General features: G+C 35.5%; 1 protein-coding gene and 1 long non-coding RNA gene across 2 annotated transcripts; both read left to right on the top strand.

Annotated features, from left to right (window-relative positions):
• The first annotated feature begins 12108 nt into the window (after positions 1 to 12108).
• Positions 12109 to 26650, top strand: LOC149409885 (uncharacterized). Its single transcript, XR_016305088.1, has 3 exons — positions 12109 to 12165; positions 13057 to 13153; positions 26316 to 26650. It is a non-coding gene; the product is annotated as an uncharacterized LOC149409885 (long non-coding RNA).
• A 1800-nt stretch (positions 26651 to 28450) lies between these two features.
• Positions 28451 to 63508, top strand: LOC149409884 (potassium channel subfamily K member 3-like). Its single transcript, XM_089649358.1, has 9 exons — positions 28451 to 28577; positions 29230 to 29385; positions 31112 to 31238; positions 43737 to 43927; positions 45132 to 45319; positions 46828 to 46951; positions 48954 to 49035; positions 59276 to 59566; positions 59922 to 63508. Exons 1-9 carry the CDS (start codon positions 28451 to 28453, stop codon positions 60499 to 60501), a joined length of 1866 nt encoding a protein of 621 aa, XP_089505484.1. The 3' UTR covers positions 60502 to 63508.
• Positions 63509 to 72089: the final 8581 nt, after the last annotated feature.

Here is a 72089-nt window from a genome sequence, read left to right as displayed (position 1 = left end):
TTTCTAAGGTTTATAAATTATAAATTGCATATTCCTATACAAAACATAAATTACAATTACCTCTTGGATAAAATGTCTCTATTGAAACTTTCAGAAAGAAGAATAAGCACAGATTTCATACTGTTACAAAGAATACTACATTTTAAAATTGACTGTCCCGGATTACTTCAATGTATCAATATCCATGTTCCCAAAAAATCATGCCGACATTTCTTACCTTTTTACTTCAATAACACCAGGACACTAGCTTACCAAAATTCTCCGATTCCGAGACTTCACAATCTCGGAAACAAATATTCTGATCTGGGTGATATATTTCATTTGAAAACTAATCAGTATAAATGTTGTATATTCTATCACTTTTATTCTTCTAGACAGAAATAGACCTATGTACCCATATAACTTCTCCGCTTCTACTATTTTGTTTTGTTGAATCTTTTAAACTCAATTATATGCGTGAGGATTCATTTTTGCCATTATGTTTACATTCTTCTTTATTGTATTAATTTTTAAGTGTTTACTCTGATACAAAATGCTTGTATTTTTTTTTAAGAAAAGCCCACTAGGGAGTGTAATAAATAAATAAATAAATACCTTAGGTAGCATAAGCAATGGATTCTAAACAAATGATTAAATAGCCATCCTAATGCTAAGAACGACAATGGCTCAGCACCAGTACTTAATAATGATAATAATATTTGGATGACTTGTATAGCGCCGTTTTTGTGCAAAAACACCTCAAGGGCACTGTACAAATTTATAATACATTTCTACAGTGATCTATGTTATTACTAACTATTTATGGAGAAAATATACAGTACAATACTTAGCTGGTAGGTCACTTGAGATTAACACTTAAGGCAAAGCTTAATGCTAAATCACTATTTTGATTAATCTTTATAACGAATTAGTGTACATTAGGAATACCAAAAATATGCTTTAGATAAATTAAAGTTTTTACTATCGTTTCGCTTCAGTAGAAAACAAATAAAAAAATAAATAGCTCAATAAAAAATATAAATGTAAACTACAATTTTTTTTTTATTTTCAATTAAATGTATGAAGGCGTAAAAGAGACAACTTTTTTAAAATGCAGTATTATAGCTAAGATTATCTGTGACATTTTCACTTGATTAACTTTTTGGCTTTTTTATAAAATTATTTACAAAATAAATAAAAAACAGTTTTTTGCTTGAAATCGAACGTTTCTAGACTCCGTTTGTCAAGCGATTTTAATGATTATTACCTACAACTTAAGGTATATCAAGAAAATACATAATTTTGGCTTGTAGCTTCCTCTTAATTAACATTATCTAATTATTTATTAGCGAAATTTAGATACAGGATTTAGGACATAATTGGAAAATTGAATATAACTGGACTTTCTCTCAGGAATGGTATATTTAATTTAAGGGTACGACAGCTTAAAAAGGTAAGTTTTTTGTTTAGACCTGAATTCTGTTGGACTTGTTATGGATCTTAGTTCCGGAGGGAGTTTATTCCAAGCCTTCGGCCCAGATACTCCGAAAGCGCGATCACCAAACTTAGTATTTGGCTTGGTTTGACTTAGTACAGCTGATGATGTTACTGATCTAAGAGTTGACTGCCTCAGACCAGTGTTTTTCGGGACGCATAGTTCAGAGATGTAGGGTGGGGCCATTTCATTAACGGATTTAAACACCATCCAGCACAGTTTGTACTGGATTCTTTCAGGGCACTTGAGCCAGTGAAGGTTACGAAGATGTTCTGAAATGTGCAAATATTTTGAAACCCCGGTTCTGAGCCGTGCTGCTGCATTAAACACTGATTTCATTGAAAATACTTGTATCTAGGTGTGAAATGATACAATATATTATTTCCAAAAACAAAATTAATGAAACCGAAACTTTGTAAAATGAACAATTCAAAAAGAAAATTAACTCCCTGAAATGTTATATTGTACCAATGTATACGTTTACGTAATCTATACTAACTAGCATTCAAAAAAAATAACCTAATGTTATATATATTTTTTAAATTAATTGTTTAAAATTTCGTTTATTGAATTACGTTTGTAGTTAATTTGAATATTGAATTATGTTAATTTATATGGTGAATTACGTTTGTATTCACCATACAAATTAATATTTTTTGATTGATATTTGAATATTGCTTACACGTTGCCTTTTAACCATTGTTATTTTAATATAAATTCTCCTTCTATAAATACTTGTACTCACTTTGTGGAGTAGTAGAATAATCAGGAAAAAATAATATTTACATTGCATACTGTTATAATTTTAAATGTTTTATTATTTTTTAATAAATATATAAATGTACAAGAAATAAAATTACTTAATATTATTTAGTGTAATTTTTGTTCCTAACCGTCTGAAGTTAGTGAGACAATGGCTTACCCAATTGGGGGATTGTTGTGGGGATAAAGGTACTAGACAGGGGAAGGAAATGGGGAAGAGAAGGGTGGGGGAGTATCTGGCTGTTAAGATCTGGTCACCAAACACTGCTAAAACCATTTCAAACAACTTTTCAATTCTGAATAATGGTCTTACACCAAGGATATACTGATAGTATCTTCCACTATTTTAAACAAGCACAGAATATATAAAACGGTAGAAATGTGATAGAGGCGTGTATGCTTAAAAAAATTATGTGTGACGGCGCACAAGAGTCCCAACTGCTCCCAAACGTCTGGAGCCAGTGAGACTATGCACCCCCAATTGGGGTATCTTGTGAGGCTGAAGTTAATGGGGAGGAAAGGAGATGGGGAAGTATAGGATCTGGTCAACATACACGGCTAAAGCCTCAAGCCCCCACCAATTCTGAATGGTTGTCTTCCACTAGGGCGATACTGAAAATAGCTACACTCTGGAATACTAATAAAATATAAAATAAAATTATCCACGAAATTATTAAAAAAAATGTGTACGTTAGTGACATCTAGCGGTCGAGTATCGAAACTTATTCGTTAAAATCTGAAAGAAAATGAACTATTTTTAAGTTCAGTATAAATAATTCATTCGATAGGTTATAATTTGGACTCTTATTCTTTGGGATTGTGTCCTATCAGGGAAAACCACACAAAAATAAAATATTCTTGATAAGAAATACGTATTAACTCGTTATTACGATTTTCAAGTGAAGGAAAACGTATGGAAGTGTGTTAGGTCAGGTTATTTCGTGTTCCCGGAGTGAGGTTAAAATGAACTTTTCCTTGGGTGATATTGATATTTTTTAAAAAGTCTTGATTTTTTATAACTTTTTTGGGCCCAGAAGTCATTTTTTTAATGTAAACTGGCGAAGTTGGTTTTCTTTCAAATCGTATTGATCACAGATACACTCCAAGGGATTTTCTGTTCAGCATAATATTATAAAATGATAATAATTCATTGTTGCATTGTAAACACGTGCAACTTTACTATCTATGTTAAAGGAAATGAAGGTCAATAACAAGGTGTTCTGATACCAACCCTGATGCAAGGCAGTGAGGCGTGAAATTGGTAGAGGAAAAAACTAAAGTAGACGGAAAGCGGTTGAATTTTAATTTATTGGAGGTTAAATTGCGTGTGATCGAATTATGGATGAGGATATTTAGTAAAATAAGGAGGGGAAGGGTTGGGGGAAGGTGGGGAAGGGCGTGGAAGGGAGGGGAAGCGATGGGCTAAGGGCGGGAATGTCGGGGAAGGGCCTGGAATGGTAAAATGGCGGGGAATGGCAGTATGTTGTGAGGTTAAAGGTAGTGGGAGATGGAGATGGGGAAGCGTAGGGCGAGGAAGTACCTGGTTGTTCAGATCTCTTTCCCTAAACAAGGCTTAAGCCATTTCAAGCGACGTTTCAATTGTGAATGGTGGTGTTACACCAGTGCGATATAAAGAATATCTTCCACTCTGGAACGTGCCACAAATATACCTTATATTGTAATAATTGATTAAATTTTGAAATTACACAAATCAATCAAATAAAATTTACTTGCGCAAGCTGGGATTTGAACCCTTCGAAGATTGCTAAGCGAGAGCCTATAGGTGGCCCTGTTGTCGAGATATAAAAACAAACTTCATCTTCCTTACGTAGAAGATGGTCTGAAGCAGGACAGCGTCTTATATTATAAAATGCATTCCAAATCGTTGTGTTAATTTCTAACTAGTTTCTAATTATATACCGATTCGACCGATCGCTGAAGAGATTTCAATGTTTGTTGTTATTATTGCCAGGTATGTTTAGATATGTTTAAATTGTAGAAGAAATCGGGGACGCCCGAGGAATACTTAACGCAATATCTCTCTCCATAATGAGATATGGAGTGGAATTAAAGTCGATGTAATGTAGTTTTTAACAGTAACATTGTGGTATACAGTAGTGAATGTTGGAAGAAGTCGGAGGCGACCGAGAAAGACATTAGCAATAGCGAAGCATTGTGAGACCTGTGACAGTTAAAAAATGTTTTTTTTTTAAAACAGCGCTTTCTGTTGGGGGTAAAATAAAACGCGCTATTGTTTCTCTATTTGCGCATGCAGACTGAGCCACTGCAATGCTTGACGGGGTGCAGCTAGTATATAAATAATTAAACAAACAAACATACATACATGTTAAAGGCAGCGGCGTAGCTACCTAGGGGCTACGCGGGGCAGTGCCCCGGGGCCCTCATGCTCAGGGGGCCCTCGAATCCTTACCAGAAATCTCGATCGAACTGAACTTTTGGAAATTTCTTCCATTTTCAAAATAAATATGACAGGTTGCAACTTGCAACCCCACTTTAATCATGACAACTCAGTTGAGAGAAATTCAAAAGTTATGACTAGGGAATTCCCCTAAATTCAGGAAACAGCAGCAAACGTTGGGATCTACTGTCAAAAGTCACTGGCGAATCGGACACCACTCTAAAAAAACTAAATCCGACTAGATGGTCCAGTAGGGTCAATACGATATCTGCAATAAAACTTCGTTATTTTGATATTATCAAAGCATTATCAGAAATAGTTCTAAAGAGTCCTAATAAAGATGAGCGTAGTGAAGCAGAGAGTATTAAAACATAAATGCTAAATTTCGAGTTCGTGTTGCTTTGCGAATTCATGCACAGTGTATTGAACGACATCAATTATGCATCCAAAACTTTACAAAAATGCGACATCAATTTGGGTGAGGCGAGTAAAGTTTTAGCAGAGACCAAAGCAAAGTTGCAAATTTATAGAAATGATTTCGAATTATTCAAGTGCAAAGCCAGTGAAACTGCAAGAAAATATGGTATCGATACCCATTTTCAAAAAAAAAGGCAAAGAAAAGTTTTAAAACATTTTGATGAATTAGCTGCTGATCACCGATTTCCAAACCGAGAAAAAACATTTAAAATTGAGATTTTCAATAATGTACTAGACTCAGTAATATCTCAATTAGATACACGTTTTATTGGTATGAGTGCAGTCTGTCATATATTCGATTTTCTAACACCAACATTTTTCTTACATGTTGATGAAGCAACTTTATTACAAAAGTGTGACGAATTCCAAAGAAAATATTCAGATATAATAGGCCCTAGTTTTTCACTTCAATTTATTAATATTTACCATCTAGTTTTACCTCAACTAACTCAAGCATGGACTGTTCACCAATTATGTAAGGAAATAATGAGCAAATATGGAGTGCTAGAATGCGACCTAACGGAAGTATTTACAGCAATGTTATTATTCTTTACAATTCCTGTCACTTCTGCAGCAGCTGAAAGGTCATTTAGCAAATTAAAAATAATAAAAAATTATTTAAGAAATAAGATGGGCCAAACTAGACTCCGACATTTATCGTTAATAGCAATTGAAAACAAAACCGCATAAGGCCCGGATTTAAACGAAGTCATTGATACTTTTGCGAAAACTAAAGCTAGGAAAAAATTGTAAATATAATTGTTATTTAGTCAGTTGGTAGGCCCGACCTTTATATAATAAACCCTTGAATCTTCTCTATTTCGTTTTATTAGCCAAACCTACACCATGTATTAATTGTAATTTATGTTGTTACTGTTTAATATTTTTATTACCTGCCCTGCAGTCTGCAGTGCACAGAAAAAAACTTAAGTAGCTTAGCATTTTTAAAGTGTTTGTATATTTCATATTTTTATTTGATAAAACCTAATCAGTTTACATAGCAGTGGGGCCCCATTTTTTTATTTGCCCCAGGGCCCATGGTTACCTAGCTACGCCACTGATTAAAGGCGATGCTATACGTCGTGTAATATTTTAAATTGAGCCGCTATCAATAACAACCCTTACGTAGATTGCGATAAGGTTTATATTCCCGCTTAACACCATCCGCGTGTTTTGATTTATGCAAGAAAAAAAAATGGCCGAAAAGTGCCTTTTATTTTATTTTGTGGATGTTCAGGCATAAATTTTTTTTTTTTCGATCATTTTATAAATAACTTAATTTGCCACATTATACAATAAAATCATAATCGAAAGTGGGTTCGTAAGTAGGAGATTTTTAACTTTAAAGCAGTTTTCATAGGCCTTTACATTATTTTTTTCTGGGCTTATAAAAAGACTTATCTAAAAAATACTCGATTATTTCAAAGGCCAAGATGTATACTACTCGCAGTATTTAATTAAAGCATCTGAAACATTTCTAGGCGACCAAATTTTCAAACCAAAAACACATGATTTTGCATTACTACGTATGGCATCGCCTTAAGATAGAATGATGAATCGATTGGTACTATTTTTAAGCACTCAATGAAATGTTTGACCATTGTATTCGACAACAGCATTTTGATCTTGGCGTCAATGTCAACATAGTAAATGCCAATGCCGTGGCCTAACCAACATGATGTAACATTGGCACTCAATTCTATTTTACACTATTGTATGTCATAACAAGTTCAACAGATCGTATATATAATAGACATACCTTTTACGTTATGTATTATTAATTACTAGCAGAGATCCGTGAAAAACAATGCTTTCTTTGAAATGGAAAAAGCGCAGACCCTTGAAAAATTACTAAATTACAATCGTAAAAGATCAATGGTTTCGTTGCTTGTGTGGCACGTAGCGCCGTCTTGTTGAAAGTAAACGTTGTCCAGATCAATACCATCCAATTCCAGCCATAAAAATCATTAATCATCTCTCGATAGCGCAATCCATTCACCGTAACTGTTGCTTCAGCCTCATTTTCGAAAAAGTAAGGTCCAATGACTCCGCCGGACCATAAACCGCACCTAACAGTCACACGTTGAGGATAGAGAGGCTTTTCAACAGTAACTCTTGGGTTTTCCGAGCCCCAGATGCGAAAATTTTGCCTGTTGACGAAGCCACCGAGGTGGAAATGGGCCTCATCACTCAAGATGATTTGCATTTGATTCACTCAAGTCAATTTCAATGCGTTATTGAAGCCTGTATCGTTCCATTTTTATTAATGGCGTAGTTTTTACTTGTCAAATGTCAAAAATGACAGCTTCAAAAGTAACATCTACCGAAATAGCGGGCTATTCAAAATAACACCCCTTATTGGAAAACCTTGTAGATTGAAAAAAATATAGGTAGATTTGCGTTTTTAAATCGGCTAAAAACAGGCTTTACCATTCCGTGGAAGATACTCTCAGTATCGCCCTGGTTTAAGACCACCATTAGGAATTGAAACGTTGCTTGAAATGTCTTTAGCGTGTTTGGTGACCGGCTCTGAATAGCCAGGTAGTCCCCCACCTTCCTCCTCCTCATATCCTCCCCACACTTTCAGCCTTACAACATAGCCTAACTAGGGATTCCATAGCCTCACTGGCTCCAAACGGTTGGGAGCAGTTGGGACTCTTGCCGTATTCACTTTATTATTGCATATTATTATTTTTGAACACAGTTATTAGACGGTTTGTATTTATTCTTCGTTTTATTTTTTTATTTTAACCCACTTTCTGTTGTGCACATTAATAATTAAATAAAATAAATCTCCTTCTTTTGAATCAGCCTAAAACAGAATCCAATAATAGGTTATGGCATAGTCCCACCAACTCCGGCCAGTCGGTAGTAATAAATAGATCATACTTCATTCCTGGAATGCGTGGTGACCAAATAATTAACACATTTTGAGTCACTGTCTCATTTATAAGACCAGCAGTGTTCACAGATTCCCATAGAAACTAATTACTTACTGAATTTCACGGGAATTTAATGATGCTGGGAAAGTGTTTGATAAAATGGCATAATTCTTTTAGTAATAATTAAAAAAAAAATTGTACGAACCAGATAACAATGAACACTGGGCTACGGCTTTCCTCAGGGATCACGTTAAAGTCCTTTAGTATTTTTTTACTTAATAGTTCTATCATAGAGTTATTTTATCATCATGACGATGCCACATCCTAGGGTGGCAATTAGTCTCCCTTATGAATGTTCTTCACTGGCTGCAGTCCAACACCATTCTTCTCCAGTCCTCAAACCTTTCCACCCTGCTCCAATCTCTTCCACGCAGTCATTCCACCTCTTCACCGATCTGCATCTGGGTCGCTTCCACTTTGACTCCAACTTGGTCGTGATTTTCGGCGTCCAGTTGCAGTATTTGGCACTTACAATAGTTCAGGGAATCTATCTATACAGAAATTATCATTAGTAATTCTAAACAAAACTAAATTTCTGGTGTGACATAACTTATACTGAAGGTGCCTAGCTAACTGCCTACATCTTTCTATTTAAGTACTACCTATATGTTTATAAAAAATGCTAGTTTCTTTGATTTTCCCTTACGCGTTCCTATACCATTCTTCTGATTTCGGTGAAAATTTCAAAGTTTGTTCTTTTTGGTGCCAGAAGTGTTTAGAGAGTCGTTTGATGTGGTAGAAAAAGTCGAGGACGCTTGAGAAAGACGTGTTGAATTAAAGTCGAAATAATGTAGTTTGAAGCTTAATGCTGAATAACTATTTTGATTAATCTTTATAACGATTTTTTTTTTTTTTTTTTTTTTTTTTAATTTTTTAAAAAGAAAGACAAACATTCCCGGGTTACGAATAACCCAACAATGTTTGAAAATCTCCTACTACAACCACAGAAAGCCGAAAATGTTGCTTGTGTTGTGATGGAGGACTTAGCCAGCCGAGGAATCGAACACGCGACGCTCGGGTGAGACCCAAGCGCTATGCCCACTCAACCACTGACCGGTCTTACTGACCGAATTGATGTACATTATGAATACCTACAAATATGCTTTACATAAATTGAAGGTTTTCCTATCGTTTCGTTTGAGTAGAATACTAATAAAATACTAAATTACTCAATAAAAAAATATAAATCTAAACTACTAAAAAAATTTTTTTTCAATAGAAATGTATGAACGCGTAAAGGAAACAACTTAAAAAATACAGTATTATAGCTAAGATTATCTGTGACAGTTTCACTTGATTAACTTTTTTGCTTTTTTGTTGTTTGTTTTTGGGGTGTTATGCCGTGTTGCGCTAACTCCTTCTTTAGCCGACGTTTCGGACAGCGTTGCAGTGTCCATCATCAGGGCAGATCAGGTAAATCCGAAGATTTTGCTTTCTTATAATTTTATAAGAAAGCAAAATATTACTTTTTTGCTTTCTTATAAAATTATTTACAAAATAAATAAAAACCAGTTTTTATTTGTTTGGAAATAAATAAAATTAATTTAAAAAATAATGGTAAAAACCTCTCTCCATGGTTATAAATGTATTGATAAATGTATTGTTTTGTAAATTTTTCGTTTTATATAATATTTTGTTTTGTATAATTTTTTAATTCATATTCATTTCTCACAAATTTAATTTACGTCACAAGGAAGAAATCCATAATTGGATTTATTTTACTATATAATTCTTATGTACAAACTGAATAAATGTAAACTGTCGATTTCCCGAAAATGAATAAATAAATAAATATTTTTTAAATACATCCATTTGATTTTCACTTTTATTTTCGTCAATTAATGAATGCAAATCTTGGAAAGCGAAAATCAACCCGCGTCCGGGAATCCGATCGAGCTGACACTCGGTAGATAAAATCTTTGTCGATTGCAATGCAAATTATCAACTTTAATACGCATTTCTATGAAATTGGATGACATTACTTCAGTTAAAATACGAAATAAACGTCGGTCCTATCCAATCGGGAGGAATATTCAATCCTCAGTCAAACCATTTAATTTACTTGTAAAAAACATTGTTTTGTAGGGAATGATTTTTTTATATCAAATTACCTAAATGCTTTCAGTTCAATTATATCAAATATCAAATTACCTAAATGCTTTCAGTCAAAAAAATCAAATACTTATGGAGTTTTGTAAGACTTGAAAATAATCCTAGTAATAATGTAATCATCAGGAATTTCCCACCCCACCTCGAGTTTCTTTTCGAAAGTGGTGATTCATGAATAATTATTAATCAATGTTTTATGGTGATTCATAAGAAACACCATTACAACGATTTACGTACCATAGGGTGAATCGTGTCCATGGGGAAAACTTTGAAATGCTCTAGAAATTTAGTCACCGTGGAATAGGTACCTACACACTTTTTACTTAACTTGATAAAAATTTAATAGTAGTTTAATTTTATTTTAAATTCTTATCACTTATCAAAAACTAAAATCATAACGGGTAATCGGGGCAAAATTATAAATACAAATACTATAAAACATTGAACATAATAATAGCTTAGGAAAATAAAAAAATATTAATTACACGGTTAGAACGTCAATGATTACACGGAGAAAAATTAATAATATTGAATATTGTTATTTTTTAAAGAATCGTAATTAGAAAACGAGATTGCAGGCCCTTTACGAATGAATTGATAGGTTTCCTTATAAACATTCAGTAAATACGAATGTGTTATCACGATATCGGTACACGTGTTCATAAAAATTCTAATATTTTCGCATTTCGTCGTAGTATATTATCAAGGCAAATGCAAGTGCATGAACAAGTGTACAGATAAATACATACATAGGAACACGTTCGTAATAACGAATTTACTAAACGGGAAACGGCCTTCAACGCAATACTCATTTTTTTCTGTGTACCTAGTATTTTGAAATTTTTATATATTTTTTTAAAGAAAGACAAACATTCCCGGGCTACGGATAACCTGACAATATTTGAAAATCTCCTACTACCATCACAGTAAGCGGAAAATGTTGCTTTTGTTGTGATGGAAGACTTGCCAGCCGAGGTATTGTACACACTACGCCTGGGTTTGACCCAAACGCGATGTCAACTCAGCCACCGACCGGTCATTTCATCTGTAATTTTTTTATACATTCCGTTTCTGGTTTCGACTAATTGCTGCATCCGCTTTATTATCCAAACAAGCCTTATATTTACTAGATGGCTAATTTTGACTGAGCTTTTCAATATTATGGTAGATCCTATTTACCTGCCTGAAGTAAGTTTGAAAAAATAATGGTCATTGAAATAGTGACCAAATTGTGTCATTCCTAATTTGAAATTTGAAAAAAATCTTTCATAAATTATTATATGTATGATTTTTAATAAAGTAGGTAAGTCTTTTTTATAAATCTTTTGGTTTTTATATTGGAAACACTTTCGACGCGAGTTCCACTGACTGTTCATTACTGTTACTAGTCATAAATAAACCATCCACCTACTAGTCTACTCAGCGCAATTTTTTGTTAATTTCTAGTTTACCTTTTGATAATATACGTATGTAGGTACATGCTTTATAAAAATAAACGTCAACATTATTTAGGGCAAAGTAAGTATAGGTACCTACCTAAAAAACGTATAAAATAATTTATTTCAGTACCGTATTATTTAGATTTGGAATCGTCGTTGCGAAAACAGTTTATGAATACAAAAACAAATAAATATTGCTTCCTAATGATTTGAGGATACTTCTTAAACCAGTGGAAAATAAATTCTAATTACAAAGTGGTTAATAACAAAGTCTTATTATATTATATTTAACTATTATCTTATTATGATTAAATATTCATTTTCATAGTTAGGCATTCGTAATTTTTGGAATAGCCATCGTAAAAATAATGTGACGTTTAAAATTCCGTATTTACGAGGGTTGGAATAACACCCTCTCTCTCACCCTGTGCAAAGGACGAAAATACCGCTCTGCGCAACAGCAACTTCTGCAAGCTCTGTCTGTCGAAAATGTCTCTCGACGGCCAATGTTGAAACAGGATTACACATAATTCTAACTAAAATGTAAATAAAACTACAATAATACCCCATTAAAACTTGGTTGGTAGACCGTACTAGAAGAATTACATTTCGTTTTGTTTGTTTTAGGTCAAAAATGTGTTAAAAAAACGTTTTTTCCTCGGGGTTGTACCTGTGTTTTCGTCCCGTAAATTGTGTGAAGTTTCCCTTTTATTGACGTTTTACCTGGCGGATTCGCGTGAGGATTATGGATTCTTCGTGAATATCCGCAACGTGCGTGAATCAATCGGATATCCTGAGTCCTGATTGAGTTGTTCGTTTGACCTAGTTCCGCACGTCCGTTGACCTATGACAGTGAACGTCCGATTTTATTTTTAGTTCACGTCATGAGCGGTGATCTATTTTTAGTGAAGTGTTGTGGACTCTTAATTAACGTATTATTTCAGTTGTATTTCGATCTCCTTGTGACTTTACTACATTAGCCATCTATTTGACAGTTTATTATCCATCTTGGCTTGAGTAATTTGATACAATTTGCGAGCTGTCAAACGTTAATTCTTAATCACTTATTTTCAATACCAGCTCTTAGAAATGCAGCCACAAATTGATGGAATCCCTTCTCAAATTGCTGTAAATTTCACTATATTCAACGTGGATTAGATTCGTCAGTTTTTCCACTATTTATTTAGTTATTTTTTCATTGTGTCAGATGTTTCATACTTTGGTACCAATCGCTTTTCAGCCATTTTTGCAGCATTTCTATCTATTGAGTCTTATTTTTTCATTGTGCCAGATGTTTGTAAGTACCTTTGGTACCTACCTACCCATCTTTTCCTTTCTGCATTCAATTTCCATTCTCTCACGATTCTAACTAGATTACAAAAAATCTTGTAAATACAAAACTGTATATAATTATTATTATTTATTTTGTTTCAGATAAACTAATGAATTACATAATATAACAGAGCTATAGTCACAACAACAACTAAATAGCATCCCAGGTAGACAAACTACTCACACATTTTACTAAAAGGTGAGTCATTTGAATTACTTAAGTAGGTACTAGTAGTTCTGTGAATGGTAGACTTTGCATCAAAAAAGTATTTTTCTAGTTTTCTCCTGTAAATCAAAAACGAAATTTCCACTGAAGAAATTTGTAGTAGGTACATAAATACCTACCCACTTAATTATCAACCATATTATATTTTATGTTGGTAACATTTGAAAAATTCAAATAAGGAATTAAACAATTTGGCCAAAGAAACTCTTTTTTCAAACTTTCTTCATTACCATACCATAATATTGAAAAAAAGTACAAAAGAAAGTCAATATAAACACAAAAATAAATTACTGAACCATTCCAGAATGAAAACTTTATTATTATTATTATTAAAATGGCCACCATCTTGAAACGGAACCGGAACATACAAACATATGAAATGAAAAACGGTTGACCTAAAACAGGACATTGCTTAGAATCCAAACGTTGCTTCGTATGACTTGCCGTATTCACTGACCGGATCTGAATAAACACATTTTTACAGTCCATAGAGGCTGTAAAACTGTGTTTATTCCAAGAAAATGATTTCTGGAAAAGTGTTATCCATAAATTTAATACAAATTATTTTATTTTATTTTTTGTTACAAAACAGTTCCACAGTGTACACACTCCTGAAGAAAAGAAAGAAATTTTCCAACATTCCCTTCCCCTATCTCATTCTTTCCCCACTTCCTTCATTCCTCCTTACAACATTCCCAAAAATTTGAGATGCTATAGTCCCACTGGCTCCGGATTTCTTTTTCCTTACATACGTCATCAGCATAACAAGAGCATCTTGGACGCTTTTAGGAAAAATTTCCACTTCTCTGGTCTCTTGCTGTTTCCCTCCAATTCCTCAGGCATAAAGCTACAATGTTTACCTTCACATCAAACCACCTGAGCCTAGGCTCCCATCAATCCTTTGTGCATACTCTTTTGAGTGTCATTGTCAACCAGCAGACAAAGTAGTAAATGAATTAACAGTACTTAATTAAAGTACAAAAAAGACACTAGTGCAGAAAGATTAATTTGAATTATTTCTGTGTAGGTAGAATTCAACAGAAGTAATATCAATTAAACACTACAGTTCTGAAGGGGGTAATATACTTACCCCACTTGAGGGTTTTTTTACGATATCTAAGTTGTTTCTACATCAAAATTATCCCATTACTATTTTTTTATATATTAAATACTGTACCCGAGATGCATACGGATGCAACTCCAGAAACAAAAAGTTCAGGAGAGCCGTAAACCTAAGTGTTTTTAATAAATCTCTCTTTATTTCCACAAATATGATGATTGATAATTGAAAAAAAAAACAATATTTCTTTCAATTATCAATCAAAATATTTGTGAAAATAACAAAAGATTTGCTAAAAACACAACAGATTTTCTGCTCTCCTGAACATTTTGTGTTTGGAGTTGTATCTGTATGATTCTCGGATAAAAAAATTATTTATTTAAAAAAAAAAAAAAAAAATATATAGATATTAACAATATCTATCAAATTCGTGATCCGGTACTTTTTAATAATTTTCCTCACCACAAACAAGTCACGAGTGTGGCCATAAAAGTGCATTTTACTGAAAAGGGCTACAATCATACATATTTGCTCATTTTCGTAAGATTAACATTTTGCATTACTACTTGATGATTGAATGCTGGGCGATATCGATGTCCGGTTAACAATTAGTTAAGATAGTAACAATGTCCAGCTAACAATTAGGTAAGATAGTAACAAGTCCAATCAACAATGTCCAGCTAACAATTAGGTAAGATAGTGACAAGTCCAATCAACAATACCCAGCTAACAAGTCCAATCAACAATGTACACTTAACAATTAGGTAAGATGGTAACAAGTCCAATCAACAATGTCCAGCTAACAATTAGGTAAGATAGTAACAAGTCCAATCAACAATACCCAGCTAACAAGTCCAATCAACAATACCCAGCTAACAAGTCCAATCAACAATACCCAGCTAACAAGTCCAATCAACAATGTACACTTAACAATTAGGTAAGATGGTAACAAGTCCAATCAACAATGTCCAGCTAACAATTAGGTAAGATAGTAACAAGTCCAATCAATAATGTCCAGTTAACAATTAGGTAAGATAGTAACAAATATTTGAGTGTTCCTGGAATTGGCAAAAGGAATATTAAATGTCACGGGAGCTTCACGATTTTATGGGGGACCTTAGTAACCCCCTTCGGATTGTACATAATTTTTACCTTCAGTTACGTAAAGGTTAACCATGCATTAGTAATACTTCCAGGGATCAAGTATTATAGCCTTTTTGTCTGCACATTCTGAACAATTAAATACATGCACCACTTCCTAGTATGTATTACCTACGTCATGCAATCTAGGTACAAGCATGTGTCTGAATAAGGTGAGAAATATTATGGCATAAAAATATATATATCCATACAGATCAATAAACGCCGCTTCTGAGTATATCATTTTTATTATATATTATTATAAGTAGAATTTAAAAACGAATAAAACACCATTTCATTAAACGACTGAATTTGCTTATTCATCATAACCTGTCTACGTGAGTAATATATCTATGGTATACAACATCCACATCAGGGCTGCCAATTCGTGGAGAATTCCCCAAATTGCCGGAAATTTCAAAGATTTTTAAGAATTGTTTTTTTTAGGGAGAACTTTTTGTGAGGAAAATGCGGGGACATTTTTTGATTATCCAACCATATTGAAAAATGATATTTACAATAATTGTGAGAACTCCCTATATTTCGTTTTCGTCGGCAGCAAGTTTTCGTCCTAAAATGACAAGACAGTAACAAAGAAATGCTATTTTCAATAGATTTTTGTTTCATTTTGGAGGAAAAGGAACTTGTGGGGAATTTGAAAATCTCTTCATCTCTTGTGGATATTTTAGAACATATGCATTTGCAACTCTGGTCCACATTCACCTTTGAACCAATGAAAATGTTTTAATGCAGGTGTTTAAACGCCGGTAAATTGTTTATCAGGTGCGGTCAAGTATGCATTTTCGCACTTTGATTCAATACAATAACATTAGTGACGAGATGCTCACATTTTACCTAGTGTTCTTCGATGTTAAAAGCGGGAAATCTTGAGAATAAAAACATCTCTACTTCCATTGATAGAAAAAATGTAGGCTTTTTGAGACTGGTCATTGGAGACGTCACGGGTCACGTTCATAGATTCAATGCATTTTCAGGAGACCTGAAAAATTAAAACTTGAAAATTATTTTAACTATTAAAACTAACCATAACAATAAAAAAGTATACTGTATTTAAGTAAGGGACTAGTAATAGCAAGTGCTTAAAGATGTGCGCCTAGGCCTGTCCGCTGCTTTTATCTTGTTATTGTATTAAATCACCTTCTTTTGAATGCAGACAAATGCAGCGTCATATCTTACTCTCGAAAAAAACACACAATATTATATCCCTACAAAATTAAAAACAAACTCTTAAACAGGGTAAATGTGATTAGAGATCTTGGAGTCCCAATGGACAGTAAGCTTCTTTTTCAATCTCATATCGAGCATATTACGTCGAAGGCTTTGAAAATGCTGGGATTTATACTTAGAGTATGTTCGGTTTTCAAAAATCCACAAACATTTAAGATTCTCTACATATCTTACGTCTGAAGCCACCTAGAGTATGCATCAACAGTGTGGAACCCTCATAGTTCTACATATAAATCAAACATAGAAAGTGTTCAGAAAAAGTTTTTGAAATATGTCTCTTATCGCATGCGAAATGATGAAAACAATGTGTCCATGAACCTTAAAACTCTTGATCAACGCCGAGATATCAGAGACCTAGTAATGCTATATAAGATAAATAATCCACTATTTTATTGATAGCCCATACCTTTTACAAAATATTCATTTCAGATGTCCATTAAGAGTAACTCGATCTCCGGACACATTTTATATTCCTAAGAGCAATACTAATTATCTTGAAAATGTATTTATAAGAAGAAGCTGTAGCACCTTTAATAGATTATGCACAAATATCGATGTGTTCAATACGAGCCTCGCAGAATTCATAGCATTCCTAAGAGAGTAGCGTTCGATCGTTGCGGGAAACTTAGTAGTGTTAGTGTGTGTATTGTTTTTGTATGGGTTGAATCTCTAGTCTTTTTATTTTTTTGGAGATTTTCCTTTTCTACTACTTAGTATTTATATTGTATTGTATTATTTATATTCATATGTTTTTCTACCTATATATAAAATGAATCTTCTGTGGAAACTTTACTGGTTTATGCAACTTGGTAAAAATGATTTGTATTAAAATATATTTGTATAACTGTTTGTTTCCCAAATAAAATAAAATCAATGATTTGTATACAAACTTGCACCGAAGCGCCGTGGGTGCACAGCAGGCGCGCAGCGAGAAGGGAGCACGCCCGACGAGCGTCAGCTCCCTGCTATAATTCATCGCATTGAGCCCTATACTATTTAGCCTTGGGCGCGCGCCTGGGATGCTTGCTATAACTAGTGTATAAGGCCAATATTGATAAAAAGAAATAAAAAAAAATGTACTGTAATTCCCCATTACTCATTCCTGATGATATTTTTAATATTGACCAATTTTTAGATACGCTCATCTTCAGAATATAGTTAGTAACTGAGTGGTCGAAAGCATCGGGTTTGCACCCATGCATTGCGGGTTCTATCCTCGGCTAGCCAAGTGTTCCGTCATTGCACAAGCAACATTTTACTCTTGTAACTAGGGAATATTTGTCTTTTAATAATTTTTTATGCTGTCAGTAATATCATTAAAGGGGAACAGATGTGCTGCCTTTTTCATGCAATACTTAAATTTGGATTTGAGGTCAAAATTCCCCACCAAAATGAAACATATTATTTTTTATCAAAAGGTGTAGCAAATATCTAGTACGGACATGTGGTACATTATTTATTTGTGTTTTCAATTTTTTAATTTATGCCATTAAAGAATTAAAATTTTCACAATTTCAGAGGCAACTTAGGCAATTATTTTTTGTTTATCAATTAATTTTTTTGGTTTTTTTGCATCAAATCAAAATTAAAATTTTGTATGAAAAAGGTCACGCAGCCGGTCCTCATAACAAGATTAAACATATTATTTTATTCTATTTTCCTTTTCTGTTGTTAATTTTTATTATGCTTGTCCCAGCAAGATCTTGTGTGTATGTCATCGACGATCGTCCTCTTCTCAAACGCGTCATATGAGAACAAAAAAGACAGAAGATATATTTTTATTAATTATAAATGCTTGTAATGGGTTTTTACATGATATATATTTTACAAGACTTACTGAATAATACAGGGTGTATCGGCAAGTACCCGACAAACTTTAACCAGCTATTCCTCAGCACATTTGGAGTAAAAAATGTTATGGGCGCTTTGCTGTCCGGTAACATTTTTTTTACATTAAAAACAAAAAATAAATAAAAAATCCACACTCCGTCACTGTCATTTGAATTGTTTTTCGTGTTCAACAGCTGTTATTAGCAAGTGTGTCAAAAAGTGTCCTCGCTCTTTCGTACACACTAAATAATAATAGTTAAAAATGAGACGAATGGTGCCGTGCCATTTCGTTGTGATTGTAAAAGCGCGCCAACGTAGGTACGTACGTACATTATTCAACGAAACTCGAACAAAATATTGCCAGACGGGTTTTCAAACTTTGACAAAGGATAAAACATTGGTGACATGTGGTGAAAATATGAATAATAAATTTTTTATTAAAAAAAAATGTTACCGGACAGCAAAGTGCCCATAACATTTTTTACTCCAAATGTGCTAAGGAATAGCTGGTTAAAGTTTGTCGGGTACGTGCCGATACACCCTGTATAGTGACAACGGAAGTCTTTTAATGTTGAAATAACAACAAGAACTTAAAACATGAACATAATACATGGTACTCATAATTCTTCATTTAAATGTACATAATATAAGAAAAGAGAGAAAAGAACTATTTCAAAAATGCAGATGGCATAAAAATTATATAAAATAATAGGACAGGTTGATAATACGTAATTTACAATAGTAAGAATATGAAAAAAAAAATTATCGCTCCAATGTGATGCCCCTTAATAATAATATAATGCTTTACTTATATATATTTTTAAATTTTTTTTTATTAATTGCCGGAAACCCGGGCGTTTATTGCAATTACATGATACCTACATATTACAAATGTGAAAGTAACCCGCCTCACTAGAAGATTTCTGTTCTTTTATGTTGATATTTGAGGGGAATTTGTTTCCAAGTGTATGAAGGCGAGAACTAGGTACGTATGTGTGATAGTTAGACCCGTAATTATTGTTGTAGGATAATATATTTAGCCTGGTTCCTTGATTTGGTACTTTGAAGTCGATGAGATGCAGGATGGGTTCTCAAAAGTCTAGTTTGGAATACAAAAAAGTTAAGTCATTTATTTTTCTTCCATTTTTTTAAAATTTATTTATTTATTTAGACGCCGTAAAAGGCTTTTACAATATACATGATTTATGTTTACAGTGGTTCACAGGAGCGAAACAGTATTATGTTAAACAGAATAATTACTGAGAAATTATGTTGAAAATTAAACAAAAATAATATCTATCTGGTAGATATTATTTTTGTTTAATTTTCAGGTATACATAGGTACATTAGCATTTTTATTTTCAATCCATACAGTAGTTTAGTATTGAGGTTATTTTTACCTTCAATATTGAATTTGGTTGAATTTGCTGAGAACTAAGAGTTAGCTCTATTGAATCAGGGCTGTCAGTAAGACATCTCATAACAATTTTGGGAAAAATTATAGTTTTAATTAAGTATATAAAATTATTAGATAACACACTTCTGTCTGATATCTGATGTAAGTGCATTGTTTAGGTTTTGTGATAACTTATGAATAGAATGGTTTTATGCCTAATAACATTGATAATTACGACAGAGGTATGTTATTATAGCTATATTCCGTGCAGTTGAACACATCTACTACTTCTGAGAAAGCATTGCCAACTGCATGCAATCTAGGTATAAGGGAGTTTCTAAATGACGCAGTCCTGATATTGTTATTAAAATTAAAAAGAATTTTGGATCGAGTGGTTCTAGTGGGTATATGGAAGGTAATTAGGCTTAATATATCAGGGCTGTCTATAATACCATTGACAATTTTAAAAATAAAAGTCAAATCGGAAATAAGTCTTCTATCTGAGAGTTTAAGTAGGTTTAATTCTTTCATCAAGTGATTGTAATTTATTGATTCTATAGGTAGACCGAGTTTATAGTTAATGTATCTTAGGAATTTATGCTGAATTTTTTCAATAGAATCGGAGTGGATTTTAAAGTAAGGACACCAAATAGGAGAATTATATTCGATTTGACTTCGAACAAGTGAGGAATATAAGATTTTTAGTGTTGAAATATTTTTAAAGTCTCTGCCATTTCGGAGAATGAAGCCGAGCATTTTTAATCCTTTGTTGGTGACTGTTTCTACATGTGAAAGAAAGTTAAATTTTGAATCGAAAATAATGCCGAGATCGTTAATTTTACTTACAGAGGCGAGAGAAACATTGTTAATTTTGTATTGATAGTTAAGGGGTTGTTTTGTTCTGAAAAATCTTATAATGTGGCATTTACTAATATTGAGATAAAGTTTGTTAGTTTTGCACCAATCTTGAAGTTTATTTAAATTTATTTGAATGTGAATACAGTCATTTATTGTTTTTATAATTTTAAATAGTTTAAGGTCATCGGCAAAAAGTAGCACTTCAACATTTTTATCAAATACAGTAACAATATCGTTTATGAAAAGGAGAAACAGTATTGGGCCTAAATGTGACCCTTGGGGTACACCGCTAGTAGCTATGAATTTGTGTGAAAGGTTAGAATTATTTTTTACTTGAAGATTTCTATTTGTTAAGTAGCTATTTATCCATTCCAATAGTTTACCCTCAATTCCGATTTGACTAAATTTATTGAGAAGAATTTTGTGGTTAACTTTGTCAAACGCTTTTACAAAGTCTGTATATATTGAGTCGACTTGGGTTTTGTTTTCGAGTGAACGTGCTATAAAATTTTCATATAAGGAGAGATTTGTTAGTGTGGATCTGCCTGGCATAAATCCATGTTGATTAGTTACAATGATGTTAATATGTATGGAGATTTTATCGAGGATAAGTTTTTCAAACAGTTTGGGGATAGTTGAGAGCATGCAAATGGGTCGGTAATTAGTGACATCATGAATATCGCCTTTTTTAAATACAGGTGTTAGATAGCAATTTTTCCATAGGTCGGGGAAGCAGCCAGAATTTAATGATTGGTTAAATATATGACATAGTGGATTGGCTATTATTGATGCACAGTTAATTAGAAAGGCAGGACTAATTTTGTCAGGACCCGCTTTTTTCTTTAAGTCGAGTGTTTTTATTTTGCGTATAACATCAGGAACATTTATATGTAAAGCGGGAATGTGGACCGATTTCTTTGGATGAAAGGGTGGAAGTTGAACATTTGGGATATCATTATCGTAAACATTTTTGAAGAACTCGGCAAACAAATTAACGATGTCATTAGTATCACTACTACTTTTCCCTTCGAAATACATGTATGTTGGTAGGCTAGGTTTGTTTTTTCTTAGTGAGTTTACATGTGTAAAAAAGTTTTTGGTATTTGAAGGAATAGACTTTTCTGTGTTGAGTATGTATGATTGATATAATTTTTTTGAGAGCTTTTTACAGTCAGTTCTATATTTATGAAATATTTTGTAGTCTGAGATAGAGTTGCTCTCTTTGAAATTTTTGTGCCAGATTTTTTTGTTAATTATTAAGTGTTTTAAGTCATTATTAAACCATTTGGGGAACTTTGATGGTTTGAATTGAATTAAGGGAACATATTTTTCAATAGCCGTGTTGATGATGGAGTAGAAAGATTCAAGATTTTGGTTAACATTTGTGTTTTTGTCTAAAAAGGACCAGTCTGTACTTTCTAAGTATTTTGTTATCAGTGGATAATCTGCCCTTGCAAAATTGTATGAATATTTAGGAACACTATTAGAGTAAATGTTTAGGAAGTTGTTAGTAATGGTGATGTTTAAGGGAGGATGGTGGGAATCTTCGGGAAGAAGGGGGTCTATGGATTTACATAATTTTACTGAAGGATCGCTACTAAATGCAAGATCTAGTAAGTGGTGATTAGAATTGTATACGTTATTCATTTGTTTAAGACCTAGGAAATTTGACATATTTATAATTTCACGAGCATTAGCAGATGTATTAAAATGAGTTGTTGAGTTATCACTATGGGTAATCCAGTCTATATTGGGAGTATTGTAGTCGCCGATTAGCAGCATTCTAGCTTCCGGATATTTGAGCTTGAGGGCCTCTACATCTTCAATGTGGTTTACGTAAATTTGTGTAATTGATCCGGGAGGAATATAAACACATCCAAGAATGATTTTTCCTAGGTTCGTCTTGAGTAGTAGGAAAATTTGTTCTATATTTTTGTGTTTGCATTTTAGCCTGGATGAAGTTATAGATTTGGTGACTGATATTAATACACCTCCTCATTTTCAAAGGTATGTATTTTAAATTTCATGTTACATTCTAAGTAAGAATGTATAGTTTATGTGTTGAATATATATGCGAAGTTGGAAGTTAATGAATCCTAAAAATTTGTGCTGCACATGTTCAATATTTCTAAACGAATTTGTTAGTATGGAGACCACACTATTGAATTGTATTCTAACAATCTGCGTACTAGCGACAAATATACGATTTTTATAACTTCCAATGAATCGGAAGTCTTCGATAGTTCTGATTATAAATCCCAATGTCTTCGTGCCTTTATTAGTTATTTGTTGTATGTGATTTACAAATTTTAATTGGGTGTCAAACATAACTCCAAGATACTGGAACGATGACCACACATACAACCTCTCGCTGAGCTTATCTGATTGTCTCTTTTACTAAATAGAAAAAAAATTCCTTCCAAAGCATTGGCACCATAATTTAATATATATATTACTTACATATATTATTTGCACTCCGAACGTCGAAGAGTCTTTGACGCTCCTTTTTTTTTATATTTTTTTTATAGTGAATACCTCACAAGAGTCCCAACTGCTCCCGTCTGGAGCCAGTGAGACTATGGCATCCCCAATTGGGGGATGTTGTGAGGCTGAAGGTAAGTGGGGAAGGGAAAGAGGAAGGTGGGGAAGTACCTGGCTATTCAGATCTAGTCACTAAACACGGCTAAAGCCATTTGGAGCAACGTTTCAATTCTGAATGGTGGTCTTACACCAGGGCGATACTGAGAGTATCTTCCACTCTGGAACGTGCCGCAAATATACTATATATTATTTTAATTAATTAATTGTGAAATAACACAAATTAATCAAATAAAATTTATTTGCGCACGCCGGGTTCGAACCCGCGACCTTCGGAATGGCAGTCCAATGCGTTACCACTGGACTATGCCGGCCGTCAAAGGGAAATGAATCCACTCCTTCTGGTCTCCAGCTGGTTTCCGACAGTTCATTCCTAACGCTGCGACCACCTGAGCTTTGGCCTCCTTAAGACTCCTTCGTCTCTCTGGAACTTTTGCACCCTGCTGCTTTCTTCAATCATATTACATATGAATCCTATAATTTCTATACCCGCTATATCCGATTTTTTGACAAAATGATCTGAGTATGACATCTTGTTCACATTTTTGCGAGCAACAAGAGGAGCCTAAAATTGAGTTTAAAAACCCTCCTTATCATGACCAAAAACCATGTTAAAACTGAGAGTGAGAAACCAAATCCGCTATATCACACAGAAAGTTACTATCAAAACCCGCTATATCGGATTCAACCAATCACAAGCAGTTATTTTGCCAACATACAATATGGCCGCCGCTCTGACGCCACGCGCGTGTGTCAAAATGATCTACGCGTGTGTTTCTAAATCCGCCATGTCGGCTCAGTTGACTTTCAAAAGCCTCTATATCACGAAGTGAGTATCAAAATCCGCTTTATCCATTTTATTTATCGAAATTACTTAATTATTGCTAGACATATATAGAAAAATAAATGCTTTTCGAAATTTTATTACTCCAATTCATTAAATAAAAAATTGTTATGCAATTACTTATGTACGCTAGAGATGTGACAGTTTTTTGCGGTTTTCTCCAAATCAATGAAAGTTGATATAGCGGGTATAGAAATTACACGACTCATATATGGTGTCCATATACGGGTAAAGTGCACTAACTTAGGGAGGTGATTCTACGTGATAGTACAAGTAAAAAAGACATATGACTTTTTCGAAATTCCAACTTTTAGGGGTACTTTTCAGGTAAACACGTAAAATTGGTCCGCCGTGTGGGTTTCGTGTTATTACTGCGCTGTTGCTAAATCGACTGTCCCTTGCCCGAGCACTGTCATTCCGTCAGTCGTGCCGCGCTTTGTTTCAATAACTTTTATTATTTTATTCGCAAAGGATCTGACATTTTAATGTATTAAGCAGTGTTCAACTCTAAAAACTTGATTCTATTGATAAAAATTTGGTATTGTAATGTTTTCATCTTGGTGTGCATTTATTATACATCTTTATTCAGTCCGTGTTTTCTCCAAAGACTTACTTATAACATTGTGTTTATTTGCTAGTAATTTTAATTACTGTGACAATGTTTGGCTTCACTCATGAAGAATGGGTAGACATTCATTAGGTTTATGGGCTACATTATATATATACACATGGAAAGTGGACATTTTGGAAATTCAATTCAATTAAAGTAAGTAAGTGATTGATATTTAAATAATTTTATTGTTCAAAGTGTTTTACATTTTGTTAATTTTAGTTCAGTTCTCTTTTGAATTTGGTTTAAAACATACGAATTGTAGCATAATTGTAAACTTCAAACACTCGGCCTAATGTTATTGTTTACTTGCGGTTTCAATGGATACGGACCAATCACTGCATTGTCACCTCATTCTCGACAAGCTCACAGTGAATTTATCGGGTAAGTTTGTCCTCACACTAAGGATTTTTAGTGGGTATGTCTTTTTGAATGGAAAAAAAAGTTGGAATTTTGGAAAAAGTTATTATTTTTTTACTCATCATGTTGAATCACCTCCCAAAGTTAGTGCACTTTACCCCTGATACCATACTAATGGAATTGCAATACGGAGAACATATGAAGCACTTGTCCGCAACATCCTGGAATACAGCTCCATTATTTGGGCCCCTTCTGAACATAACCATATCTTAGAAATAGAAAAAGTACAAAAAAGGTTTATGCGTTACCTGTATATGAGGGAATATACATACTATCCATTCCTGTATCCATCCTTGTTCTTAACAGGAATGCTCGATTTTAATACATTAGAAGCCCGCAGAAAAATAAGTAACACTTTTTTAAGTTAATCTCTGGTACAATACACAATCCGCCTACGTTGAAAGAGGTTAACTTTTATGTCCCTAACAATTATACTCGAGGGAGATCCCATGCACTCTTATATGCTCCGAAAGCGAGGACTTCTGCCTATCAGAAAGCGCCAATAAACAGAGCGACTCAGATTCTGCATTAGCCATCGACATTTTCAATGTCACCTACAGACAATTCAGTAACTATCTTTTAACATATGTCACAAAATAGTAAAACTGCCTCTGTAAACTTTTTAATTTGTAATCTTCCCCATGATATATTGGTGTATAACCGTTTTATGGAGAACATGAAAAAATAAATAAATAAATAAAACACCCTGTATATGAAAAGCCATTTTGGTGGCGTAACTAACTAACTAACCATCCCACATTTCTCCTGGGTAGGCAGATAGGTTAGACCGCCACACAACTGTCTTGGCACACACTTGTCGTGCACCCTTTCATACCCACTCTTCTGTTATTCAGACTCTTGATATGACCCGACTGGTTATGCCATATTGTCTTCTTCGGATGAGCTGCACTTCTTCTACCATTCACTTTTGCGTCATTTATTCTCCCGGTACTCCTGTCTTCGTTCATCCTCTCCACATGTTTAAACTATCTTATATACTATGTCCCTTTCTTTATCTTGTTCATTATGCTTTTTTCAACCTTGTATTTTTTCTGATCTCCAAATTTGCAATATGGTCAATGTGGTTTTATCACATTTTGAATTGAATCACAATATTCCTTTTGTTTTCAGATAATAACCTACTCCGGAGACACCGCACCAAGCTTCAGTTCCTGTCACCATAAAGCATCTGCAGACTTGCCATGGATACAAGAAAGATCAAAGCCAAGAGAAAATGGAACTTACAAGGCCCTGCAAACCCTGCTGCTTCATTCTGATACCAAAATATGGCAGGAGTCCTAAATAATTCAAAATAAACCACATAAAAACCTGGTTCTGACATCATCAAATGTTGTTTTGTGTTCAAAATTCATCATAGATAGCTTGGGATCGAACGAATTTATAATTAAACGCACACACGAGGGTAATTCAAAACATTATTTCATCAAAAGGGATCAATCTACACCTAGAAATCATAATAACCCTAATTAATTACGCAAGGAATCGCTGTTAATCTGTTTAAAAAATTTATAATTATATGATGGAAAATACTCAAGGAAGCTAAGAATTGAAGTGGAAGAAGCGATTAATTGATATTTGAAGGTTAAAAACACTCATCGCTTAAGAACAATTGTTTATAATTTTTACGCATAAATATCTCTTCGCTTTACGCATTTATATAGCTTGTCTTCCAAAATGTAATAAACACACACATTGTCCGTTTGAACTGACGTCTGTATACAAAAACATCTCCAAAAGAGCCAAAGATGAGACATTTTTCCAACTGAATTAAAAAATACTCCGCTTTGCCAAATATTTCTCAAAAATATGTACAATTTGGTAAACATTTAATGATTTTCCGAAGACAATAATTTAAATGTTTGATTTGCCAATTTGAATTAAATTGATATCACTTCTAGTGTTGTGATTTTGCGTTAAATTAAGCGATTATGGATCGTTAATATTCGAATACCATACAATACACGTTGAAAGAAATTGACGCAAGTTAATAACTAATAGGAAGGAAATCTCAGAAATTAAGTTCGAATGCATGAATTTGCAGCCAAAACTATGTTGAATTTGCACATTTTATGACATAAGTTTTAACTAGGCTAAAGTGACTATTCAGTCATTAGACAGTCCATAAAAGGTTGTGTTTATATTGGCCTAAAGGGAGGATATAATTAATTTTGCTCTTGCTTTTAGAAATGAGAGAAAATCTCTGACTTTAGATTTTAAATATCTGTCTAAGGAACAGATGATTGCACATTTCAACTACTGTAGATTATACATACGACAAATTGATTGATGACAGAGTTGACTAAAAGATATTGAAACTAATAAACGAAAAGGATAAATATTAAACCAATTGACTCAATAAGTTGCAAAAATATGAACAAGAAAAATCCAGGAAAGCATAATATATAAACATTCTAAGTTAGATGAATTCATTTCTGATCATGAAAAATAAGGCAAAGAGCATAACTGGAGTAACTCTCTTTTGGACAAATAATAATATAACAGTAATGCTTTGTAGCAATTTGAATACAGTAGCTGAAATAAAAGATGTGTACTGAGTTTTGAGTTCGGAGAAAAGTCCAAATAATAGGACGGAGAAGATTACTGAAGGATGTCAAAGAGAATAAACGAAAGGTTGTCATAAAAAAACAGGCACTGAGATTTGAATTACAAACTTACGAGAATAGAACAGAAGACTAAATTAGCAAATGCCGAAGTTATTAAGCTGCTCTCATAAGTATGAGATTCATTGGGATATTGGCAAATACCCCTTTATATTGACAGTTAGTCAGCTGTTGTCCCCATTAGTAAGAGATTGAGACACAAGAAGAGGGGAAATCTGTCAGCTCTTCTCAGATTGAGACACAAGTGCTCAATATATTGAAAATTATTTATCTGTTGTCCTCAGATTGAGAGACGAGTGCCCCATATTGAAATTTTTTCAGACTTTGCCCCCGTGAGAAAGAACGTTACTACGCCATCGTCCTCAGCTTTAGACACATGCTCTCTTTATATTGAAAGCTATTCTGCTGTTGTCCTCAGATTGAGAGATAAGAGCTCTATATCGAAAGTTGTTTAGCCGTTGCCCCAGGTAGAGAGACAAGCGCTCGTATTGCAAGTCATCCAGCCGTTGTCCCGGTGGGTAGTGATCAGTGACCGGTGATGTCATTGGACCGCCCGGAGCAGCGGCGGTAGCAAAGCTGTGGCTCGCGGAGGAGACGGAGTGGGGGGCGGAGCGGGGTGGCGCCATGAAGAAGCAGAATGTGCGGACGCTGTCACTGATCGTGTGCACCTTCACGTATCTGCTTGTAGGGGCAGCCGTCTTCGACGCCCTGGAGTCCGAGACGGAGAAGCGGCGCTGGGAGGTGCTGCAAGGTATCCACTTTTTTATCACATCACTTTTTCTTCTTTCATATATGTTTATATGTTATTCATTGTTAAATGAAATGAAACACTTTTTTAATTCTTTTAAGATGGACCGATTTATTTATGTTATAATGCAACGTCTATTGTAGCCTGAGCTTGTTTTTAGAGAGCGGTAGGAAACGGAAGCTATCCTTTACATAGACAATAGACAATGCAACAATAAAGTGGAGGGGGTTTGGAGCGCCCTTTATTGAAATTTATTCAGCCCTTGTCCTCATGAGAGAGAAAGTTATTCAACCTTTGTCCTCAGCTTTAGAGACAAGCGTGAGGGGAATAACAAGGTCTGCGAGCCGGTCTGGGGCCTCAGATGTCGCCCTGTGGACCTCGTCGATTCCTGTGGGGAATGAATTGAGCATGCATTAGTTAACCATATGTTCGGTGGTCTACACCGCACCGCATCCACACATTGCCGCACATCTCACACGATCCCCCCTGTGTATCGTGTATGCACAAAGCTGTCTGAGCATCTTATCCTTTCGATAGAGGACCAGAACCGTGTCACTAATTAGATACTGTGATTGCAATAGGCTGAGCTCACTTATTTTGTGGATAAAGCTTTTAGTAAGAATGTGTTTTAATTTAGTTAACTGATTAATTGCAGACATCGAGTACATGGTGATCAGCAAGTACAACATCTCCCCTGAGGACTTCAAGGTGATGGAGACAGTGGTGCTAAAGGCAGAACCCCACAAGGCTGGCCAGCAGTGGAAGTTCACAGGGGCTTTCTACTACGCCACCACCGTGCTGACCACCATAGGTGAGTCTCGTCTTCATTAAGAGTTCTGACTTCTAACCTCCTGTCGGTTTTCTGCTCTCCCTTTATCTATTACACATGTCCAAACCATCTAAATGACTTTTAACCCCTAGAATGCAAGCCTATCCGGAGCGGATATGATAGTAGCTCTCCACACTTGCCTTGATTTTATGGTATTTTGAAATTTTAATAAATACTCCCAGCATACTAAAATGATATATATTTTATTAAATTATCTTAACACATTGCAGTCGGGCGCTTCAAACAATAGAATCTAGCCTATAGCAGGTGTTTTTCGCGATTAGCGCATAAATATATCGCTTTCCTAAAATTGACACAATTTCTAAACCAAATAATATTTTCAATTGAAATTTTCAAAGAAATCATATATGACATTTGATCATCAACAATAAATTATAATTGCTTTGATTACATCATAATTTCACCACATTTCAAAGCTGAATATAAAAACCTGATATTAACTCAGTAAATAGCATTCAATATTTGAAAATTCCAAGTAAAAGATAACATGTTTATTCATATCATATAGTTATATAATAAATAATAATATATATTTGCCGTGCTCGCAATTTTACAATCGCTGGATGTGTGAAATCTGATTGCGTAAATTGAACAGTGTCGTCTAAGGTCGAAGGCGCACACTCAATAACTCATATGTTTGATTGCTTCTTGTCAAAAAAGAGTCTTTTGCGGTTGTCTCGCCTAATTGAAGAGCCCATTCCACTTAGGAATCATAGTATTTCACGCTGATAACAAACCCGTATAGTGCCGTTTCCCGCCAAAAACCGACAGTTGACAAAAACGGCATTTGCCGTGTCCCGCAGTTAACCGACAGTCCGCGAAAAACGGCAAAGGCCGTGTCCCGACGACATGTGTTAATATTATTCTAGGTTGTGGTTTTGTCACTTGCAAATATAATTATTTTTTCTAAGCATGTCGCAAAATTTAATTACAAAATCATAATTTTTAAACTTACATTTATGTTAATGGCACATGTTTGCCATTTGTATTTAAATAAATTAATATATAATTCAGATTTTCAAAAGTCATAGTAGTGTCTTATTTATTTACAAGAAAGCCCCTTATGACAAATTTATTGTGATAAATGCTTATTTAGCTAGATTAAAACTCAAGAATGTTTTCATATCTCTTCATTATATTATATTTTTTGTGACACTAGAAAGAGAAAAAAACATTTCTCTGAATATGTAATAATAAATATTTTTGTTATTTGTTTTTGGGGTGTTATGCCGTGTTGCGCTAACTCCTTCTTTAGCCAGCGTTTCGGACAGCATTGCAGTGTCCATCATCAGGGCAGATGTGATATTGCAAATAACACATCTGCCCTGATGATGGACACTGCAATGCTGTCCGAAACGTTGGCTAAAGAAGGAGTTAGCGCAACACGGCATAACACCCCAAAAACAAATAACAAAAATACTTTTGGCCGTGAAAATCTTAAATCATATTTAATAATAAATATGTATAATTTTGATATTCCAATATGTCATAAAATGCATCAGTGTTTTCCCATTGATTAATTTTTCATCTATCGCCATTCATACTCTAGACATGGATGAATAAACGTCGACAGCTAATTTACTCTACTTATTTGCTTTATTTTCGATATGGCCATGCTTGTCCCCGCCTTTTTTTTTTGAGGTTATCATCATTCTTTGTTACCAAATATCTGGTTTGTGATTTGTAGGTTATGGCCACTCCACCCCCTGCACCATCGGAGGAAAGCTGTTCACCATGTTTTATGCAATTGTGGGCATCCCGCTCGGCCTCGTCATGTTCCAGAGTATCGGTGAAAGGGTCAACATGCTTAGCAGGTGTGTACTATAATCCTTTTCTTCTTTTTGATGCGTTTCTCTTACTGAAGCTGGGTCGGTACCATTCTCAAGTTGAGAATCGCAAATGGCATTGTTTTTGACTGACAGGTCCGGGGCTGTCTTCCGCTAGTAGCCCTAGCGTATTGTTAGGTGTTCAGACTGTGACAAACAATGGCTACAGCTCCTTCACACCCTGAACATGATCAATTTTATTTAACACTATATGACATGTACCCGACGTTGCTCGACTTTTCTCTACTTTCAAATATAAATCCATGTATTATATATATTGTAACGTGATTGTCACCACATATTATATTAAACTCACCGTATACCGGTTATATGCTCCACCATAGCTTGCAGCAATAAGGGGAATTGAAATGATGACACAGCAATATCAATTGTGATATAATAACATGAATTTGAATGAAACATGAAACTTCTCGGTGTCAATTTAGATTCAGACTTTTCGTTTAAAAGTCAAATAAATAGGACTGTAAGCACTCGTTTTTTTCACCTACGACAACTCAAGTCTGTCTGAAGAAACCTTCCTTCAGAAGCAACAAAACTACTTATCAACTCTTACGTAGTCTCACGTCTCGATTACTGCAACGGCATTTATGCCAGCCTTCCAAAATATCAAATTGACAAACTTCAATCAGTGTTTAATGCAGCAGCACGGCTCATAACCGGGGTTTCAAAATATTTGCACATTTCAGAACACCTTCGTAACCTTCACTGGCTCAAGTGCCCTGAAAGAATCCAGTACAAACTGTGCTGGATGGTGTTTAAATCCATCAATGAAATGGCCCCACCCTACATCTCTGAACTATGCTTCCCGGAAAACACTGGTCTGAGGCAGTCAACGCTTAGATCAGCAACATCAGCAGCTGTAGGCAGACTGATAGAACCTATGCGCAAGCCAAATACTAAGTTTGGTGATCGCGCTTTCGCAGTATCTGGGCCGAAGGCTTGGAATAAACTCCCTCCGGAACTAAGATCCATAACAAGTCCAACAGAATTCAGGTCTAAACTAAAAACTTACCTTTTTAAGCTGTCGTACCCTTAAATTAAATATACCAATCCTAAGAGAAAGTCCAGTTATATTCAATTTTTCAATTAAGTCCTAAATCCTGTATCTAAATTTCGTCAATAAACAATTAGATAATGTTAATTAAGTTTTTATCTCAAGTGACCTACCAGGTAAGTATTGTACTGTATATTTTCTCCATAAATAGTTAAGTAATAACATAGATCACTGTAGAAATGTATTATAAGTTTGTACAGCGCCCTTGAGGTGTTTTTGCACAAAAACGGCGCTATACAAGTCATCCAAGTATTATTATGTAGCATAGGCTTTATTTAAAACCTATAAAGTGAGATAAACATTACCATTTTGCAGCCAAATCGACGTTTCTTACCAATTTCGTGTGTAATTCTTAGTTTAAATCTCCCGCCAATGTCACCTGCTAGTTCCAAATGCATCCTTGAGGCGGCGCCAGTAGTGGGACGCCACCAGTGACGCTATAATTTCATGCTTTAGCATTTATTTTGCGAAGGTCAAACACGTTTGGTTTGTTTACAAACATCAAATACCGTAAAATAACCTGTTTTTCAGTATTTGCGCAAAATTTACATATTTTTTTTCGAGGTTATTAACAGTGTGACTGTTCGAACTCCGTAAAATTGCGATTTATAGAGTTTCGTGTGTTTTTGTTTAGTGTTTTTTTGTGGTTTCTTTGTGTTTTCGCGATTATGTCGGATTCCGAACGTTCCGAGAGCGGGGAAGCCGAATTCTCGAGGGCGGAAGTCATGAAGGTGATCCACACGGACACGCGGGGAAAGCGTTCGAGGGTCTGCGCGGAAGACAAAGCCAAAAGGCAGAGGGTTTGTGAATTAGCTCCCGCCGACCCGCGAATTGACCTGTTAACACAGCAGATGTCCCAGATGCAGGAAATGTTGCGTCTGCTGCTAGAGAAGCGTTCGTAGGCTCCCGTCCGTGGCGCCTCGGACGACGATGACGAGGACAGCATCTCCCTGGACACCCCTGCGTCGCTTCGGGAGGAATTGGCAGGAGATTTGGGAATGGGACTCATCCATCCGAATAAGCCGTCTCGCGACTTGGATCTCGGGGAGTGGACAACTGACCTAAAGCAGCCGAAGATACCATCGGCCGACCCAGGGAGGGTGAAAAAAGTGGAGCTCCTTCAGCATCTGGGGACGGCCAACTGGAACAATGTCCGCTACCTCGAGATCCAGAAGTCGTATGCCGCAACCCCCCTCTTCTCAATGTTGGCATTGAACCCTGAATTGAAGCGCCTAGCTCAGGAGGAATCGGCCAGTACCTCAACGGACTCCTTCTGCGGCTCCCTGACCAATGCTCTTTCCCTGCAGGCTGATCTCCTGAAGGCCTCCTTGCAGGAGCTGGTCAACTGGAGTGCGGAACCGGGCACGAAGCTGAGCACTTCCACTCTTTTCGAGAAGGTGCAGTCTCTCTTCGCGGCGGGGTCTGAGTCCCAGAAGGTGTCCAAAGACATCATGCAGATGGTCTGCGGAAAACGGGCTAGCCACATTGAGTATCGACGAGAGGGGGCATTGCGAGGCATCAGTGACGGATACGTCCGAGATGCCTTACGGAAGATTCCGCCCACATCGGAATATCTCTTTGACCCGAACCTCCTGTCGGCCCAGCTGGATAAGTTAGGGGGAGTGAAGAAGTGCCTCGCTCCTCAGCCTAGCACGTCGCGACCAGCTCCACCCGTCAAACCTGTGACTGTGCAGAGCTCGCAGCCCTTTCGTCCTAGAGTGCAGCAGGGAAGAACCATCGCGAGAAGGGAGCACCCTGAGAGTCGAGGTCCGGAACCAGCCCGTAGGGCCGCTAAAGCTTTCCCTCCCCGAGGTAGGTTCCGGCCCAAGGAAAGAGCAGGGAAGCCAGACCGTAAGAGGTTTTAACAGTGGGCCCTCTTTTCAAGGGGGTCAGTTGCGCTCATTCGCAGGTGAGTGGAGGAACCTTGGCGCCCCTACTATCATCCTTAAGATGTTAGATGGCTACCGAATTCCATTTTCATCAAAACCTCCACTAAATAATAATATTGATTTATTTAACTCCCCTTTCGCCACTAAGACTTCTGTGGCAATGACAGAACAAATAGAAAAACTCAAAGCCCTTAAGGTTTTAGAGTCGGCACCTGCCACTCCCTCATTTATTTCTAACATGTTTCTGGTCCCCAAATCAGATGGCTCAAAGAGGCCGGTCTTTAACTTAAAGTATTTAAACAATTTTCTGACTGTCAGTAAATTTCGTCTGGTAAACGTTTATCGAGTTCCTACTTTTCTACAACCGAATGACTGGATGGTTAAAGTGGACCTCACACATGCTTACTTTCATGTACCTGTGAGTGAGCAGCATAGATGTTTCCTTAGACTTATCTATAGGAATGAACTCTTGCAGATGACATCCCTCCCCTTTGGCTTGGCCACCGCACCTAAGGCATTCGCAACCTTCACTAACTGGGTAGCGCAGGAACTGCGGAAGAGAGGGATGAGAATTCTAGTGTATCTGGATGATTTTTTTATTAGTAAACCAATGCCTGCCTACTTTAAAACAGCAGTCTATTGAAATGGTGGAGTTTTTGCAAGGCTTGGGATGGCATATACAATTTGATAAGTCAATATTAGAACCATCACAACAAGTTCAATTTCTTGGTATCAGCTGGAATACTCTAACTAATGAAAAGTCTCTCCCTCAGAACAAGGTTTCAGCCCTATCTTATTTGTTAAAGGGTTTTATTCAGACAGGTAGGTGGTCACTAGATAAGGGGCGCAGCCTCTTGGGCTCTTTAAACTTTGCTAGTTTTGCAGTTCCAAGAGGCAGGCTCAACAGCCGGTACATACAGAAAGGGTGCTTAGGACTCAGACACTACCACCCTTGGGAGTCATCACCAATTCCGGCAGCTACCGCTCGGGAATTGAGATGGTGGGTTCGATCGCTCACCATGACGTCACCTATACATCTGCCGCTGTTTGAGCATTACCTGACAACCGATGCCTCTGATCAGGGTTGGGGTGCCCAGCTGGACGAAAAGCTTCTCAGCGGTGTGTGGGCTGATGACCAGCTGAATCTTCACTCCAATGTAAAGGAGATGCTCGCCGTGTTGGCTGCCTTGTCTCCTCACGCGCTTGAGCTATCTGGCTCGGGTCTTCTGATCCAGTCGGATAACAGGTCTGTCGTATCTTATCTCCGCAAGGAGGGTGGTACCAGATCAACTCAACTCCTGAGCTGTACTCGACTAGTGCTAGATGTTTTGGATAAACACTGTGTCTCCATGACAGCACAATACTTACCCGGTCGTTTCAATGAAGTAGCGGACTGTCTATCTCGTCATAGTGCTGTACCCGAATGGCACTTGCTACCCTCTTTCACAGAGGTAGCATTCAGAAAATGGGGACGACCCGAGATAGACCTATTTGGCTCTAGGACAGCGCATGTGGTTCAAAGGTATGTTTCTCTTGATTTTCAGGACGACGAGGCAGACTACCACAATGCTTGGAGCAGGGACTGGGACTATCAGCTGGCTTGGATCTTCCCTCCCCCGTGCCTCATGCCGAGGGTTCTTTGCCACCTGAACAGAGCAAGGGGATTATACTTGGTAGTGGCTCCTCGTTGGGAAAGGGCATTTTGGAGAGCGGATCTGAAGTGTCGGGCCTTGGGTCCACCTCTTACGATTCACAATCTAGGAGAAGCACTGATAGACACCAGGACCAACAAACCCCCTCCTCAAGTAGAGTCCTTCACTCTGGAGATTTGGCTTTGTGGGGGTGGGACAAAAACCTAACAAGATGGTCAAGTCAGCAGAAGGAACTTCTTAGATCCGGATGGAGAAGTTCTACCCTTCGCACTTATGCTCCGGCATGGCGGAGGTGGCAGCGCTGGGCGTCAGAGAATCAGCTCGATGCCACGCGTCCCAAAGCTGAAGACTTAGCCAGGTTCCTAGCCGATCTACACATCAAAGAAAAGCTATCGCTGAGTACCATTTTAGTTCACAAGTCAGTGGTGTGTACCTTAGGCTCTCCCGAAGACAATAGAGAGCTGAGCTCCAATCCGATAGTGAAGAAGATATTAAAAGGGATATCTTTAGCTAGACTAAGGCCTTCGAAACCCCCCATTTGGGACCCGAGGGTTGTATCATCATGGCTGGAGAAGAATTTGCCTCAACATATTACTCTCTTTGAAGCATCAAGGAGAGCAGCCACCATCCTGCTTTTGGCATCAGGGCGCCGAGTCCACGATCTCACATTGCTCCATTGCACAGCTGAAAGATTGTCAGTGGACAGTGAAGGCATCTCCATTTGGCCAGTGTTTGGTGGCAAGACAGATTTGGCAGACTGGCAACAATCAGGGTGGAGACTGGCTCGCTCGGAGTCTAGGAACATAGACCCTGTCTATTGGACGGAAGGAACGGAGAGCGCAGGCGATACTACCTAGCCTATTTATTACAACTTGTGGGACAGTGAAAGCGGCCTCCAGGGCAGTAATTGCAGGTTGGATTAGGACAGTCCTCAGGGATGCTGGTGTAGAGGATCCACCTGGCAGCATCCGTTCAGCAGTGGCATCTCTGAACTGGCTGCAGAATTATAAGCTGGACGATATACTGTCACGTGGTAACTGGAGAAGTCCCAATACCTTTGCCAGGTTCTATAGAAGGGAAATTGCAGAATCGGCTGGCCGAGTCAACACCGACCCATCTGTCGCTGACCTTTTTCAACCTCTGTAACTGGTTAGCTGATTTCTGGAAATCTTGCCCCTATTTTCTTTTTATTTGATTCACATTAGCATAATGTCACCAGGCGATAACAAACAATATCTCACTTTATAGGTTTTAAATAAAGCCTATGCTACATAATGAAAAAGTTTTACCTTACAATAAAACTTATATTATGTACTTAGCTTTATTTAAAACCTAGGCAAGGGCTGCCTGATGAGATCTAATGAAGCATGAAATTATAGCGTCACTGGTGGCGTCCCACTACTGGCGCCGCCTCAAGGATGCATTTGGAACTAGCAGGTGACATTGGCGGGAGATTTAAACTAAGAATTACACACGAAATTGGTAAGAAACGTCGATTTGGCTGCAAAATGGTAATGTTTATCTCACTTTATAGGTTTTAAATAAAGCTAAGTACATAATATAAGTTTTATTGTAAGGTAAAACTTTTTCATTATTATTATTAATTTAAACTTTGATTACAAGAGCAAGACTTAAATTTAGAAAATCAGGGGTGGTTGGCTATTTGATAGCACAACGTAATTTGAACTCGGCCACGACATTTACTCGTAAAATTATATTAACTATAAAGCTTAAGATAAGACATCACCACTGAGCGCCAGTCTAGAAAACTCTTCTAAACGAATTTATAAACATGGTGATATCTAAGAGATTATGTGTCTAATTCGTGTGGATTAATATAATATTGTCTCACGTGCGTATATTAAATCCTCGACATCCAAGCAGCCCGTCCTCCGATGTGATTCCCACTCGCCTCGAAAACCAACTGCCGGCTTCTCTGGAATTCAACGCTCAGCTTCTTTGAATCCACCGAGTGGCGGCTGAAATTCGATGCCAACGCGTGTCTAGAAGTCTTGCTATGTAAGCGGACAGTTCCTACCGCTACAATATATGAACCTTCCGGAAGAAATTCTCTAAATGATAGTGCAAACCCTATCAAACTCTGTTTGCATAATTTAGAAGAACTAAGTGCACAAACAGACAGACGCTGATAGTGACTTTGTTTTTTAACATTTAGAGATACCAAATTGTCACAATTACAAATTTACTAAAAGTTTATCAGGAAACGGCCTGTAATCCTGTTTTTAGTTCATTACGATCTGGGATGTTCCCGAACGTTCCAGATTATTCCCGAACATTCCAGAATGTTCCAGGATGTTCTGGAATGTTGTGGAATGCTCTCGAATGTTCTGGACTGTTGTAGAAATTTCTAGATGGCGAAACTTCCAGCCCTTAAATTTTTAAAAGCACGCCCTTCAGGTAAAAACGGAAACCTTCTTCATGGATGGGGGATAAAAGGCTACCACACCATGCAACTCCCTTGATCGTACCGGGACTCGTTTCTGAGTTTTAGCAGCACGTACATTGTACACTTACTTTTATAATATATATTGATTTATTTATGGAATAACCTAATGAGTAAAACCTCACATTGTAATATTTAATTTTTCAATCCGTATCTTACCGACTACACCTGTTTGTTAATATTGTCCTTAACCTCTCAGAAAAGGACTTTTATTTACTTTGTGTCCCTTTGCGAACTGTCAAAACGCGAAAATTTTTGTGTTATTCACGAGTTTTGTTAAAAGCTTCATAACTCACGTTTTGGGAAACGTAGCCTCATTCTAAAAAATGTTTTGGAAAGATTATGAAATTCACTATCGTATTGTTTTGTTATACGTAAATATTTGCGTTTCTAAATATACATTTTCTGAAAACGTCAAAAATATGTAAAAATCGCTGACCATTATTTCAAAGCTGTGAAAAATGTACTATTTTCTGAGTATCATAAAGAAATAACACTTTATATATTGAAGAAATATAATTAAAAACTATTAGTCACCTCAAAATATTAACCGTCCAAACTAAAATATTTTTAATAAATTATTTAAAAACGCAATAAATTATGAACGAACAAGATGACAAGTCCAATCGACTTAGATAATGCACCTCGAAATTCCATAGATATTCTCGAATGTAGACGCGTAGCGTTATTCATTATCGATACTCTGTTTTTTAAATCATGGCAATCCGTATACTAGTGATGGAAATAAATCGATTTTTGTAAAATCTCGCGCGTTTACGTGAAAAGACGTACTAATGTCTTGACCGCTATTATCATATTTACGTCTTTTGACGTTCTAATGTTCCGAGTGGTTAATGGTCTTAATAATAAATCCTTCACAACAAAACACTGCATATTTATTCATACTAAAACTCTTCACTAAAATCGAGTGTGTAAGATGGCCTGGAGCTCAACATCCTCTCTATTATACTCTAACCCAGGGCTTCCCTAACTGTGAGTCGCGACGCCCCGGGGCGCCGCGGGATCATCCCAGGGGCGTCGTGAGGCAATCTTTATAGCGTCTTCCACACGCACACTTCGGAGCGACTAAGTCCCGCGCCACTTCAGGCCGCCACGCAGAAAAGTCTCACGGTGAACTGCGCTGTAAACCTATCGGTCTTTACTTTTCTGCGCCTGAAGTGGCGCGGGACTCGGTCGCTCTGAAGTGTGCGTGTGGGAGACGCTAATAGGTTGGCTGTCTGTGTTGATCAGCATCATCAGCACTGCAGTGTTAAGGGTTTTATTACCGTTTGCGACATTATACTTGTGTGAGACAGGTTTCTCTGCAGTTGCAGTAATTAAGAATAAGTACAGATCAAAAATAAATTTAGAGGCAGAGACGAGAGTGGCGATTTCGAAAATTCAACCTCGTTTTGAGAAACTATGCTCAGAAAAGCAAGCACATCCTTTTCATTAATACCAAAGAAAAAAATTGCTTTTTTATCTTTTTTGTTTGCTTCCATTTTTGTTTTTATGTTGTGTTCACAGACATATATAGACTAGAAATTAAAGGTGAGGGGTAAAATCAACTGTTGAAGAACGAAAGGGGTAAAGCTGACTGTGATTCGTCAATAAATCAATCTGACAGTATATAGGCATCTCGCATTATAATATCACCATTTAGTTCTTAAAAGTAAAATCTGCTTTTTAATGAATAGACATTTTTACATGGGAGCGCAAATTACTTGCCACGTTATGAACAAATTTGCGAAGTCCAAATTCGGCAAAAAAAAATTTCTTCTATTTTCAGAGTCGAATATTTTGTTTACGTATTTAGTTAAGACACTTTTATAAGTGTTCATAATTTACTTCCCAGTAACAACGATGCGCACACTTGAGAATCGCTACATTCGACCAATGTTGGCTCGATGTGATAGTATATGTTTCTACAACTGATTCATATTATACGACGTGAATAAGCTTAAAATGATGCTTACATATGGAATGTAATACGACAATTGGGTTTATTCTCTTTTTCACATCTATTTTTACAAGTTTTCATATCACAAGCCACTATTTTGCCGTGTTATTTCATAAAATGCCTCGACCATAGCTCGACGCTAGTTCGAACAAGAATGATGACGTCACATTCTCAAGATTCACGGGAAGCCATACGCGAGCCCAGCCGGCTCCAATGGAACCGGTGTGGGGAATGGGGAATAATACGCTTTTAATCACTTAGGGCAGGTCTACTAATATTCATATGTCTATGGTTGTGTTCTTTATTTTCTAATAAAAAATTTAGATACTATTTGGAGTTTTTCTGACAAATTGTTATTAGGTAACGTACCCATACTACGTGACCCGTTCTGGGGGGGGGCTTCAAAATACTACGCTTGGTACAAATGAGCGGCGGGGGGCTTAGATTTTTAGTCACCGGGGGGGGGGGGGGCTTCCCAAGGGCGTCACAGTTGAAAAAAGTTTGGGAAGCCCTGCTCTAACCTCTAATATAACCTCTAAAGATCTATCTACACTAGAGCCTTCTATGTCTTGTAGCTCCAACTATCACAGTTTTCAATTTTTCACAGCATATGGAGTCCTTGATTCGGTACAGATGTGACTTGTGACTTAATTTTGAGTGTAAGAGTGTGGGTCATTTTTCTACAATGTTTTCTACTAGTTTGCATTGACTCACATAATTCAAGTCCTTTTATTAACTGTGATTACCGGACGAGGTTTAGTGAGGTCCACGTGTTCTTCGAGAGAAACCTGGTGGTTTAGTAGTTGTGTTCACAATAAGGTGCTTGCTTTTCTCGTCCAAGGCCTGTTTGATCTCACTTGATGAGCTTTTTTGGGCGAGATTTTTCAAGTCTTCCATTGGATTGATTTTTGCTTTGTTTCTGGGTATTATCCATGGTATCATGATTCGTCACCTGTGATGATCTTGGATAAAAAGTTTGGGTCATGTCGGAACTCTGAAAATCAGCCATGGTAAAAAAACGAGGAGCACACAAAACAAGAGTCACCAAAAAATTCACACCAGCCGAAAGGACGACTTTTCCAGCCAGTGCTTGGTATACTGACTGATGGTCCTACCGGCAGAATCCGGTACTACAAAAAATAAGCCCCCACAACATCAGTTTTGTTTCTTTTGGGTGGGGTACCTCGTACACATTGAAAGTCAAATAAATTTATATTTAAGGTATTTCAAGGGCTCAATTAGCAGGGTGGCCACAGACCTGGAAAACCGGGAAAACCGGGAATTATCAGGGAATTTTTCCGAACCGGGAATTATCAGGGAAATGTCAGGGAATTTCAAAATATTCTTAAAATATCAGGGAATTCCAAAAATAAAACGAAATTCGTTATTTACGATTTGTGAAGTCCCAAAGTTGTGTTTTATTACTTTTACTTGCGGCGTGTGTAACAAAAGATATGCCGACAAAGACAAACCAAATAAGTAGGTATTTTTTTATTATTATTTTCGTAAATAGCTCTTGCAACACAATCATGTCGTAAACCACCCGCCTTGGTTTTTCCCCTATACTATGTAGGTGCGAAATCTGTAAAGAAAAAGCTAGCAAAGTTACAACAGTGTCAAAAGGGTCGGACACCCATTACGGTCGTAATAAAATTTAAAGATCATCATTATCAACATTTTTACAAAGTGTCAATACAGTAGAACCTCGTTAATTCGAAATCCACGGGACATCAAAAATCAAATTTCGAATTAACGAATTCCCACGTAATTTGAATTTTTATGAAAAAAAAATACGCCGAAAATCGATTTTCTCGGCCGCCTCTTCAAATCCGGATGGTATTTTAGTTGTAAATTCGTATTAATACCAATTATTTCTTTATATTCGCGGCCGATTACCGTAGCGGCGGGCCCTTTAAATTCAGATATTCGCAATAAATTCGTAAAAATGCTATATATTTACGCGTTAATCGAGATTTCGCTGCCGATTTCGGCCGCGGCCTATCCTTTAAATTGAGATATTCGTAAAAATACGATATATTTCCTCGTAAATCGAGATTTCGCGGTAATTTTTCCGTCGCGGCCGGCCCTTTTTTTCAAATATCTAAATTTAAATTCGTAAAAATACGATATATTTCCGCGTTAAACGAGAATTCGCGGCCGTATTCCGTCGCGGCCGGCTCTTTAAATGCAGATATTCGAAATAAATTCGCAAAAATACGATATATTTCCGTGTAAATCGAGAATGCGCGGCCGATTTCCGTCGCGGCCGACCCTTTAAATTAAGATATTTGATGTAAATTCGTAAAAATATGATATATTTCCGCGTAAATCGAATTTTATCGGCAGTTTTTCGTCGCGGCAGGCCTTTTAAGTTCAGATATTTGAAGTAAATTCGTAAAAATATGTCATATTTCGGCGTGAATCGAAATTTTTCGGCCGATTTCCGTCGCGCCGTATTTTTTAACTATATATATATACGGATATTCGAAGTAAAGTTAGTAAAAATACGATATTTCCGCGTAAATTGAAATTTTGCGTCCGATTTCCGTCGCAGCGGGCCATTTAAATTCAAATATTCGAAATAAATTCGTAAATATACGATACATTTACGCGTAAATCGAAATTTCGCGGCCGAGTTTTAGTCGCGGCCGACCCTTTAAATACAGATATTTGGTGTAAACTCGTAAAACTACGACATATATCCGCGTAAAACGTATTTTCTCAGCCCTTCAAACTCGGATATTCGAAATAAATTTGAAAAAATACAACATTCCAGTGTAAATCGATTCAGATTTACAAAATAATAATACTAATTAGGACGATGTATAACCACGTAAAAATACATTCTTCGGCGTTTTACCGCCACGGCTGACTTTTAGATTCAGATTTACAAAATATTATGATTTATTTTCGCAAAAATCAAATTTTTTCGAATTTCACGAACAAATTTTAGTGCGCGGACAAAAATAAATTTCAAATTACGAATTAACGAATTTCGAATTAATTTTTTTTTAAATTATTCTGTGGAAATTTTTTTGGCGAAAATTTCGAATTACGCGTTTTTTCGAATTATCGGGGTTCTACTTTACTTACTTTTGTTTATTTGTCTATTTTTGTCTGGTCTTTTCATTTGTACACAAATTGTCTTCAGGCGAAATATCATAAATTTGTAATAAGTGTATTTTGTTTTGAATAGATCATTGTGGTGCAAGGAAATAATAAATGCTTTAGATTACGGAATTCCCTTTATTTATGTATCTGTTCTAATTTTCTGGCGTAGATGAAAATCGTGTTTCAAAAATAAAATTTTGAACGATATGTCCTTATACCAAATAAAACATATCAGGGAAAAATATAGAAACTGCCCTGGAAAACCTGGAATTATCAGGGAATTTTGAAATCCGTTTTTTGTGGCCACCCTGATTAGACTTATTTTCTGTTTCCAGTGTGATAATAAAGTCGGTGAAACGTGCCATGAACTGCCGGCAGACGGGAGCGTCAGAGCTGGACCTGATCTGCGTGGTGACAACGCTCTCATCGCTCATCATAGCTGGGGGGGCAGCCGCCTTTTCCAAATTTGAGGGCTGGAGCTACTTCGACAGTGTATATTACTGTTTCATCACTTTGACTACTATTGGTATGTAAAAATTTTATTAGTGGACCTCTGTTCTATGTAATTGATAAAAAAACTGACATCCTTAACATATCAGGGTGAAGTACCGCTTCTATCTATAATATATATATATTTTTATTTTATTTTTTTTATTTAACACCTCACCAGAGCGTCCCTGCCTGTGCAGTGTACAGACAGGGGAACTATGTCACCACCCGGTTGGGCGGCGTTGTGAGGCGGATACTTGAGCCGGTCTGATATAGTAACTCCAAGCATTTCAATGGAGTCTTTATTGGGGAGAGTGCTCCCATCAAATTGCACCAGACAGTCATTGATCTCCCTCTTTGCCGAAATCAGACACGCTTGGGTTTTTGTGACGTTGAAACTGACCAAGTTGGCCTTACCCCAGGCACGAACCATCTCGAGGTGGTGGTCAATTTTTTGCTTCAAAACTTCCCGAGCTGTTCTGACATCATAGGTGGAAGGGGGCCTGTCAAAAAGATAACCCTCGTGAACGGTGCTGTCATCAGCGTAGCAGAGAATTGGTGCACATTCAACGAGATCGTTGATGTGCAATAAAAACAGCGTCGGAGACAGCACAGATCCTTGTGGCACCTCCGCATTGGTGCGGTGAGGAAGAAGAGCCGTCAACCACGGTTTGAATTGTTCTTCCCCTCAGAAAGTCCGCAATCCAACTATGCAGGGTTGGGTGGATTCCATACGATGGTAACTTCCCGATAAGCGCCCGATGCCAGACTCTGTCAAAGGCTTTGGAGATATCCAACCCAACGGTTTGAGTTTCACCAAAAACATAATTATAACATCAGTTTCACCAAAAAAATATTTCTAACATTATGTTATTAACTTAATATATACACACCTCACCTTTCACTCGTAACCCCAGAATAGCAATGAAGCCCTGAAAGTATACCTCAGTTGTGAAGAGATTGTGTAAGTGGGAAGAAACACAAAAGCCAGCAGTTATTACTCAGCTGAGCTGTCAAGCAAAAGAAAGAATCGTAAAAATGACTTAGAGTGTCTTCCGGCTCTATGCTGACAACAACATGATTAAGGACCCTTGTTCTTCAGAGCGCCTTCTGTGGAAAACACAATAAAACTAATACAACAACCTGACGTTTGTATTCTGAAGATTAAAACCATACATTAAGATACACTTAAGTATCAAAAATTACTTTATTACTACATCTCCCATATTTTTCCCTTCCAGGTTTCGGTGACATGGTAGCCCTGCAGAAGGACAACGCCCTCAACTCAAAGCCCTCCTATGTAATGTTTGCGCTCATCTTCATCCTGTTCGGCTTGGCTATAGTGGCCGCCTGCCTCAACTTGCTGGTGCTCCGATTCGTCACCATGAACACGGAGGACGAGCGAAGAGATGAACAGCAGGCTATACAGGTGAGAATATTCCAGTATCTTCAACTTTATCTTAACATAGTCTCTCCATAACTCCTCAGGCCACTGCCATATTTTGACGGAATGTCGGAATATTTTCGCTTTGTAATATAATTCAAATAAATTGAATATTTTTTAATGTATCCGAAAACTAAAAACTGCTCTAGAAAGGTGATAAAATACGCTTTCAAATTTTAATATTATAAAAAAATATATAATTTTTCATCTATTAAAGTTATGAAAAAATGAAAACTGGCTCATCTTACGTTTTTTGTAACACATGCATTACAAACATATGTAACCTTACTTTTTGTCGTTTCATTTAAAAATAATTGATAAAAAGTTTCATAATTTTGAAGGATAATTGTGTTCAGAATCTTTGATTTCATAAAGGTGCACATTTAAATCCTCTGTGGTCAACTTCTATATTTGAATATAAAGCATGGTGTCTTCTCTTTCTAACACTGTTGAGGTCATATTTCTCAGCATGGGAGTAAGGGAGATGCAACGATTCATATGATTTGTTCCCAAAAGTAAAAAAAAATTAGCCTGAAGTGTTAACTCGAAACCATTTATGTATTTCTAATATTTTTATAGTTGGAACAATTGGATGAGTTTGTGTATTTGGACAAAGGGCAAATGCCATTAATGGATGACTGAATGTGGTAGTCGCTAGAAGTAGTCCAAAGAAGCGAGGCTAGCAGTCCACAATGGAATGCAGATACCAACCCTAATGTATGGCAGTGAGCCAGAGTAAGGAGGAAAGTAGACGGAAAGCTATCGAAATGAGATCCCTATGCAGTGGCGGCTTGTACTCACAAAAATGGGTGGTGCGCTTAGTGCGCTAAAAATATTGCCGGTCTATCCCTGCGACGCCCTCTGACGTTACCTGTCGGCTAGGTAAACCTTCAGCGGTGAAGGATAATAGCAAATAACAATTTCGAAGCTTGTACCAACCTGCCATAGTGATCGGTAGCTGGAAACTAAAGTGACGCCATCTCGCCAAAGAGTTTAAGAGGTATTGGCAAGCGCCGTTCACGTTTCGAAGAAATTTCAATTCTATGGTCAGCATCCACCCTCTGCGTTTATAGATAGTTAATGTTCCTGGGTGACGTTTCTCGATGAGCAATGTGAAATTCGCTTGCACCACATGACTTGTGACACGTAATACAAAGAAAGCGCCCTTGAGGTGATTTTGCACAAAAACGGCGCTATACAAGTCATCCAATTATTATTATTATTAAAGAAAATTCGAGCCCGTTGAATTTAACTTATTTCTTATAATATAGAGTAACAATACGGTATGACTCTTATTACTGTTATTTGCTTTGATTTTCGGTGATAATATTATCAGTTGATAATTATTATTTTAGATTCACCGAAATTGTGGGAGTGCGTTGCTCCAACGCCTCTTAGAGCTAGCCGCCACTGTCCCTGAGGCGTATGTGGTAGATCCATGTTTGACCAGCTATATAACAGTTATAAATGTTTTTTGTCATATTCTTCAACAGGCATTACGAGGCGCCGTGCGGTTAGAAGGCGACGTTATTACGGCGGATGGAGAAATTCTGCGGGGAGTTTCTAAGGGAACGAGATTACCAGCCGATCCAAGGGAGATATTACAAGGCAAGTCAAGTCATATTTAAAAATCTCAAAATGCTGTTTTATTTTGTTGTCATCTCTAGGAAAACAATTAAAAATGTTCACTTCACTAAAAAGGGACAATGTAATATCTTGGCCCGTCACCAAAATTTAATGGACAGGTTGGCAGGTCTGTCAACATAATCCAAAAATTTAATTAAATGTTTAAAAAATTTCATTACTATGGCAACATTGATTTTAGAATTTTAAAAATAATCAAATTTGAGTTCAAGACTGGAAGAGAGAAATGACATTAAGGACGGGTTGTTTCACAGAATTTGAACAATTCATCAAATTTAAACGTTATTTTTCAGGTTCTGTGAAAGTCCTATTCAAGTTCTGTTATTACATATATCATTATAAACCAGTTGCTTCACAGAACTGAAATAATAAAAGAACTTGAATACAACTTAAAAAAAACTTGAAAATTATCCTTGACATTTGATGAATTTTTCGAATTCTCTGAAACAACCTGTCCTTAGTAAGATAATTTTAACATTTTTATCAAAACCAAAATACAAATATTGATTATATTGTAGAATTCCACCTCACGCAATATGCAAAAATTTACAAAATAGCACTTGATTTCAACTTAATTATGTACTACAAGTAACAAGTAGGGGATAAAAAGGGATATACAAAGAAACAAAGTTTGTGCACGACTAAGATCATTTGTAAGCAGATTGTATAAACTAAAATTTTTTGTTCTAATCTGCACACTTCGAATAATTTATTTATCTCTAGCTGAATCTGTTATAAGGTATGGAATAACAGCTTGGGGATTTTACTGTAAAACTAATATCGACCATGTTCAATCCGTGCAAAATTCATTGGTGTAATTATTAGCTGATAAAAATTTATACAAAGAAAGGCATAATATTCCATACTTCTATCAGAGTTTCAAAATTCTTTCAGTGAGAGCAATTCTGTGGTACAAAATTATATTTCAGCACATAAATAACCCCTTATTTATAAACAGGCTAGAACACAATTTTTTTGATTTTGATAGTACGATGCGTTGTTTGCCAGAAGACTCCGCGTCCATCAAAATACGCTCCAATTATTTAATTATCCCAAACTACGAACGTAATAACCTATGCTGTGCATGTTTTCCATCCCCCCAGACGTAAATAGTTGTTTCTTGTTCACCCTGGACGAGAGTGTTCTCTGATTCCCGAAAGCGCTGGCTCTTTCCGACCAGTCTGCAAACCCATGCATGTATGTATCATAGCATGGGGAGGCGGCACTTCATCTGCACTAGACCCAATCATAAAGGCTAATAAAACAATTTTAAAAATAATTCTGAGGCTACCTATAATTACAGATTCGAATCTAATTTTTAATATTATGAATGTGTTTGATGTTCGGCAGCTATATGCAAAAACTATCCTAACTCATCTATACTCAAATATACATAATTACTACGAAAAAAGTTCAAATACACGATGTACTCGAAGCAACAACAAAAACTTACTACAAATACCGATAACACATACTACATTTAGTCAACGAAACTTTAAATACTTTGTGACAATGCTCTGCAACATTCTTCCAGACAGCATAAAACAATGAAATTCACAAAAAAATTTCAAAGATAATGTAAAAACTTGGATCATAAATAAGAATAGGGCCTTCACCGGTGCATTCACCCAAATTCGCAGTTATTGAAGTCACCACAATATTGAATGAATACACCTTCATACAAGTATAGGTATGTTCGAAGGTATTAGGAACTAACACGAAAAATTCTGCCTCAACACAGGCTAGCCTAGTGAGGCGGTATTTGAGAAACCTCAACTAACTGTACTTTTATTTTCTTTTTACATTCATAATATTATATTTGCATTTTTCTGTTAATTTTATAACCTTAAAAATAAAAGTTACAAATCAATGTACACCATAATATGTATTTATAGTTGTAATGTGTAAACTTTTCTAAATAAAGATATTATGATTATTATTATTATTCCTCTGATAATATTTTTTTCTGTTTCAGGCACGCCGTTAATGCAGTTTCCTGAAGAAGAATACGCTCCCAGCGTATGCAGCTGTCACTGTAACTGCTTTGGGCAGCAAAAGTAAGTGTTCCAATCTATAATTTATTCACCGTGTGAAAATATATTTAAAAATTAAAACACAGAAATTAAAAATACGCTGATTTTTTTATGAGTAATGATTACGATCCCGGTTTTATCAATTTATTTCAAGTAAACCAGGATATTGCATCGTTTTTTTTTTCCTATTTGTAATTTTTTCTTTTTGTGTTGTAAATATTTTAATTGTTTAACCCTTTGAACCCCGTCGCTATAAATATTTTTTCGTAAACTTATACCTATACTGCCATCATAAACAAAAAGATAGCCATTTGTAAAAGCTAGATTCAAGACCTTTTAAGTGTATTTATAAATTTAATTTAATAAGAGAGACCTATTTTAATTAATGGTTTCCTCATTTTTAAAATATAATTTTTGACAACATAAATATAACTAATATTTAGTTTAATTGGTGAACTAAATATGAGGAAACTAGCTAATGTGTACCCGGCATTGCTAGGAGATTGTTATCCAAAGATATTAGAAGAACGAGATATGCTATGTTGGCCGCCGGATCGTAGGCGGAGTACTACCTAGTTAGGGTACTTTGAATACTATCGGGACGTGGACGCACAGAAATCTGTTGCATAGTTTCGACGTGGATAGCAACTTTGTTTTATGCTATTTAGAGATATATATTTTTCTCAAATAGCTGCCTTTTTGCTTATGATGGCAGTGTACAAAACTAAACTTAACCTAACCAAACGTTCCTGTATATTAGTAACTTCATCTCAATAAAACCTTATAGACTGTTAAATGTTTCTTCTTAAACGTATTCACCTAACCTAACCCAACCCAAAATAACATACTCAACCTAACCTCGCATAATACAATCGAATTTACCTAAGTTAGGTTAAGTTTTTATGTAATTGGGGTGAAATATATCACTAAATTACACTGTAAACCGACACTATCATGTATTCTGGAGGGAATCTGTTTGCAACATTGGGGAGGTTTTTGAAGAGTTTATAAAGAAAGAATAAAAAAATAAAAAATGATAACAAAAATGTTTTTTCAAATTTTAATTTTTATACTCTACAACTGATTTGGCCCACTCACACCAAAATTGAACACATTTTTTCAACAGAAAAAAAGATACAAACAACATATTTTTGTACTCGATGGGAATTGAACCCGCCTCTTCGAGATCGGAGCGACGCCACTCCACCTCTGGAACGCAGAAGCCGTCCGTTTTGAAAAAGTAAAACCATTCTCAAAATACTAATTCGTCGTACCACATCTGAATGTTCTCATCTCACTTTTACTAAATAGGTTAACAGTTATCAATATTGTTATTAATACCTTCAATGTTTTCACCTATCGTATTTATTGTAAACAAGGAAATGTATTGTCTGCAATTTTTCTTTTCTTCAAAATGTTATGTTCTTTATCTTATTGGAAAATGCAAAATCACAAAATGTATCTCGTAATAATATGATGGAGCAAGCCATATACGAGGGTGGTCTGAAAAGTTTCCGACCTAACAATGAAACAAGAGTTTTTTTCTTAAGTTTTTTATTTATTTTTCTACATAGTCTCCTTGTAACTCTACACACTTCTCCCAGCGATTCTCCAATCTCTCTAACCCATCCAAATAGTTCTCGGCGTTTTTCTCTGCAAAATAATTGTTCACAAAGGTGATTGCCTCCTCATTTGATGAAAATCTCTGTCCTCCGAGCGCAGTTTTTAGATTAGGGAACAAAAAGAAGTCGCTTGGGGCTAGATCTGGTGAGTAAGGCGGATGGTCAAGCAGTTCAAACCGTAATTCGTGGATTTTTGCCATGGCAACCGCTGAGGTGTGAGACGGCGCGATGTCTTGGTGAAACGGGATTTTCTTTTTCTGCAAATGTGGCCGTTTTTCTGCAATTTCTGCCTTCAACTTGTCAAGTAATGATGCGTAGTATGCTCCTGTTATTAGTTTTTCCTTTTTGAAGATAAACAATTAAGATAACTCCATGACTATCCCAAAAAACAGTCGCCATCACTTTGCCAGCCGATAAAACATCTTTTTTTGTAGCCGGTTCCCCCTTTGCAGTCCACTGTTTTGACTGTATTTTTGTTTCGGGCGTATAATGGTGTATCCAAGTTTAATCTACAGTAATTAATCGGCGCCTAAACTGCGCCAACAGAGCGCTGGAAATGTTCATTCGAACACGTTTTTGGTCTGACGTGAGCAAACGCGGCACCCAATGCGCGGACAGCTTTCTCATGTCTAAATCTTGATTTAATATGTGACAGACACGTTCTTTGGACATTTTCATAACCTCTGCTATCTCTCTCACTTTAATTCGGCGGTCGTCTAACACTATTTTTGGTGAAGTTTTGCAATGTTATCGTCAGTAGTTGCAGTTTTTGTATGTCCCGAACATTCTTTATTTATTTATTTATTTATTTATTTATTTATTTATTTTCACATATACGGCACAACATGTGCCATTCACATACTAAATTACAGAGAATAGTACAGCAACATAAGGAATGCAACAATATAAATGTAAGTATAACGGTATAATCAGTAAATAGTAGTAAGGTTAAAAGTATGAAAAAAAGAGACATAAATAAAATATAAGTAGTAATCTGTAGTATAGTATTAAGTCAAAGTAAGACATTATATGTAATAATCTACAATAAAGTAGTATAAGCAAGAATGAAGTGCTTATAAAATGTCTGAAAGGCAATAAGAGTTTGTAAAAAATAAAATAAAAATTTTAGAAAGGTATAAACTATTAGAAAATGAAAAGAATAAAATATATACTATTATAATATGAAAAGGAAACAAAAGGTATAAACTATTAGAAAGGTATAAACTATTAGAAAATGAAAAGAATAAAATATATACTATTATAATATGAAAAGGAAACAAAAGTAATAGATGGGAGAATCGCGTGTATAATAATAATGTGCGACACTGCTTGACAGTCCGATAAAGTTTTACATAGTACCTATGATGACTGATAATATATAATGCACTGATATCAGCTTCTACCTATCGAGTACTAGTAGTTTTTAATCTGAAGTACATAAACATTATGATGGTATGGTATTATTCGACAATTTTTGTTTTATGCATCTTTTATATGATAATAGACAATCAGCGTGATCGATGTTGGAATATTCATTGCCTAATCTGTGCAAGCGATGTATTATTGAATTTTGTTCTGCGTTAGTTCCAGTATTGTTGCAATAATAAGGTGACTTGAGTCTAGTTTGTCTACAAGGAACATGGTAGTTTATCAACGAAGTTAATTCAGGGGAGTCAAACCGGTGATTGATTATTTTAAATAAAAAAATTAGATCATTAAGTATTCTTCTATGTTTTAACGATAAGAGATGCATTAATTGTAATAATGAATCGTAATCAATGTCGTCAGAGGGAATTCCTAATTTGAAGTTAATTGTTCTGAGAAATTTATGTTGGATTCTTTCAATGGAGTTTGCATAGTTTTTGTAGGAAGGGTTCCATATAGACGAATTATATTCTAATTGACTTCTGACTAGAGTTGTATAAAGTAATTTTAATGTATGGATATTTTTGAAATCTTTAGATATTCTAGTAATGAAGCCCAACATTTTCATTGCTTTACTAGTAATGACATTTATGTGATTATTAAATGATAATTTACTATCAAAGATTATACCGAGGTCCCTAATTTCAGGTACAGATAATAAAATGTGGTTGTTCAGTGTATAACTATATTTGAGGGGGTTTTTTATTCTGAAAAAACTCATAATTTGACATTTTTTAATATTGAGTGTAAGTTTGTTAATGGAACACCACTCTGCAAATTTTTTGAAATTGGATTGTAGGGACAAACAGTCATTGATATTTTTAATGATTTTAAATATTTTCATATCATCAGCAAATAATAATATGTGAACATCAAAGAAAATAGAAGTGACATCGTTTATAAACAGTATAAATAATATTGGTCCTAAGTGTGAACCCTGAGGCACACCGCTACTGGCTTCGAATTCGTAAGACAAGTGTTCTTTGATACATACAGTCAGTATACGTTTTGATAAGTAATCCTTAATCCAGTGTAATAGTTTACCACTTATTCCAAGTTTTGACAATTTATTTATAAGGATTTTATGACAAACCTTGTCGAACGCTTTACTAAAATCCGTATAAATTGAGTCAACTTGTTGCCTGTTAGCGAGAGCACATGAGATAAAGTTTTCGTATAGTGTAAGATTAGTTAGAGTAGATCGGCCAGAGACAAAACCGTGTTGAAAAGAAGAAATATTAAATTTTACACAAGAACATATTTTATGAAGAATTAACTTTTCAAAAACTTTCGGTATCGACGATTGTATGCATATCGGTCTGTAATTTTCAACAAGAGACTTGTCTCCGCTTTTAAATATTGGAGTAAGAAAGCTGTTTTTCCATATTTGCGGGAACTTACCCGATGAAAGTGATTGTTTAAAGAGTAGGTATAGTGGGTAAGAGACGCTACCTGCACAGTTTTTAAGGAATATGGGGGGAATTTTATCTGGTCCTGAGCAACATTTAGGTTCCAGTAGTTTAATACAAGCCGCTATGTCTTTAATTTCAATATTAATCTGGGATAATTCAAAATTTATATCTGACTCGAAGTTTGGAATTGGTTCGTTAGGTATATCTGCTTCATACACATCTTTAAAAAAATCTGCAAATAAATTGACAATTTCATTAATTTTACAGGAAGTTTTCTGTTTATGGTGCATAGTTTCAGGTATTCCATGATTATTGTTATTTAGTGATTTATAATACTTAAAAAAATGTTTTACATTATTTCCAATTGAAAGTTCAACATTATTAATATAATTCTTGTAACAAATGTTCGATAGTTTATTGCAATTTTTTCGTAGCATGCTGAAATTTGAATAATCAGAAATGTTTTTAGTATCTTTGTAAATTTTATGTGCTATCTTCTTTTCAATTACTAGGTTAATGAGGTCCTTGTTGAACCAGCTAGGGAAATTAGAGGATGATTTAAAGCTGATTGGGACAAAAGTTTCAATGGCTTTATACAAGTGGTCATAAAAGGCTTTAATATTTCCATCGAGGTCACCTCCCTCTAGTATAGACCAGTCAACGTTATATAGATAATCACGTATTGTGGCATAATTGGCTTTATTAAAGTTTGGATACTGGGTCTTAGTTTCAAGTTGGTATTTCATAGGGCTACATAATATAACAATGTCTAAAGGTGGGTGATGGGAGTCGGGTGCAAGAATCAAATCCAGTGACTCATCAACCTTAGTGGCCGTGTCAGTACAAAAAACAAGATCTAGTAATCTGTTATTGACATTTTTTACATTGTTTAATTGATTAAGGTTAAGGAAATCACATAAATTGACAATTTCTTTTTCTGTTTCGGATAAGGTTGAGTTTTGAGAATCAGTAGAATTATCGCAGGTGCCCCAGTGGATTTTGGGTAAATTGTAATCGCCGATGATAGTGATTTTACTATTTGGAAATTTGTACGACAATTGCTCTATATCCTCAAAATGACTTTTGTATACACTTACATCCGACGATGGCGGAATGTAAACACTGCCAATGATATTTTTTTGGTTTTTACCGTTTAATAAGATGTAAACTTGTTCCACATTACAGTTTTTGGTTTTCAGAAGTTTTGAGCAATGCACCTTGTTGACGGCTATCAATAAATTCATCGTCTCCCAAGCTCTTACGGCCACGTTTAAATTCAGCTGCCCAAAATTTCACTGTGGTAAATGATGGTGCAGAGTCCCCATACACATAGTCCAACTCATCTTTGATTTGCGTAAGCGTATTGCCTTTCAAAAACAAAAATTTAATAACAGCTCGATACTCAATTTTTTCCATTTTACAACTACATTCACTAGCTTTTATTGACGAGTACCGCCATCTTTGCGCTGAGGTCGGAAACTTTTCAGACCACCCTCGTATATATATATATGTAATAATATTGACCTTAATCCAGGAAAGGTGTCTAAAACCTCTTCATATTCATTCAAACTTTTAAACAAAGTCAATAGGTATCTATTATTAAAAAAATCAGATGTTTATCCGAGACACTATCTATGTTACAAACCAATTTAATTAGAAGCATAGTAATCATTTAAAAGAGGTAGCTGCCAAAAATATGGGAAAAATTATTTGCAAGATGCTATTGTTAATTCTGATTTTTTTAATATGTGTTTAATAAATAGGTCCTAATGGTCGAGTGGTTTAAGACGCCTGTCCCGGTAAGACAAGAGATTCTAGGTTCGATTCCTAGTTGTGACCGTTATCTTTTTATTTTTCTGTGTCTTGTTCTATTTCATGTTTCATTTGGATTTATTAGTAATATATATGTAGGTACATTCATTGGATTTAAAATAAAGTAAACGGTTTACATTTCTGGAATTAGCGTGGCCGAATTCAAAACCGAACACCCGGATATCTTTATCACTTCATTGGTTAATTGAATTAAGAGTATAATGAAATTTTGCACTTAATTCATCGTTATAAATTTATTTAAGTTATTCTTCACACCACTTTCACTGTTCTGTTTTGATAAAATTTTGATGCCACAAATATTGTTGACATTGCACTTTCCATGAAGTTATCTTATGTTAGATTGAAGATCATAGATTTTTCTACTATATCTTTCACAAATATTTTTATGCAAGCAGTTGTTAGGAAAACTATATTTTCAACTGTGTAATGTCAAAGACCGTTAAGTCCACATGTTAGGAAAACTATATTTTCAACGGTATAATATCAAAGACTGTTAAGTCCACATGTTAGGAAAACTACAGGGTTTTCCAATAAGAGGTGTTATTTTGAATAGCCCACTAATTCGGTAGATGTTACTTTTGAAGCTGTCATTTTTTGACATTTGACAAGTAGAAACTACGCCATTAATAAAAATGGAACAATACACGCTTCAACAACGCATTGAAATTATTAAAATTCACTTGAGTGAATCAAATACAAATCATCTTGAGTGATGAGGCCCATTTCCACCTCGGTGGCTTCGTCAACAAGCAAAATTGTCGCACCTGGGGCTCGGAAAACCCAAGAGTTATTGTTGAAAAGCCTCTCTATCCTCAATGTGTGACTGTTTGGTGCGGTTTATGGTCCGGCGGAGTAATTGGACCTTACTTTTTCGAAAATGAGGCTGGAGCAACAGTTACGGTGAATGGATTGCGCTATCGAGAGATGATTAATGATTTTTTATGGCCGGAATTGGATGGTATTGATCTGGATAGCGTTTACTTTCAATAAGACGGCGCTACGTGCCACACAAGCAACGAAACCATTGATCTTTTACGATTTGAATATCAAAATAACACCTCTTATTGGAAAACCCTGTATGTTTTCAACTGTATAATATCAAAGACTGTTAAGTTTACATATTATGTATTTCGTTACACCATATTTGCATAGTTACATACATTTTTTATTAATATTTCTTCTCACCATTGCTAAAATATAAATGTGGCATGGACTATTTCTGCCTTATCAAAAACTACTTATGTCCGTGCCTGTTGTGTATTTAGTCCATCGGCACCTATCTCTGTATGCGGATGTTGCATATATGATCCATGAAGTTTCTCGCACGTAAATTGTGTCAAAACATGCCGTGTATTGGAATAGATTACGTTGAAAAGGCCAGCGTTGTAAACATTATATTTTACATATAATATTATCTTCTTGCTATTTATTTATTTATTTTTGGGAAATCGACAGTTTATATTTAATCAGTTTGTACAGAAGTATTATATAGTAAAATAAAACCAATTATGGATTTCCTCCTTGTGACTTTAACTGAGACAGTATAATATGGAATAAGTTATTTAAATTTGTGAGCAAGGAATATGAATTAAAAAATTTATACAAAACAAAAGATTATATAAAACGAAAAATTTACAAAACAATACATTTATAGCCATGGAGAGAGGTTGTAGATATAAATTAAATCATAATAGAGACATAAACATTGTTCACAAACCCTCAGAGAAATATTCTTTTATGGGCCTCTTGTATTTGGTAAGTTCGCAACTGAAAATATCAACCTTGGATAAAACGCTATTGTAATTATTGCATAGTCTGTTCAGGCAAGAATTCTGCTTAGAGTTTGTTTTGCTTTGATCAACCCTGAACAGGACATAAGAGCGTGTTGAACGCGCAGGTACATTGAATGGAATCTTGTTTAGCAACTCTGGGCATTGAATATTATTGTTAACTACTTTATATAGGAATAGTGCATCCTTATGATGCCTACGTTACACTCGGTGAATCAATTATGAGAAATATAATGTTTACAATGTACATGTGAGAAACTTCATGGATAGAGATAACTGCCGATGGATGAAATACACGACAGGCACGGACGTAAGTAGTTTTTAATAAGGCTGAAATAGTCTACTGTCAATATAGATTAAATGTAATAAAATTGCTTGAACTTTACAATCTTTGATATTATACTCACGATTTGATGATTGTTGTCTGTGTGCTAAAGTAAAAAAAACCTTACCCCATCCTAGAATAAACAATAAATTTTACAATAGTGGCAGGTGATCTGAAATGCTCGAATCAGCCGTCGATACTAGTGAACTGGAAGTCACGCTAGCCATCAATCTTTGTTTATTCCTATTAGCGATGATTCACTCATGAACGAGCCGCACTATTGAGCTAGCCTTTTTGTACGACTCGCGGTAAACTGTAGCGCAGCTCAATTGAACGGTTAATCTTTTTTATCAGGAGATACTTAAGAAAAATGGCGCCATTGAAACTATCTAGAATCTTATTAATTGTTATTACTCAGAGACGTTAATGGCGCGTGACAGTCCCACTTCTGGACTTAGACATATATACCTACACCTACAAAACTACCTAGCATCTAATTTTTCTCATAGTACGACGCGGCGTACCGGTACCATGAGTCGTACAATCATTCATAAGGTTACACTAGGAGAGCCATATCGAGGGAGCCATATCAGGCGAGTTGTATCGGGTGAGCACAGTATTCTCATTGCTCATGCGCTCTGAGGTCACGGCTTCCGTTCAATTGAGACGAGCTGTACGAAAATATTGAGCTGGTACTGTGGCTCCTGCTCTTAATAAAATGAGTCATGACTAATGGCGAAATCTTTTGCAGTGACAAATGGTTTTTTACAAAAGTTTATTAATAATAGTAATTAAAATGCCTCAATGTTGTATTGTGCCTTTATTTTCCTCGAGAATTTCTGGACATAGGTTTTCAAGTGATGATAAATTGAGAAAAAATTTCCTTCTGCCTTAAAAATAGATAAATATAAACTGATGAAAAATTCTCATTTTCGCAATAAACATTTTGTTCTATTTGATGCTTATGGAATCTGTTTTAAACAAAGATATTAGAAGAACGAGATGTGCTATGAGCAGTTCATACTGTGTGGAATTGTTTTGCCCAGTGTCGCCGGTTTTGTTCACCAATACTACTGCACACCTTCGCTTACGCTAAGGTATCCGCACTAATACATAGAACAAATTTCTGTGCGTACACATCCCGATAGTATTCAAAGTACCCTAATTAGGTAGTACTCCGCCTACGGTCCGGCGGCCAACATAGCATATCTCGTTCTTCTAATATCTTTGGTTTTAAACGTAAGAACAGTTTAATTTGAGCAAAACGATATAGTAATAGCAATATAAATATAAATAAGATCGAGTACTACACCACTTTTGAAACTTGAGTAACCTCGCTTTTCAACTTTCTGTCTCACAGAAAATAGTCTGAAAATTGTTATTTCTGTTGTACGCCCCCAATAAATTAAACAGCTAAAGTTATTACTCATCTTATTCTCTTAAAAATATGTTTAGATACAAACGTCAATAGGAAAACAATCTGAAATACGTTGAGATAAATAAGTAAGTTTTCCTTTTTCCGAATTACTTTTGAATTTCTATCACTTAATTCATGTTATAACTGCTTGATACTCCAACTACCGTGTTTAGCAAATATAAAAAAATATTTATGCCTTTAAGTCCTTAAGACAATATCTTTTAAACCATATCACAGCTGTCCTGTCATGCAAAGGACCACCGACCACACTAGCGCCATCTGCTTCGAGTTTTTTAGATTACCTGCTATTCCAGGATCCATCACCACGAAAATAGTCAGTCTCAGTTTAAAAAATAGAACATTATCATTTAACTGTTGTAATGTACTAGATTTATCTTTCCCCAACCACAAACATTCAGTAAACTTCATGATATTTCCAGAATTCTTCAGTATCGCGATCCGCTTTCCCCTGTGGCACCTGCCCCCAAGACCGCCAAATTGAACAAGCCGAACAAGGGTCTCCTGAACAAGATGCCTCGCTACATCGAGAAGTCCGGGTGTCTCAGTCAGTCTGGGACCCTCCGGCTGAACTCCGCCTCGGGGTATCTGTACATGAACGCCAAGAACCCCGAGTTTCACATCGAGGAAGAGGACTTTAGGGAACTTGTGAGGAAGAGAAGACTCGAACTGATGAATAGCAGCAAGAATGCCTTTAATTATGACACTTTTAGGTAATATTTCTATTTTATTTTTATGTAACATAGCCATAAAACGTCCAATGAGTGCCATTTTTTTTGTTTTTCTGATATTTTAATGGTCCCCGTTAAATGGCGATTCAAATTGTATCAGCTGACAAGAATATCAATGTGACAGTTCTGCTTTTCTCCTGATCACAGTTCGTTCAGATCTAGTAAACTGTTGCATATAACTGCAGACTGTGTTCATACTACAATTCATCAATAACACAAGTGCCCTTTACCTTTTAGCGTGCAAATAATATTCTGTTTTCCGTTTTTGAAGTGCTTTATTTTGACAATTTTTATTAGTTTTACTGCGATTACTATAATTTGTTTAATATATTTCCAGATACAGCCACAGGTCGAGTATGGACCTAGACGGAAGATGTACAAGCATCCAACTCTTCGGCAGTCGAAGAAGTTCCTTCTACTCCATCGACGGCCGATCGGAAAACGAAAAACGAAGCCACGACCCCCTCATGGACGACTCTTCGAAAGACGACAAATCCAACAGCTACTCCAAACGGAAGATCATGCGAAACGTTGATAGAAACATACGAGAAAACAAAGAGTTACAGAGACGAAGAGGTGAGAATTACTTCTACGACGAAACGGATTTCCGGCTTGGTGAAGATGCCTTCTTAGACCCGTCGACAGTCTTTTCGAAACGAAAGAAAAACAAGAAGAAAAACAACAACGATGACGTCTGCGTGTACAAAGGAAATAAGAAAACCGCCGATTATTCGTGGAACGCGGCCGCGACAAACACTAGAGTGAAAAACGAACGCTCCAATTTCAAAAATAATTGTGATCAAGTGTCCAACGATGACAGTTGCGGATATTACCTCACAAACGACGACGAGAACGAATTCTGTTTTATAAACGATACGCTGACATTTGCGCAGCCTCCGCACCGCGCAAGCGTGTAGCACGGGCAGCGTGCGCAACTTTAAGCGATGAAATTTTGTCTGTTTCAATGCGCAAAGGTGATGATCGTGATGTTTAAATTTACGGACGATTAATTAATTAACAAAGTGATTTTAAAATATATTCCTGAACGTATTTTTGCTTACTTTTGAAGTTTTAAAAGAAGTTTTTTGTGCGATTCTTCGATGTGCATTTGTATGAGTTGATTTTGGTTTAGTTTGATATGGATTACTTTAAGAAACTCTTAGTCATTCTGATGTGCCATTTTAAAAGAAATTTATCATTTTAAAATCATCAGTGTCAAATTCAACAGTAAAACATTTAGGTGTTTATTTGACAGTGATATATATCGTCAAACAATCACAGAGTTAAGTATCGCTCGTTTAGATTGCTGCATTCAAATTTCCACTATTTCAAATAATATTTGTACATACCCCTGTTGTCTAGAGTGGACATTGGATTCAGTAACTGATGATATTCAAGCATTCTCTTGAAACATTTCTGCTTTTTTTATGTGATACCAAACTAATTTCCAAACTGTCTGGAGCCAACGGAACTATGTCATCTCCATTTAGAATGATGTGAGGTTGAATAAAGTGATGGATGAGATAGATAAAGGAAATAGGAAGATTGTGAAGTATCTTGTTATTCAGTTCTAGTCACTAAACATATGAACGATGTGCAAATGTAATTTGTTTGTGTGAATTCTTTGAATTCTACTCATATAATATGTGATGTAAAATAGTTCATTATTGCCCACATAAAGAAAATAGTTAATTATTGCCCACTTAAAGAAATTTTATCATCCTACCTGCCATATTAGAAAATAATTAATTTAATCAATTACCTATCAAATCCTTCTATTGATTATATTACAAAGTAACTAAATGAACAAATATAGCTAAATGTACAGTGATTGCCCACAATAATGACATTGGTTGCCAACTTCAACGATTCAATAAAAATCTTCATTAAAACAACCTGAAGATGGATCACACTTATTTCTTTTGTTTTTGACTAAGCGAAGTGAAGTACTTTTTTACTCGACCACTTTGCATTTTGTCTGTCTGTAAATTTTTTGTGTGCTCCGTTTCCGGTCAATCCTGTCGAGATGGTAGCCGTGTTTGATGCCACCTTTTTACTCCGCCAGAGTGCATGAGTGTAGCGACTGTTACTAGTCAATAATAATTGATTAAACAGATTATACCCACAAATCAACACGATTGGCCATATGGTGACACGGCTATCTGCCGGTATGGTGATATTTTTCGATTCACGTTGAACTAATAGAGACATCTGTTGGTGAAACATTTGCATACATTAGTGAGAAAAGAACAATCAAACTGAGAGTGGGCAATCTCTATTTGCGGGCAATTACATAACCCTACTCACATTAAATTATTTGCCCGTTTCTGCTTTTTAACCTATAAACCTTGAGTTCAGTGCTCGGGAGCTTACTGCTCTGCTACGGAGGTTGTGAATTTGTTTAATTATGTAGATTCTCTCAACCTTCTCATTCCCCTCCCTCATTCATTTCGCCTCCCAACATTCCCCAAATCGGGGCTGCTACAATCTCACTACCTACAAACTGATTGGATTTTAACTATCGCTTAAAAAATGTAATGAACCTTGTCTACAATATTCTAAAATATTTCTTGACCCGGTTTGAAAATCAAATGGATCCAGTTAATTTTTTCTCGGAATTTCCATTACATTTTACTTTGGGGATCTGGTTCAAAGATACTTAACTGGATAAAGAAACGATACATACAACACTTTGCAAAAGTTGCACAGGTTTTTTTTTAGAAACTGAAGATCGCCAGAAGTATGGAATGAAAAGAGATTTTTTTTAAACAAATGAAGATCGCCAGAAGTATGGAATGAAAAGAGATTTTCTTAAAAACAAATGAAGAAGTATGGAATGAAAGAGATTTTTTTTAAACAAATGAAGATCGCCAGAAGTATGGAATGAAAAGAGATTTTTTTAAAAACAAATGAAGATCGCCAGTAGAATGGAATTCACACCGTAATATAACCTAGTGCAGTGAGAGACGCAGGGAACACAAGTGAAAGTCAAATGATTTAAATTTCAACAATTTTTTGAAATTATCGACTATTTAAATTTTTATTTAACATGCAATATGTGTTTAATTGAAACTTCATGTATCATAAACGCAACATCATCACTCGCAGATGAGTAATTTTTAATGCAAATGCACATCGTAAAATGGCGCTTGTCAATTGTTAATTATTCAAATAGACCTTTCAAATTTTTTCAAAACGTAAATTACATATTATCCTATAATAGTGTGAATAGACGTAAAATGATATATAAATATATATATTATTATTATTGTACGCTTTTCGAATTTGGTGGTTGGACCAATTATAAAAAAAAATATAAAATTAAAAAAAACATTTCAAATTCAAGTGATTCATAAAGGAGTTGAAATAAGATAGCCACTGAAGAGATATGCCGATAGAAGTGTGATTTGGACCTGTCTGTGTCCGAAGTGAGCTCAATTATATCAAAATTCTTTCTTGAACATGTGATCAATTTCATTGGTCATCTTATGCTAACTGGCGACATCAGTTTTAAAACGGCATATTTCACACTTTTAGAGGTTAACTGTTCACTGACGACAGCAGAGTGTATATTTCTAGTTTTACCTGACCAATCTTGAGTAATAGGTTAATTTAGTGAAACCCGTTAGTTTTTTCCCTTTTTGTGAGCACTGTAAATAATTATCTGTCTGAGCAAATATTATTTTAGCCAATTTTTTTTTAAATAGAGGTATTTTTTATTATGCTTTAGTGATGCAAAGATTTTGTAGGTTATGCTAAATGCGATTATAATAATATATTTGATTATTAACCCTTTCAATGCCAATTATCATTTCTGTTTATCCAACAATCTCCATGATTTCCATTCCGACACAATATTCCCGACACGGTTAATATTTGTATACGGTTAGCAGCTGTACATGGTTACCATTTTTACATGGTTAGCAGTTGTACATGGTTACCATTTATACACAGTTAGCAGTTGTACATGGTTACCATTTATACACAGTTAGCAGTTGTACATGGTTACCATTTATACACAGTTAGCAGTTGTACATGGTTACCATTTATACATAGTTAGCAGTTGTACATGGTTACCATTTATACACAGTTAGCAGTTGTACATGGTTACCATTTATACACAGTTAGCAGTTGTACATGGTTACCATTTATACACAGTTAGCAGTTGTACATGGTTACCATTTATACACAGTTAGCAGTTGTACATGGTTAACATTATTACACCGTTAACATTTGTACAGGTTAATGTTTGTCACATGAGAACAAGTCGCTTCCACGACTACATGTTCAACAGCTCGGCTGCGGAATGATTTACCGACCACTATGTTTCCTTTCTTCAGGATCCAGGTACACTTGTTCCTTTCCTAAAACGACCCTCCATCCAGCATCCACGAAGATAACACGAGCCCTGTTGGAGCTAATAATAAATTATGTATGCGTACATTAATACTTCATGTAGAGTTTTTGCAAAATTAAAAAAAAAAAATCATTCTTGTAAAATCTCGGATCATTGCATCACTAATAAATAATTTCACAACCAAGATTCATAATAATTTTAATCTGACAGTATTTCAAATTTAAAACTCAAAAGTTGAAGTACAAAATTAAGGTTTGAGAATCTTTGCTAAGCTTTAAAATTAATTATATTGAATTAGCAAATTATTTGCAAAAAGACAACGTGATATTATTTTTAATATAATAAGTTATTTGACATTTTGTATGTTTTTATGATCTCCATTATTTTGTGATATTTAATTTTTAAACACTTAAGACTGACATTTTAAATCTGATGTCAAAATATTACTGCAAAAAAATTTTTGTGGCCATTTAAATGATATTCTGTGCCAATCATTTCTTTATTCTGAATTATTAAAAATGTCATGCCAAACAAAAACAAAACATACATATGATTCAAATCTTCCATTTTTTAATTGATATATAAATTTACTTGTCGATTTGAATGAATTTTTTCGATATGGGTCAATATTTCAAAATTAACAAAAAAAAATATGTATGAATACCGCACAAGAGTCCCAACTGCTCCCCAATGTCCGGAGCGAACCCAACCCTAATCGGGGTGTGTTTTGTGGCTGAAGGAAGTGGAAAGAGGAAGGTTGGGAAGCTCCAGGCCATTCCGATCTAGTCACTAAACATGGCTAAAGTCATTTCAAGCAACATTTTGATTCTAAATGGTATTCTTTCACCGGGGCGATACTAAAAGTATCTTCGACAAAAAACTTTTTCTTTTTTTAATTTTAAAATTTGTTTTTAATTTTTTTTACAATTGTTGAAAAGAATGTGATCCTACTGGGGTACCCCGTTCTAAGGTCATTTTTAGAACAGGTTATTATAAAGTTATTTTGAAAAATCGATCCTTAGTCATTTGATTTGAGTTAATCCAAACATTAAGTAAATAGACTTATCAATTTTACAAAATTACTTAAAATTAAGTATTTATATTTCTTTCCAAAAAGAATTTTTCTAGTTTATTAAAAATAAAAATAAAAACAGTTATACAAAAGTGTAGTTTTTTCATAAATTTTAGAGTTTTTAATATTCCACATATTTGATTATAAAAATATTTTAGTAAAATTATAAAATATTATATTATGAGATTTGGTCAGAAAAATTATTGAGTTCTATAAGTAGAATTTTATTTGATTTATTTCTTACTTATATATCTATCCTGTAATATTATATTTTTATCTTTCACAGAAACACAATTTGAATTATTCACAATCCCACATCTTTTATCAACACTCTAATGATAACTTTTTTTTCCAATTTTTGATTTGTTGAAAATTTTCATATTTTATTTTTTATTACCGCATAAGAGTTCAAACTGGCCGGGCCAGTGGAACTGCGGCATCCCCAACTTGTTGTCATGTTGTGAACCTAAATGTGATGGGGAGGGGAAGGAGATAGGAAAGAAGATGGTTGGGAAGTACCCCACTTTTCAGATCTAGTAACTAAGCATGACTAAAGCCTTTTAACCAACGTTATATTTGGATCTACAATTTTAACAGACGGTTTGCAATCTTTAGAACATAAGAGTGGGAATGTTATGAGGGTTCTACCGTTATTTCTATGGGAGGTGCTCTGAAAAGCTAGCGTGTTACACCTTTCTGGCAGTGACACACAGACGGGAGACACGCCATACGCGTACTAATAGTCTTAAAAAATATCCGTTCTTGTGTTCAACAGCTTGGCTGTGGAATGAATTGTCGGCTTGTATCTTTCCTCCCTCTTACAATGTAAATCTCTTCAAGACTCAGATTAACTCTTTCCTCTCCTTAAAAATTCCTCCCAGAAGCACAGGGTAATTAATAAAGGAAGCAAATATGAAAAAATTTCATAGTTACTACAAATTTTTTGTTACATTTAATTAAGGCTCATTTTCCACAGGTATACGCAAGCATTCATTACTCATGTTACGACCTCACGTCGCAAGCAACTTGTTGCGCACAGTCTGTACAAGTCACTACCGAAATCATGAGACTCACGTCGCCACAAATCATTGTTGAATTCTCGAAACTTCAAAACTAGAATGTTAGAATAATCATAAACTCACTCACAACTAAACAATTGCTGTAGTTTTCTTATTTATATCATGTCATTCTTTGTTGACTCCTTTGTGCCTAGCATTGACCTAAAGCACAAGCATTTTTACAAAATGTCTGACACAATGCCGTGCTTAATGTCTCGACGACATGAGTGGGAATAACCTCACCCAGCTGGCCACAAGAGACTGGTATAGCCGGAGTACCCAAGATATTCGAATCGTTGAGTATCGGATACTTGCGTATCCCTGTATAAGAAGTGCCAACACTGCCGAGGTAAACAAAAACACACTGTCTTCCTTGAGAGTCTCCGAGAAGTCACTGTGGTTAGTTACTGCATCAGAATACTACCCAGATCACAATTTGTTTCTCCACACACCATCAAAGTTACTACATATTACTTATTTACTTAATTATGTATGTATTATTTTTAATGCCTTATTTGTCGTGTACAGCTGTAAAAATGTAAAAAAATATAATGGTACTTATAAATTATCCAACAAAATTGTGCACCAAACCTTCACAGATGACAATTCCCTAGTTAGAAAACAATCTTATACTTATAAGAAACCAATGTAAATATTTTAGTATCTCAAACCCTTTTTTTAAATAAATTATTCAACCTTTGTTCAATTCACAAAAAACTAGAAAATTTTGCAAAAATTTTCGATTTAAAAGAAAAAAAATGATTTATGTATTTTTTGTATTTACAAGACATGTAAACCTTTTATAACAATTAATAATTCATTTTTGATTATATGTGAAACATTCAAAATGGTCCCGTTTGGGATTTGGTCTTTTTCACAAACATTCTGTGTCTTTTTTTTAATTTTTTTTTTATTTTTTTATGTGACACCTCACAAGAGTGTCCCTGCCTGTGCAGTGCACAGACAGGGGAACTATGTCACCACCCGGTTGGGCGGCGTTGTGAGGCGGAGTAAGGTAGGGGCTGTAGGAAGGGATTTGTTAATGCGGGCCTTGAAGAGGCTCGGATTATAGGAAGGAGGAAAAACAGATGCCGGTAGCTCGAAAGTCTGTCCACTTCTTCCTTGGTCTGCCTCCGGTTGCTTCCTCTGGGGCACCCACACAGTCATCATTATTTTTGCTTGTACAGTCCATCGCAGTCTTTGAAATTACAGAATCTTTTAATGACGCAAATGATTTAGCGAAGACGGTTTACGGATAGTTCCCGTGAGCACACGGTTCATGACCCATTGTGCTACCTCCCATTTCACCTCATTCCTTCAACATTGACTCGGTCTCTTTAACCTTTTGAACGCGTTAATTTGCTCCATTTTATCTATACCCGTACGCGGTACATATTTTCAAATACCTATACACGCAATTAAATGTCAAATTATAGCATTCTGGCATGATTTATTGGACTATATAGACAGAACAGATTATTCTCCACAGTATGAAATTCATACAAAGACGTACCGTATCTTTTGAATGTGGTCCCGCCATTTACTCGGCGTGTGTGTACTTAGGCCACTGCGTTGATAGACACAAGTGGGACACCATGATCACTTATCATTTTTAGTTACGAAAAGTTGTGAATGACGTACTAGTACTAACGCCATCCGTTGACAAAAATGTAAACTAAAGGACTAAAAGGCGCGAAGAGGCGCACTTGACTATCGATCTTTTTTTATGAAATACAATTTTATTTTTGAGAAATTCTTGTAGATGTCAGCATTTTGATAGTTATACGAATGTCCAAGTGAGCGAGAAATACATTTATGACGAAAGAGCGCTGGAATATCGGCTGCCGAAGTTTCCGTATCAACTGTTGATACAGCCGCGTGTGAGTATAGACTTTTTGCCGTAACAACAGTTGATACGGATGCGTGCAAAGAGTTAATAAAGTTCACCTTGGTTGTCATTGGATATTTGGCTGTCTCCTGGTTCAGCCTTGTTCTCAACAGGCATTGGCACCATAAGCAAATTGGAGTCTCTTCATCCTCTTCAAATTTCCAGGTGATGGAAAATCTATTCTTGTTTTCCACTCTTAAAAGCTGATGTGTTTCCTGAAGTGGCAGTGTAGTTGGAATAGAAATATCATAAAGTTTAGTCAAACAGATCAAAGGACTTGATTTCATCTCAATTCGATTTTCGTTTTAATATGAATAACGCACAAGTGTCCCAACTTCTCTCAACTGTGCGGAGCTAGTGAGACTACGGCATCCCCAATGGGGGATGTCGTGTGGCTGAAGGGACTAGGGAAGGGAAGTTGGGAAGTACCCGGCTATTGAGATCTGGTCATCAAACAAGGATAAAGTAATTTCAAGAGCTGTTTAGATTCTGAATGGTGGTCTTTCACCGGGGTGATACTGAGTGTATACAGTATTTTATATCAGTTGTATTGACATATTTATTAGTATACAACAATGTGTTTGTTTTACCGTTATTTAATTAGAAAGTTTTCTGATAAACTAGTTAACCTAACTAAGTGCTAACAATTTGAGAGTTGAAAATGAGTTGTTTTTACATTATAGAATGACTTGTGGGCTCTCGTGTTTCCTCCCTCCTACAACATGGGTATCTTCAAGATCCAAGTCTCCCCATTTCCTTAAAAATACCCACCCGCACAGCATCCCCAAGGAATAAAATAGATTTTGATATATTCTATTCTAATATTGCAAATATCTGTTTGATATTATTGTTATCAAAGGGTTACATATTTGTATATTTCAACTAATTTACTTATTTATTTTATTTAAACCTTCAGGCCTCTGGCATACTCACTGTTATACTTCAGATACTGTCAGAAAACCGAACAATTTGTGTGTATTTTCGCTTCTCGGCCTTTGGTTTCAAACAGCGATTACTCCTTTGAGCCAATTTGTGTGGTTTTTAAAACAGCTCATATGGTCTAATAGATATTGTTGTCTCCCTTACTGTCATGGTGATAAATATGACTTAAAAGGTGTTAGAAAGAGAAAACACCACGCTTTATATTCAAATCTAGAAGTTAACCTCAAAATAATTGAAATGAACACCTCCATGAAACCATAGGTTTCGACCGCAATTCGAGAAAAATTTATGAATTTCTTATTAATTACTAACTATACCCCGCCATGCGTTGCTGTGGCTCAGTGTGTCTGTGCAGATAAAGAAAAAATAGCATGTTTTGCTTTTACGTCCAACATATGGCACTGTTTTTCAAAAAAAGCTTTTTTTTTTACCTGTCGCAGATGACATCTATATATCATAGATTATATAAAAACACATGCGTATTTGAAAGCAATGTTGTTTAAAAATTTCATAGCAATCCGTGAAGAACTTTCAGAGATTTAAGATTTTTAACAAATTAACATTTACATATTTATTTATATAGATTTTTATATCAATGACAAAAAAGTGAGTTGACAGTACGTCGCTCTAGTTCGTTTTTATCCAACAGACCAAAATGTAAATTGGAAGAAATAGCGCTTCACAACTGTTTTTACCAAAAACGCATATACAATGAAATTAGCTCAATTCTAAGCTTACTAAAATGATAAAGTGATAGAAATTATTATTTTTCAGTAAAATTCTTTCCAGATGTTTAAAAGTACGCAGAAAACATGTTTTTAATTTGGATGTAGGACAAAGTGTTGGATAAACACGCTCAGAATGTTGTTTAATTTTGGTGGACTTAAGACAAAGTGTGTCTTGAAAACACATAAAAAATATTTGTTTAATTTTTTTTCACTTTTATTGTATAAATAAATGCTTTCTGAGAACAACTGCATACTTAAGGCGATGCACTACGTCGTGTAATATTTTAAATTGAGCCGTTATCAATAACAACCCTTACGTAGATGGCGATAGGGTTTAAATTCCCGCTTAACACCATCCGCCTGTTTTGATTTATGTAAGAAAAAAACATGGCCAAAAAGTGCCTTTTATTTTATTTTGTAGATGTTCAGGCATAAATATTTTATTTTTTTTCGATCATTTTATAAATAACTTAATTTGCCACATTATACAATAAAATCATAACCGAAAATGGGTTCGTAAGTAGGAGATTTTGAACTTTAAAGCAGTTTTCATAGGCCTTTACATTATTTGTTTCTGGGCTTATAAAAAGACTTATCTAAAAAATACTCGATTATTTCAAAGGCCAAGATGTATTCCACTCGCAGTATTTAATTAAAGCATCTGAAACATTTCTAGGCGACCAAATTTTCAAACCAAAAACACATGATTTTGCATTACTACGTATGATATCGCCTTAACTCAATTTCGCCAAAAATGGTATGTTGGACAAAAACGAACTAGAGCGACGAGTAATGTATTTAATGCATTTGTCTAATAAAAAGTGTGTTTTTTTGTGTTATTAGTAATTTTAGTTCCGTGTTTCGACCAAAGTACATAAGATGAGCCATTAAAAATTTTAACATAGTCTTTAGTTTTCGGACACATTCAGAGTCTGAGAACTTCTTTAAACTTTCATCTTCTGTGGTGTGTATTTACTACACATTGCTTCGAATAACTTTAATAACTCTATAAATATAATAAATTCTGGGTTCAGATTTTAGGTATTCCTCCGCTATACATTTATTCACTGAAACAAAAATATATATTTTACATAGTTTTCAAATTCAATTAAAAATCAGAGATTTTTGTTAAAAATCGGGAAAAATACACCAATACGTGTGACACGGCTACGCGAAGAGTGTGCGAGGAAATGACACGCTATTGATGTCCCGCTTTAGTTCGCTATGTGGGAACATGAGAAATCCAAACGTTCGCAGTTGTATTTAGACCATCGATACCTACGACCGCATAGCTGTGTGTGTGCGTCCAGCGCCTATGACCTATCCATCCAGCACCTGCGGCCAGTCGGTCGGGGGGCCGTCGTTAGATAGAGACTTCTCGCATGTTTTTTTAACATCTACCAATGGTTTTTTCATGTTTTCAGCAATAAAATTACAATAATTATCTCATTTGATATAAAACAAAATAAACATAAGCTATAAGCTATTAAATATTCATATTTTTCCGATATTAAATCGCCTATTTTTAGATGTGTATTGACTACACAGCACTGGAACGCGTGGATTTTTTTAGCACAGTAAGGGAAAGGTTAAAAAATATAGCGATTTGTATGCCAGGAGCCTGAGGGTTTAAATAGGAGAAATAAAGATAAAATGGCACAAGAGTTAACAATAATATACTTTATTGTTTGTCACATTGTGCTTTTTTATCATGCCTACCAAATATGCTAATTTTTTTTTTTGTTTTTCCTTCTCTAACACACTATGTATTAGTATTATATTTGTGCAGTTATAGTCAAATAAGTTGACTTTATTTGACTATAACTGCACAAAAAATGCACCCATCTTATCTCTTAAGTAACACCAAATCTAATTACCTAAGTTGATCTCATGATCCTATTAGATTATTTCATACTAATTTACAAAGGTATTGTTTCTTTTACCTTACTAATACTACCACTAATAATATTATGTTTCCCACAAAAATAACTTACATCCCAAATCGCTTCCATCGTAATATTAACTAAGGCTGGGGTGTTTAAAATTCCATCACATTTGATGTATATTGAATCGACGACAAGCGCCATTTCAATTTTTTTATATTTGAACGTTTTGCGTTATTGTTTCTCACCCTTTTGGTTAAATTATGAACTGCTGACAAGTTTAAAAATGTGACTGCTACACTTGACAGCTGATCACAATTTGATCAAAATCTCAAATGAACCTTTGCATCTAATTGTAGAAGATTGAAAATTGAAGTTATGACTTTTGATTAAATTATGATAATTTGACGAATATAATAAATAACATGACCGCTAAGCTTAACAGCTTTTCTCAATTTGATCAAACGCTGATATGAGCCGAGAATCTGTGTTTAACGGAGACTGTTCAAATTTCATTGACTTTCAAACACCCCATCCTAATTCTTCATTTAATGTAAAATTTTCTTTCCCAAATCGC

This window comes from Hesperophylax consimilis, chromosome 29 (assembly GCF_061612785.1).
Source record: "Hesperophylax consimilis isolate HC1 chromosome 29, BYU_Hcon_1.0, whole genome shotgun sequence".
Lineage (NCBI taxonomy): Eukaryota > Metazoa > Arthropoda > Insecta > Trichoptera > Limnephilidae > Hesperophylax > Hesperophylax consimilis.
Note: the sequence above shows the minus strand (reverse complement) of the source record. Positions and strands in the feature narration are given on the sequence as shown.

Coding starts and splice junctions, on each gene's coding strand:
- LOC149409884 (XM_089649358.1), top strand. CDS start 28,451: ATGAAGAAGCAGAATGTGCGGACGCTGTCACTGATCGTGTGCACCTTC. Junction 43,928..45,131: donor CATCACTTTGACTACTATTG/GTATGTAAAAAT, acceptor TTTCCCTTCCAG/GTTTCGGTGACATGGTAGCC. Junction 59,567..59,921: donor TTTAATTATGACACTTTTAG/GTAATATTTCTA, acceptor ATATATTTCCAG/ATACAGCCACAGGTCGAGTA.